Below are 72,089 nucleotides of genomic sequence, written 5' to 3'. Positions count from 1 at the left end.
ATTCCTCACTAAGTAAGCTTACTCCTTCTCCACTGCCTTGATCATGTTAAGGTAGTGTTTGAACTTTCCCAGTGGTACTGGTTTTGTCATCATATCAGTTGGATTATCATGGGTAGAGATCTTTGTCATGGCTATATCTTCTTTAGCTATGATGTCCCTTATAAAATGAAGTTTCACATCAATGTGTTTACATCTCTCATGAAACGTTTGATGCTTTGTGGGGTGAATTGCACTTTGATTGTCACAATGCACCTCCACCTGATTTTGTGAAATGCAAAACTCTTTCATGATTCCTTTGATCCATATAGCCTCTTTAATCCCTTCAGTAAGAGCTATATATTCTGCCTCAGTAGTGGAAAGAGCCACCACCGACTGAAGTGTAGCTTTCCAGCTAACTGCTGTACCAAACACTGTGAAGACCATCCCTGTGATTTACTTTCTGGTGTCTAAATTCCCACCGAAATCAGAGTCTACATATCCTACAATTGGTTGCTTATCTAATTTTTGTCTTTCAAACAATAGTCCAAGGCTTGAACACCCTCTTAAGTATCTCAGAATTCATTTTAAGGCTTCCCAATGAGTTTGTCCTGGATCTGCCATAAACCTTGTAACAACACTCAGGGCATATGCAAGATCAGGTCGAGAGCATACCATGCCATACATTATGCTCCCTACTACACTTGCATACGATGTATTTTCCATTTCTTTTCTTTCTTCTGGAGTGTTTGGAGACTGATTTGCAGATAGTTTAATGTGTTGTCCCAAAGGTGTACCTGTTGCTTTGGACTTTTGCATATTAAACCTCTGTAGAACTTTGCTGATATAAGAACTTTGATTTAGGAATAGAGTCTTAGCCTTCCTGTCCCTGATTATATGCATTCCCAGAATTTTCTTGGCTTTCCCCAATTCTTTCATCTCAAATTCTGATCTCAGCTTCCCTTTTAGGTCATTCAAATCATCTTTGCTTATACTGCCAATGAGCATATCATCCACATATAGTAAAAGAAAGACTTTGACTGATTCACCATCTCTTTTGAAGTACACACAATTGTCATAAGCATTTCTCTCAAAATGTATAGTCATCATGAAGTCATCAAAGCATTTATACCACTGCCTTGGGCTTTGTTTTAGTCCATAAAGTGACTTTCTGAGTAAGCACACTTTGTTGCTGATCTTAGGTTCAACAAAGCCTTCAGGTTGTTCCATGTATATGGTTTCATCTAACTCACCATGAAGAAAGGCAGTGGTGACATCAAGCTGCTCTAGTTCTATATCCAAATGAGCCACCAATGCTAACATCAATATTATTGAAGTGTGTTTGACCACTGGTGAGTATATCTCATGATAGTCGATCCCTTCTACTTGTGTAAAACCCTTAGCCACAAGTCTGGCTTTGTATCTCATTGTTTTATGGTCTTGATTTTCCTCCTTCAACTTGTAGATCCATTTACATTTTATCACCCAATGATCCTTAGGTCTGTTCACCAATTCCCAAGTTTTGTTCTTATCTAAGGCACTGATTTCATCTTTCATGGCCTGTTTCCAGTTGGCACTTTGCTTTGATGACACAACTTCTTGATATGATAGGGGCTCACAGAACTCCACTTGTTCTGCCATATTAAGAGCATAAGACACTATATCAGCTTGGCCAAATTTCTTAGGAGGATGTATTTCTCTTCTTACTCTGTCTCTGGCCAATATATAAGTGTCTTCTCCCCTTTCTTGAAAAAAATTTTCTACACTGTCATGTGAGTCTTCTTCTGAATTTATCACATTATCCTCCTTCTGTAACTTAGCACGAGTGTCATGCTCCACTTGAACTTTAAGATCTGATTCCCCTGGTGTAGGTGTATTAGGTGTTTCTATAGACAACTTGAATCCCATCTTTTCTTCATCAAATACCACATCTCTGCTATTAAAACACCTTGGCCCCTTTGGTATAAATTCCAGAATTTATATCCTTTAACCCCTTCAGGGTAACCAACAAATATACATCTCAAGGCCCTAGGTTCCAGTTTGTCTTGCTTGTGATGAGCATAAGCTAGACATCCAAACACCTTGAGATCTGAGTAATCTGCAGGAGCACCACTCCACATTTCCATTGGAGTTTTAAACTTCAGAGCACTGTTAGGACATCTATTGATCAGATAGCGTGCTGTGTTAACCGCTTCTCCCCAAAACGTCTTTGGCATATTTGCATTTAACAACATGCATCTGACTCTTTCCAATAATGTCCTATTCATACGCTCAGCCACTCCATTTTGTTGTGGAGTTCCTGGACTAGTTCTATGCCTTGTAATGCCTTTGAGCTTGCATAGTTTATTGAACTTATCAGAGAAGTACTCAAGGCCATTATCAGTCCTTAAGTACTTTAATTTTCTGTCCAGTTTATTTTCCATCAGAGTTAACCATTCCTTGAACTTCTCATAAGCTTCATCTTTGCTCTTAAGAACAAAGACCCAAGCCTTCTGGAATAATCATCCAATATGGTCATAAAATATCTGCCACCTCCATGAGTTGTGGTTTTCAAAGGCCCCCACAAATCTGAGTGAACATATTCAAACGGTCTTGAGGTGTTGTGATTTCCACCTTTGAAGTGTACCCTTTTAGATTTCTCCAGTATGCAATACTCACAGGTTTTCAGATTCTGAATGTTATCTCCAAGGAGTAGATTTTGTTTAGATAACTCGATCAAACCCTTTTCACTGACATGTCCAAGCCTTAAGTGCCAAAGCTTGGTAGTTTCTGCTGAGTTTAGTACCACTGAGTTTTCTCCCAAAATGGTATTTCCAAGGAGAATGTATAGAGAGTTTCTCTTTACAACCTTCATCACTACAAGAGACCCTTTAGACACTCTCATGTTTCCATTCTCAGATTTAAAAGTGTATCCATTAGTGTCCAAAGTTCCTAAAGAGATTAAGTTCCTTTTTAGCTCATGAACATATCTCACTTTATGTAGCACTCTGTCTGTGCCATCATACATTCTTAGTCTTATTGAGCCTATCCCTTTTACTTTGCATGACTTTTCATTCCCCAAGATAACCAGTCCTTGATCAGCTTTTTGAAGGTGTTCAAACAAAGATCTGTTTGGAGACATATGGAATGAACACCCTGAGTCAATTATTCATTCATTTATTGAATTTAGATTTGTTATGTACAATGCTTCTGCCGAGTCATATCCATCTGACACTACTGAGGCTTCTGCATTTTCTTTACTCCTCTCTGGTATGTACTTCTTTCTTTCAGGACAATCTCTCTTGAAGTGCCCCTCCTTGTGACAGATGAAACACCTCAGCTTCAAGGGTGGTCTTGACTTGCTTTTAGACTTAGATCTGTTTCTGTTCCCCCTTTGAAATCTGTTTTCTATTCTACCTATTGTCATAAGGCTTTCACCTTGTGGCTGAGAATTAGATTGGATCTTTCTTTGTGGCCTTTATAGCAGACTGGACTTCATCCAAAGTTATTGTTTGATCTCTACCATAAAGTAATGCATCACGAAAGTTTTCAAAGGATGGAGGTAAAGAATTCAACAATATCAAAGCCTTGTCTTCATCTTCCAACTTGATCTCAATGTTCTCAAGATCATCCAGGATCTTGATGAATTCATCAATTTGATCTGAAGTCCCTTTATCATCAGAAATCTTGAATGAGTACAGCCTTTGTTTCATATACAATATATTTGCCAAAGATTTTGTCATGTACAGATTCTCCAACTTGGACTAGATACCAGCAGCTGATGTTTCCTTTGAGATTTCTCTGAGAGGCTTATATCCCAAACAAAGAATGATTGCACTCTGAGCCTTCAACCTGATCTGAACTTTGTCCTTGTCATCCCCTGTAAAAGTTTCTTCACCTTCCAGAGCTTCAAGTCCTTGTTGAATCAAGATGGCATGCATCTTGATTCTCCACAGCCCAAAATCATTGTTGCCAGTAAACTTTTCAATGTCAAATTTCATGGTTCCCATCTGTTTTGTTTACTTCTTTTCGTTTCCCACGGATGGCGCCAGTTGTTAAGAAAAAACGAAAACAAAACAACTTTCTTCGTCTTTTCAATATGAACTCAAAAGCAAATAAATTTCCAGCACTTGATCAAGAAATGATGCAACACAAAGTAACTAAGGAACACAATGCAATTACGTAGTTCGACCTTTGTAACTTGGTCTACATCCACGGAAAACCAGCCACCACTCTTTATTAATAAATACCAATGATCATCCAAATTACAAACTAATCCAGAATAGAAGAATTATAGCTCAAGATTTAATCCTTGAGTTTTACTGAGTAATTCAATAATCAACCTTCTTCCCGTCTTGTTTCTTTGGAGATTCATCCTATTCTTCCTGTCGTGCTACCTTGTATTTTAAGCTCAATGGCTTGTCTTGCTGTGTAAGCCTCAATCTCTTTCTCGGTTGATTTGTCTTGATCACCAACTGATTTCCAAGAGTTTGAGACTTTGGGATTTCCTTCAACTGTCATCCAGCTAATCCATTAGCTTTGACAGAGGCCCAATCAAATACCGAGCCCAAAGTGATTGGCCCAAAAAAAACATGATAGACACTGCTTTACACCTTACATATACACACTCTCTCTAAACTTCCTTTCCACTTATCACGCCTTCCAACAACTTCCATCCTCCGAACTCCACTATATTTTTTTACAATATATTTTTCTGAATATATTTTTACTTCTGTTTTGTGTAGTTATAAGTTTCAACCTCTTACTACATTCATTTTTAAGTAGCGATACATCTCTAATTCACTTAATTATATGTTATCACATACATACATAATTATAAATATAGATACTTTTAAATATCTAATTTTCTTCATTTTCATGGTTTACACACGTATCGCGTGTGCCACGACGTCTAGTCAATATAATCTCATTGATTGAAATAAACGTTAATTAGATGATGTAGAAGTGAAACAAAAATTACAAGCTTATTAATTGCTGAGTAGATCTCTTGTAAGAAGGTTTAATCTTGTCCATATTTACAAAAAAAAATAAATTTTTATATAAAATTAATATTTTTTTCATATATACTTAAATATGAGATACGTCTCTAAGGAATTGTGTTAATTACTCCATATATATAATTTTAATTATCCTATTACTTTTTGTTGACACAATGATCCTATTACTTAGCAAGTTATAGTATGGTAACAAGGATCTTGGCCTTCGTTATGAATTTATAAACAAACATGCACATGCAAAGTTGAATTAATTGATTCTTGGTTTGAATTAATTATTTTATAATTAAGAAGCTTATTTTTTATGTATCCAGCCTTATTTAAAAATAAATGTGCAAAAAAATTAAGTATAACAACAATAATAATATAATATATCGTTGTATATATGTCTAGACATGTAATTTGAAACTTATAATGACATGGATACGGGATTGCATTTAATTTAAAAAAATTGAAATAATTCAAATGCATGTACCGTGTACATAACGTATCTTTTAGTGGCATTGGAATTTACGTTAATACTAAATGTATATGGAGTGTTACACGTTGATAGAGCTGTCAAATGGGCCAACCCATGGCGGGGCGGGTCGGCCCACCAAAAACCCACCTTTTGGCAGGTTGATGGTGGGCCGAAAATCCTCAACCCAACCCAACCCAAGGTGGGTTTCGGGTTAGGCGGGCCGGCCCTCAGATTGGCTCACGACAAATAAAAATAAATAAATAAAATTATAATTAATTATAAATATCATTTCATAAATAAATATTAATAGAAATATATTAATAAAAAATTAAATTATTGATTTCATGTGTGTAAATTTTATATAAAGTAATTAATACAAAAAAAAATTCATAACTTTTATTAAAAAATATATATATATATATATATATATATATCATAATAAAAATAAAAATAAATTATTAATCCTCCAGGCCCGCGGCAGGCCAACCCGCGCGGGTCGCGGGTCTTGGTAGGTTGGCCAATCTAGGCCCACCTTTTGTTAGGTTGAAAAAATGTCAACCCAACCCACTTAAATTGTGTGACGAGCCGTGTGACGACCCCGGGCTCATTTACTTTAATCCAAAGACTCAACACGTTGCATTAGAACTAAGCACAAGCAATACAAAAAAAATTAAAAAAAATTTTTAAACCTTCGCTCGATCGGTTAAACTTAACCGATCGAGCGGCCAAGAAATCTCAAACTCTCGGGTTTGGCATTTCATATGCACTGCTCGATCGGTCAAATTGCACCGATCGAGCGGCCACTTCAGTGCAGAAATCTGCCGATTTTTCTGGTGCTGTTCTTGGCTAATTCCTTGCCATCTATCTAACAACATGTAATTCAATATAACAAGGCTACACATACTAGAACATGTACAAGATACATGACAACTTTATTCAAAAGCCAAGCTTACAAGAGACTACAAGTATTCAAGCTAACTTCAAAGTTACATCCACTAGATTGGTACAAAACACAACCAACACATGCTATAAACATAAACTCAAGTTCTTGACAGCACTTATACACTCTTAGCCCGGAACATCACTTCTCTAAACTTTCAATCACTCAAGACCTTCTACGACTCGGCCCTGCATCATCTGTTGCAATGCACACACAAAACAAAACAACAGCCGGATAACCCGATAAGTATAAAACTTAGTATAAAACCACAGAAACATATATTGGAACACATATAGCAAGTTTCATGCATTTCATTATAGAAGACAACCTAAATACCACAAGGCAGTTAGCTACACAATAAAGATTCAAGACCTAATGAACGACTCGGTTTAGATGCTAAAACGCACCACTCATCATCAGTCTCAAGCTCGTCACTGATGCTATAACCGAAATCGATCTATCAATGATAAATACTTGTCATTGATATTTGATATCGAAGTTTATAACTCATCAACGATATCGACAAGACTTGAATAAATGTTAGGCTCACATATATAACAAGATGACATAACCACAATCATCCTATTTTAGCTCAGAAAGCATAACTAACAATCTAAACATGTATGTCAAGTAATGTGTGATTTAAGGGAATCGAGAAGATAAACTCGTCTCGACGAACATCCCCAACTTGATCATCATTGTGTCATACCTTAGTCTTGATAAAGAACGAGCTAGATCCACAAGCTGCAAAATACATAATTGCAGATCACAATTCTGCTCAAGCTAAACTCAAGTATCAAAGTCTAAAGTTCACCAACTTGATCAATATCTCCTGGTTCAAAACCGAATCTCTCGAAGCTGTTATCCTTTGATTAATCTGAAATGAATGGTATTCAAGGCCATAATATCAGCAAAAACTCAGTTATACCACAGCTCAATCACAAGGATACAAAATCTATCAATTTTGCGAACCGGCGGCGTAACGGTAACAAAACCAATAATTCTAACAACCATATAAGTCTCATATACATATCATACCAACCAAATATCATCAAAACCCAGCCAAATCAGATAGCATAATTTTCGAATAAAATCTGGAAATTCATATCAATTTCAAATGACGTCCGTTCTTCGGTCCGACTTTGATACAATCACGCATACTAGCTCAAGAACGCATAACCATAATCGAATTCCAAGTTCCCCCAACAACATATTTTCGAAATATACAGAATCAAGATAATACTTACATCACCTCTTGTTGCGAGGATTCCAAAACTGTGCTCAGAATTTTATTCGGATAGACGGTTCTTGCAAAATCAAAGTTTGAAGATGAAGATTCAAGGAAGAAAATGGAGTATCGGTTTCTTGGCTGAAGAATTACAATATTCTGATGCACTTGAAATCATATACACGTACAAAGATTAGCACAAGACATGTGTCCTCCACTAATCAAAGAAATTGCATTTTGGCCCCTCAAAACTTCACTATTTGCAATTCAGTCCTTAAGAAATCTTTTAATTCAATTTCAATCCTAAATAATTTAAGAATATTAGAGTTTAACTTCAAACTCCAAAATTCTCAAATTAAATATACTCGAATTAAAATTAAATAATCTCGGGCCTTACAGGCCGGGCCGACCCGACGGGTCTAACCCAAATTGACGGCTCTACACATTGGGTTATACATGATATTTTTGAAAGATTTTTTCCAAATCAATTGGAGAGATAATCATGTAATTTTAAATATCATGTGTAACCAAACCTGTAAAACTCAATGTACATGTAGCATCTCCCTTTATTAATTAGCTTTACGTCACTTTTTGAACACAATATTTTCTTAAAACATTTTAATACATAATTTAAAAAAACAACAAAATTTAGAAATAACAATGTTGCCAGATCTAGTTAGAAATAACATAATTATGGGTTGGATAAGAACTACAAGACTGCGTTTACTTGATATGATAAATATAGGATTATATTAATAATCCTATGCAATCACATTTTTACTTGTTTTTTAGGGCTCGTATTAACTCATAAATCTCATTCATATTTAACTAATTTAAACTTTAAATCTTGATAATTAATCACAAATAAATGATGTGATAAATAATCATTTTTAACTAATTATGTTTCCAATTGAAAAAAATTACACTAATATCCTTAATTTACTTCCCAAAAATAATATATGGAAACACCATTTAAAAAAAATTACATAACATGGATATAAATTTCAAATACTTTAAGATATATTAATACATTTCATTTGATTTTAATATAAGAAAAATTCATTTAAAAATTATAAAACATGAATAAAAATTCTAATAATTTAATATATGTTTAATACATATCTATTGCAACATAAAATTTTGAGCATCCGAAATTTTTTTGCACATCCTTTGTTCATTTATGGATTCGTATGCCATCAGTCAACGTTGTATTCTGCTACTTTGACATAGGTTGAACTTTTAATAAGACTTTATTCCTATCTCATACTTCTTGAAATTTTTCTTCGGTTCTAGAGTCACATGTTGATGTGAGTGAGATTAATTTTGTCCCTATTTTCGGTGATCTACTTATTTTATGGTTGACATTTGAATATGTCTTGAGACCGTTGTTTCCCCTGATGATTGACTTGTGTGGACTTCTCTCGACTGAAGTCACATCGATTGCTCTCAATCATGCTTTGATTGTTTGAGCATGATTTCATTACTCATGGATGAATGATCACGAGATTTGTATCTTGTTGGCTCATATTCATTATTCCTGGAGCCTCCATTATTATTCACTCGTCCCTAGAATTTAATTATGAGTTGGTTGTTTTCACTTATCTAGATTTTCATTTTCAGCTCGTTTTGTTTGTAATGCTTGCATCATTTCATTTCACATTAAGCAGCATTACTTGTATGTATGTTTCCTTTCATGATCCATCATGATGAGGATTTGGGTGGATCATAATTTCAATTATTATTTAAAATTCTTGTGTAGAGAGTTGGCTCGTAGCCTCTTAGTGAGCGTTTAGACTATTAGAATTGAGCATTTATACTAGATAAAATCCTAAGTTATTGTTCTGATCATAGGAGTAGCGACTATCAATTGTATCAAGTTCTAGTGATTAGATTGCTAGGTAGTAAATTATTTGATTGGGTTGTTTCAATTTTAAATAGGATCGTTAAGAGTAAACAGATTATTTTTGGTAAGCTGATTGGGTGAACAATTGCGAGATAGGAAATAGAGTTGTCCCTAGAGACTTTTGGGTACTTTATATTAGCATTCTAAGATTTTGTGAACGTCAACCGATAAGATTAATGCACCAACTATGGGAACAGAATGACGAATAGAATATTTAGGAAGTTTTTTCGGATAAGCTGTAGATTTATTTATCGATGAAATGCTAAGGTACTGGAGGATCAATTAGAAAGCCTTTACGATCAGGTTACAACCTCTTCGAGGTGTCTAATTGTATATTAAGTTCTTGAAACATGAAGTCAAGGATGTACATATAATAATTTGGGAATTTATGGATTTTTCAGACTTGCTGTCAAGAGGAACTAGGGATTTGAGATATGTCTTCATGCGATATGCAAAAATTGTTTGGGTACTTAGAGACCATCTAATCCAATAAGTGGATAATAGCTCGTGGTATATTTTGACTTGAAGTGTAAATATGGATTTCTTAGTCGTTGTATCTGGGATAGAAAAGTGGATAAATCTGTTGGAAAATTTTAATTATCCTTAGAAGCGTTGCGAGTTATAGTAACTAATAAGAGGTTTGAGCATAGTCTAAGAGCATTAAGCATAGCATTGCTAATAAGTGGCGTAGACCTTTAGAATTTCAAATTGGATATTAACTTGTTCTTGAAGATATCATTGTTCCATAATATTAACGATTTGGGAATATAAGGAAATTAACTTGTTTTGTCGGCCCTTATGTGACTGTCGAAGTAGAATTGTATAGTCCCTTAGCTATACTATTTAGGAAAGTTTAGTGTTAGTTTCTAAATAAGTTGTGAACTTGTGAATTTCTTAAGTGCTTAAGTTGTATATTTTATGAGTTAAGTTTAATTGGTAAATAAATATTAAGCATAGTTTCGTTGTTAAGAAGCTTTTAAGTTATGAGTAAGGTCGACATAAATTATTTATTGGTTTTACGGATATTTATTGCTTGGGATTCCGACGTAGGATATAAGGTTAGCAAAATGTAAGTTGTGCAATAACTTAAAGATCTAAGAATTTGTAGGATGGAGAACTTATCAGTGGCAGTAAGATGACGTTTCTGAGTTTGTAAATTTAGATTGAAGTAAATTTGAGGAGTCATAGAATTTTCTTGAGGATAAGACCACTTGGGAAGATGTAAGAATTGTATGTTTTATATTGCAATAAGAGTTAGTCAGATCTTTGATGATATAGATATCAGTAAGCATCAGAGTGCGCAGCGAAAACCGACTTGGACCAACTCAGGTAGGTGCTAAGCTGGAAAACTTAGTGTTGATCTGGTCTAAGGTATTCGAACCTAGTTAGTAAGTCCTGAATTTCGAGAACGAAATTCCATTTAAGGGGGAAGGAATTGTGACGCCTAAAATCCAATCTACTAAATCGCATGCATTAATTTAATAAATATTAGGATTTTTTTAAAAAAATTTAATTGATTTAAATTCTTTATCTAGATTATGTGCTATTAAAATATTTTATTATTTATTCAAATGATTTTATTGTTCAATTTGTTTGTTTTAGTTATTTTTAAGGTTTAAGCTTGCATATTTAAATGATTTTGATTAATTTTTTAGTTTATTTTTTAAAATGATTTTAACTGTGTAGTTTATTTGTTTAAATATTTTCGAGTGTCCAATTTATTTATTTTTAAATAGTCTTAGTTTAGAGGTTAATTATTTTAAATTATTTTAAATGTCTAGCTTATTTATTTAAATCCTTTTTAATTACCCAAATTATTTTAAAGGTTTTTATTTCCGCTTGTGTATTTATTTAAATTGCTTTTAAACGTTAGTTTAGTATGTTTAAATTATTTTAATCGCTCTTCTTATTATTCAAATATTTTACTCGTTGTCTTGACATCAGAATATTTAAAGTGTTGTATTTTAATTTTTGAATTTTTAGCTTGTGTTTTATTTTAGTGCAATTTAATTCATGGCCTTAAGTTTCTATTTTGAGAGTAGCACTTTTAATTAATTTTGAGTGGCACTTTTGCACTTGGAATTAAATCTAACCCTAGCCCCAAATTACACCCTCATCCTCACTCAAAACTCACGCACACTCACACTCACACTCACACTCAAACACACACAAGAGCCGATTGCCCTGCTCTTCAAGAAACCATAGGCAATCTCCATTTCTTCTTCATCAAACTCTTCAACTTTCATTTCTTTTCCATCAAATTGTTCCTAGGCTAGCTGGTCGAGGCTATTGAGCTCATTTCCAGCTCGATTTCAGCCCATTCGAGCATCATTATCCCAGCTTCGATCGGCAGTTTCAAGTGCTTGTTCCCTTCGATTTTGGTAGCTAAGGCAAGGATATGGATTCCTTGCTTCGTTACGTGATTATCATGTGTTGTGTGTTGCTTTTATTTGAGTATTCGAAATTTCCTATGTATGATTGTGCCCTGTTTTTGAAACGTGAATGAGCAGATTTCTCTTTTGACTTCCTTACATCACGATGCTTAATCCTTGTTTGCGAAGTATGAAAAGTTGCTGGGCATTTAAAAAGGGGCGTCAAGAAAGCTACATTACCATCGAAAACTCCATTTCTTTTCCATGCCTGTGATTTTCAAAAATGCAGAAATGTGCTTAGCATCGGCTTAGCATCTCCAGATTTATTTACATGGTGTAGTTCGAAAATTTCCAGGTTATTGCGAGTCATGATGTTCAAATTTTCAGAGGTTACATAGCATATGATTTGAGCATTTTTCCAGCTTTCCTTCATGCCTTGAGTTCGAAAGTTTCATTTGTTGCATAGCATGATGGTCGAACAATTTCCAAAATTTTCCCTTTGCTTGTTGGTTCGATTATTTACGATGTTTTGTGGTGTTGATTCGGATGGTGATTTAGAGCTACCATGGTTGATATGTAGTTCACATGATAGCGTTAGGATGTGTGAAGTTAGAACGTGAGTTGGGTTGGAAAAAATTCGAAGTGTCTAAGGGGTAGGGGCTCGGTTAGGGTAGTGTTTGAGGAGATGCCTTCAAGTTGGATTTAAGGTGATTCAAGGTGAGTGGTAGGGGCTGAAAACGTGGTTGATTGTTGGTCTTGAACCTAGACTAGTGACTTGGAATATGGGAAGATTCATAGCTAAGTTTTGGTTGGGTTTGAAAGTGAAGCGTGCAGAATTTTAAGACTATTGGGGGCTGTCCGGAAATGTATATCTAAGGCGAGGTTAAAATAAGAATTTTGATAAGAGCTAGGGTCTGGAACTTTTCCTAGATGTTGGAAATATGTCGGTTCAAGCGGAAGTCAATTCGGTTAAGTTTGGGTCGAGTTTTAGATTTTTACTTTATAAGGTGAATAATTAATTTTAAGCTAAAAGGCTGCTGCCCGGGATTCGCTTTGTTGTAAAATGATTGCTTAAGAAATAAATTCCGAGGATGATTTTTCTACTTAGTTCTAAGTGTCATGGAGTCGTGGTTTCAAGCGAAATCCCTTTTGGATAAGAATCGAGCAAGTTACAAATTTTACGGGCAAACTGCTCAAAGTTGTCTTAAGTGCAAATTATGGGTTAAATCTCCATCCTTTGGTTTGGCTCCTAAATCACCATCCCGATCATCCATGTGTGAGTCATATGCATGATTATTTATTAACATTTACATGTACGTCATATTTACATATGCATGCTAAGTTAATATATCAAGGCAAGAAAGAAAGTATGAAAGAAAATATTTTTATGAACGAAGTGAGATGATTTGTGACTATAGAAATGACGTGTATGTATGGGGTTGGAAGACGTTCTGACCTACCTTACCAAAGGATGTGTATGTGTGGGGTTGAGAGACATCTTGGCCTACCTTACCAAATATAGACGTGTATGTGTGGGGTTAAGAGAAATCTTGGCCTCCATTACCAATCACATGGCAAGATGAGTTTAGGAGACATCCTGACTTCCTTGCGGCATAGTGCACTGCAGCCATGATCATGATCGAAACCACAGGGTCACAATCAAGGATCTAAGTTCACAGTTACAGATTCAGATTCAGTTTATGCACTTTCATTGATTATACATGACTTAGCCATGCATATGTTTCATTTCATGTTCTCTCTTTAAATTTGAAGTTTATTCACTTGTTTAAAGTAAGGGCACAAAACAAAGGTATTTTTAGTATCTGTTATTTTTAATTTGCGTGTGCTTGTATTTACGTAGTACTCGTTATCCCCCCCATATTCTTGCTGGGTCTTTTAGACTCACCCCACTTCTTCCTACTTTCAGGTGAGGTACTTTTCCTTGAGATCGAGGGGCAAGACTATCTAGTGGACTGCGATATGGACACAACACATCCCTCCGACCTATGCTCGCCTTCTGCATAGTTATTAGAATTTCTATGTTATGGATCATATATTTTGCTCAGTTGTCAAATGTATATGTAATTTTTTGATAGCTTTGTTTATGAGCATGTAAATATTGGATTCCTAATCTTGTGGATATTTGATATGTCGAACTTCTCTCTTGGGCCTCGTTCTTGTCTCGGCCTAGTTTCTGGTGTCGTCAGTATCTATTTCTTTTATTTTTATTTTAGTTGCTGTCTGAGACAAGCTGGTTGTAATATAAACAGAGAGGTCATGCCAAAATTTTAATAAAAATTTTAAAAATTTCAAAAACCCGTATTTTATTTAGTTATTATTTAAAATTTGAGTCAGGGTCGTTTCACTTCGACTCTAGCTCCATGAAAAATGCATCATTTTCTCTAGAAAAGCTCAAAATCTTCAAATCCCACCTAGCATTTTTCGCTCCTGTTCCAGTCCGAGGAGCATTGAAGCGTCGAATCTTCTCGCTCGTCTTTAGCTTGCTGAAATCTGCTTTTGAGTGCTCTGTTAGCTTTTTGAAATTTGAAAAGGGAACTGACGATGGTGGAAACTTGTGTCTGTCAATGAATCAAGTTTTTGCTTATTTTCCTCCGTATCCAGGTTTTGTTCCGAATGAGTCAGATTGCTAGCTAGGAGCTACAGCCTACTAGTAACAAAGCAACTTACAAGTGACAGAACGTGGATAAAGAACAGATTGTGTTTTTAATTTTTGTAATGCATTCGAGTCGTTTCTTGTTCGTTTTCATGTCGGAGTGATCATTGCCTTGGGTCATATGTAACAGTAACATATGTTTAAATTTTGTCTTATCTTATGCATGTAAAAGAACACCATTCATTTACTTGTACATCATTGTTACGCCTTAAACGCATACAAATCTCGTGTTATGAGATTAATGTTTTTAATGCATTAACAAGTCTCATAATATTATGTTTTGATGATTACAAAACTCGGTTAATTGTTACTAACCATTTAAAGTGAGATTTTGCAGATTAGATTTATTGAAAAATAAATTATTGGAAGTTATTTTGAAGCTATACATGTATTTATAAAGTCTTGTATTGCTCATTGAATGGATGGAACATTGTTAAGCGATATGAAGAAAAAGACAAGAAGAAGCCAAAGTATGGAGCAACAATTTCCGAAAATTACTGGAAATTTTTTATGACTCCAAATCGGATCTCCACCAGTCATAATCTAGATAAAGAAGTGTTACAAGTACTGTCCAAATTTGAGAGCAATCCAACGGCTAGAATGAGATATATGAATTTTTTCCATATATGCTGCACAGTACCCACTTCTGCAAGGAACGAAACCATGAAGATTCGAATTCAGAAAATAACTGGGAATGTTTGAGAAATCCAAATCAAATCTCTACCAATCCGATTCAGTATTATGATGTTATAAAGCTTCTGTCCATATTTCAGGTCAATCCAACGGATGGATTAAGAGATATGAATTTTTCAAATTTGTTGCACAGAACAGGTTCAAAAACATGATGAAGCGACTTCCGAAATTTACTGGAAATTTTTTACTCATTCAAATCAAATCTTCACCGTTCAGAAAAAAGATCTAGATGTTTTGAAGCTTCAGTTCAAATTTCAGATCAATCCAACGGTTAGATTGGAAGATATTATTTTTCCACAAAATCTGTTCAGTGCTGGGAAAAAGATGGCAGCGGCGCCGAACACTTTTTGTCTCTCCTTGACTTCTTAACACACGCTCCAAGGACTCAAATCAGATTCAAATCTTTGCCAACTATAAATAGAGGCCATCCAAGTTCATTTGGAGACATCCCAACTCATCTTTTCTCTCCTTTGCAAGCAATTTCTCACTATCAAAGTGTTTGTGTGATATATTTGAGAGTGTTTGTAAAAATAGTTTGTGAGTTGGTTGTGCTATTGTTGTAAACACTTGAGTGTGAAGCCAAGTGTGTTGTGCTATCGTTGTAAGCACTTGAGTGTGAAGCCAAGTGTTGTGTTGAGGCTATCCTTGGAGCCCTTAAGGCCAAGTGTTCGAGTTGTATCGGCGCGGTGATCGTTTTGAGTTGTACGGCTATCCTTGGAGCCATCAAGGCCAAGAGTTGAAGTGCTAGTGGATCCTTGGTTAATCAATCTTAACCAAGAAGGGAAGACGTAGACGATTTATCGTCGAACTTCCATAAACATATCCTATCTCATTTATCGCTTTATTTCTTTTACGCATTTATTTACCGAATTTATTTTTGATTGCTTTAAGTCTTCCGCTTGCATACTTTCATAATCGCTTTAAATTGCTAAAGTTGCCAATAGAACCTAAATCCCCCCTCCCCATTAGGTTCTAACAAGTGGTATCAGAGCCACCTTTTTTCAAAATATTTTCAAAAAGGCTCTATGGCAAATCTAGCGAGCGATTATGCTCAAGGGCAATCAACAAATCGTCCTCCTCTTTTCAATGGCATAAACTACGGGTATTGGAAAAACCGAATGTCCCTATATATCCAATCCGTAGACTATGACCTTTGGAAGGTTACTGTGAAAGGTCCCTACATACCTACTAAAGAGGTTGAGGGTGTCAAAATTCCTAAGGGAATGGACGACTTTTCCAAGGAGGATATGAAACTTATATCTCAAAATGCTAAAGCCATGAATATTCTTCATTGTTCCTTAGATATGAACGAGTACAACCGGATCTCGATGTGCTCATCCGCTAAAGAAATATGGGACAAGTTGGAGATATGCCATGAAGGGACTAATCAAGTCAAAGAGACGAAGATCGATCTACTTTAACTCAAATACGAAACATTTGAGATGGAAACCAATGAGGGCGTCGACACAATGTTCCGAAGGCTTACTCAAATAATCAATGAGTTAGTCCAACTTGGAGAAAAGTATCCATCCAAGCAAGTTTGGAGAAGAGATCTACGCGCCCTACCCAAGGAGTGGGATGCCAAGAGGACGGCCATCATTGAGTCCAACAAAGGCGACAACGCATCCTACGATCTTGATCAACTACATGGGACACTAAAAACCCATGAGTTGGAAGTGGCTACAAGAAAAGAGTCAAAGAAGGAGGATGAGAAAACCAAGGCAAAGGGGATTGCCTTATCCACCCAAGTCGAAGAAGAAGATGATGATATGGCTCTCTTCGCAAGAAAATTCAAAAAATTCATGCGAGGAAACAACTTCAAAAAGAAGACGGATACGGAAGTTACTTGCTACAATTGTCAACAACAAGGGCATTATGCAAATGAGTGTCCTCTCAAGAAGAAATATGACAAAGGCAAGAAGAAAGCACTCATAGCCACTTGGAGCGATAGCGATGACGACGATGAGGAAGCCAACCTTTGTCTCATGGCCAAAGATGATGACATCACCTCCAACGACAATGATGAGGTACCATCTTATGATGAAATACTTCAAGAATATAAACTTATGTTTGATATGGCTAAAACCCTTAGAAAAGAAAATAAACTTCTTAAAAATGAATTAGATTCTAAGAAGCATGAAAACCTAAGATTAAAGGATGACATAGCTCACTTAGAAAAATCATTTGATAAGTTCAATATTAGTAGTAATAAATTGAGTAACTTACTTAGCATGCAAAAATGTAGTTTTGATAAGGATGGAATAGGGTATGGCAAGAAATCAATTGACTTTAATAGCCTAATTGCAAAGGCAAAAATGAGATTACCCCCTACATGCTCTTATTGTTGTAAAATAGAACATGTTAGACATAAATGTAGAACTTTAAGATTTCAATATAATCAAAAGAGCTATATGAAATGGAGGCCTAAGAGTACTTAACAACTCATCAGTTGGCATTATGAGATCATGATCTAAGGGAGTTCATCATAGACCGGTTTAAATTGCCTTGATGCGACTGGTCTTCCTGATGAACGCTGCTCTGTCCAAGAAAATAGGTTTTTAAAGAGGCATAGCCCTACCTACTACTGGGAGAACTCTTAGAAAGTGGCGATGATGTTGCTACGAGAGACTGAACTCTAAGAAGTCTATTTTTGTATCTCTCCTTTCTAACACTGTGGAACCAAAAGAACTAAAGGGTACCAAAATAAATTTTTTGTAGGGAAATAGGAAAAATGTTCTCCCTAGCATATGGTATCTAGACAGTGGATGTTCTAGACATATGACGGGAAACAAGGAGCTTCTACAATCCATCAAACCAAAGGAGAAGGGAACTGTCACCTTTGGAGACAACAACAAAGGAGTTGTCGAAGGAATCGGCTCAATAGGTATATCTGAATCTTGCTTGATTGATGATGTACTCCTAGTGAATGTGCTTAAACATAATCTACTAAGCATAAGTCAATTGTGCGATAGAGGTTATGAAGTCAAATTCACTCCCCAACACTGCACCATATCACTCATGACTGACAAATCCATAAATTTCAAAGGTTATAGAAGTGAAAATGTATACAAGGTTTCTTTAAATAATTTATCTTTATCAAATATTAAAAGCCTTGTATCTTTGAATATTGATGACAACATTCTTTGGCATAGACGACTAGGTCATGTTGGTCCTAGTACCATAGAAAAACTTTTTAAACTTGATTTAGTTGTTGGTATGCCAAAACTCAATTTAAAATTAGATTCTATTTGTGATGCATGTCAACTTGACAAACATACAAGAGAATCTTTTAAAAGCAAAAATTTTATATCAACTTCTATGCCCCTTGAACTTATTCACCTAGATCTATGTGGTCCCTCGAGGAACGCTAGCCTAGGAGGAAAGCTTTATGCATTTGTCATTGTGGATGATTTCTCACGATTCACGTGGACATTGTTTTTAGCCCACAAAAATGATGCCTTTGATTATTTTAAAACTTTTGTGAAATGTGTTGAGAATGAGAAAAATCTTTCAATAAAGCAGATCCGTAGTGACCACGGAACTGAATTTCAAAATGAGAGTTTTTCAAACTTTTGTGAAGAGAAAGGCATCGGTCATAATTTTTCTTGTCCTAGGACTCCTCAACAAAACGGGGTCATTGAGAGGAAAAATAGGACACTTGTGGAGATTGCGAGGACCATGATATGTGAGCATTCTCTACCAAAATATTTTTGGGCTGAAGCAATGAACACTGCCTGTTACATTATCAATCGCGTATCAATAAGGTCAATTCTCAAGAAAACTCCATATGAATTATGGAGAGGGAGAAAGCCTAACATTTCTTACTTTCGAGCTTTCGGTTCCAAATGCTACATACATAACAATGGTAAGGACAACCTTGGCAAATTTGATGCCAAATCCGACAAAGGTATCTTTCTCGGATATTCTACCTCAAGTAAGACCTTTAGAGTTTTTAATAAACGCACTTTACTTGTTGAAGAATCTATGCATGTTATTTTTGATGAATCTATGTCTACTATTGTTCGCACTAACATTGATGATGTAGAATTACTCGAAGAAGAGTTGGCTTCCTAAAGCCTAAATGATATATTGTTTCCGTTGAGGAAACACCACTTCCGAAGGATTGAACGCTTCACAAAGATCACCCAATGGATCTTATCATCGAAAGTCCTTCGAAGGGAGTAGCCACTCGTTCTTCTCTTAATAATATTTGCAATCATCTTGCTTTTGTTTTGCATGTTGAACCTAAGTGTATTGATGATGCTTTATTAGATGATTCTTGGATTATTTCTATGCAAGATGAGTTGAATGAGTTTAAACGCAATAATGTTTGGAATCTTGTTCCTAGGCCGCACGATAGATCTATCATAGGAACTAAATGGGTGTTTAGGAATAAACTTGACGAGCATGGTACTATCACTAGAAATAAAGCTAGGCTTGTAGCGAAAGGATATAGTCAAGAAGAAGGCATAGATTATGATGAAACTTATGCGCCTGTTGCTAGACTAGAATCTATTCGCATGCTACTTGCTTTTGGTTGCTCTAGAAATTTTAAGTTATTTCAAATGGATGTCAAAAGTGCTTTTCTTAATGGTGAATTGAAAGAGGAGGTGTACATTGAACAACCTGATGGCTTTGTTGATGCATTATTACCTGATCATGTGTATAGACTAAACAAAGCTTTGTATGGTTTGAAACAAGCTCCTCGAGCTTGGTATGAAAAACTATCAACTTTTCTTATTTCAAATGATTTTTCAAGAGGAAAGATTGATATTACTTTGTTTACCAAACATGACAAAGATGATTTATTAATTGTGCAAATTTATGTTGACGACATAAGTTTTGGTTCTACTAATGAAACTCTTTGTCAAGAATTCTCTAAGTTGATGCAGGAACACTTCGAGATGATTATGATGGGGGAACTTAACTATTTCCTCGGATTACAAATCAAACAGTGCAAGGATGAGTTCTTTGTGAACCAAAGCAAATACATCAAGGAGATTCTAAAGAAGTTTGGAATGGAGAATACAAAATCATCATCTACACCGATGAGCACAGCAATCAGACTCGACAAGGATGAAAATGGTAAAATTGTAGATCAATCTTCCTTTCGTAGTATGATTGACTCCTTATTATATGCTACTGCTAGTAGACCGGACATTATGTTTAGTGTTTGCCTGTGTGCACGATTTCAATCATGTCCAAAGGAATCACATTTGTTCGCCTTAAAACGCATTTTCAAATATCTTTCAAATACTCCAAATCTCGGCTTGTGGTATTCGAAAAATTCTTTCTTTGATTTAAAAGCATATTGTGATGCCGACTTTGGTGGATATAAGGTGAACCGTAAAAGCACTAGTGGAACTTGTTTCTTTTTAGGAAACTGTTTAGTTTCTTGGTTTTCAAAGAAATAAAATTGTGTTGCGTTGTCAATGACCGAAGCCGAATATATGGCTGCTGGTAGTTGTTGTGCGCAAATTCTTTGGATGATGCATCAATTGCTCAACTATGGCGTCTTTTTTTCAAAAATCCCTATTTTCTGTGACAACACTAGCGCCATATGTCTAACAAAGAATCCGATTCAACATTCGCGCACCAAACATATTGACATTCGTCATCATTTTATTCGTGACCACATCGAACGAAATGAAGTTGAACTTCAATATGTTGACACGACAAATCAAATTGCCGATATTTTTACAAAACCACTAGATGAAATACTTTTATTCGTTTGCGTGGTGAACTTGGCATTATTGAGTTGTAATCACTTGTTGACATATTCTAAAGATAATGACATATTAAGGGGGAGCTTAATATAAAATTCGAGCAACTTAATTTTAGATAATACAAATTAATTATATTTATTCAATATTATACGCTCATATTTTGTTATTTATGTGAAATTTATGTGTTGCATTTTAGAAATCATATTTCAATTCTCATGTTTTTGCATATTTTTCCAGTCTTTTTGATTATCACAAAAAGGGAAAGAATTAGTTTGGTTAAATACTTTAACTAAAGGGGAGAGTTAGTATGGTTAAATGCATGAAGAATAAAATCGGTTATTTGATAAACAAACTCTTCTTCACTAATTGTTTAATTTAGGGGGAGTTTTATTCATGCAATTATATTGTGCAAATTTAAATTATTTATTTAATATTGTACATTTATTTCTCCTATTTAACCAAGTTTTGTGATCATCAAAAAGGGGGAGATTGTTACGCCTTAAACGCATACAAATCTCGTGTTATGAGATTAATGTTTTTAATGCATTAACAAGTCTCATAATATTATGTTTTGATGATTACAAAACTCGGTTAATTGTTACTAACCATTTAAAGTGAAATTTTGCAGATTAGATTTATTGAAAAATAAATTATTGGAAGTTATTTTGAAGCTATACATGTATTTATAAAGTCTTGTATTTCTCATTGAATGGATGGAACATTGTTAAGAGATATGAAGAAAAAGACAAGAAGAAGCCAAAGTATGGAGCAGCAACTTCCGAAAATTACTGGAAATTTTTTATGACTCCAAATCGGATCTCCACCAGTCATAATCTAGATAATAAAGTGTTACAAGTACTGTCCAAATTTGAGAGCAATCCAACGGCTAGAATGAGAGATATGAATTTTTTCCATATATGCTGCACAGTACCCACTTCTGCAAGGAACGAAACCATGAAGATTAGATTTTAGAAAACAACTGGGAATGTTTGAGAAATCCAAATCAAATCTCTACCAATAAGATTCAGTATTATGATGTTATAAAGCTTTTGTCCAAATTTCAGGTCAATCCAACAGATGGATTAAGAGATATGAATTTTTCAAATTTGTTGCACAGAACAGGTTCGAAAACATGATGAAGCGACTTCCGAAAATTACTGGAAATGTGTTACTCAATAAAATCAAATCTTCACCGTTCAGAATGAATATCCGTATGTTTTAAAGCTTCAGTTCAAATTTCAGATCAATCCAACGGTTAGATTAAAAGATATGATTTTTCCACAAAATCCGCTCAGTGATAGGAAAAAGATGGCAGCGGCGCCAAACACTTTTTGTCTCTCCTTGACTTCTTAACACACGCTCCAAACACTCAAATCAGATTCAAATCTTTGCCAACTATAAATGGAGGCCATCCAAGTTCATTTGGAGACATCCCAACTCATCTCTTCTCTCCTTTGCAAGCAATTTCTCAGTATCAAAGTGTTTGTGTGATATATTTGAGAGTGTTTGTAAAAATAGTTTGTGAGTTGGTTGTGCTATTGTTGTAAACACTTGAGTGTGAAGCCAAGTGTGTTGTGCTATCGTTGTAAGCACTTGAGTGTGAAGCCAAGTGTTGTGTTGAGGCTATCCTTGGATCCCTTAAGGCCAAGTGTTTGAGTTGTATCGGCGCGGTGATCGTGTTGAGTTGTACGGCTATCCTTGGAGCCATCAAGGCCAAGAGTTGAAGTGCTAGTGGATCCTTGGTTAATCAATCTTAACCAAGAAGGGAAGACGTAGACGATTTATCGTCGAACTTCCATAAACATATCCTATCTCATTTATCGCTTTATTTCTTTTACGCATTTATTTACCGCATTTATTTTTGATTGCTTTAAGTCTTCCGCTTGCATACTTTCATAATCGCTTTAAATTGCTAAAGTTGCCAATAGAACCTAAATTCCCCCCCCCCCCCCATTAGGTTCTAACAAGTGGTATCAGAGCCACCTTTTTACAAAATATTTTCAAAAAGGCTCTATGGCAAATCTAGCGAGCGATTATGCTCAAGGGCAATCAACAAATCGTCCTCCTCTTTTCAATGGCATAAACTACGGGTATTGGAAAAACCGAATGCCCCTATATATCCAATCCATAGACTATGACCTTTGGAAGGTTACTGTGAAAGGTCCCTACATACCTACTAAAGAGGTTGAGGGTGTCAAAATTCCTAAGGGAATGGACGACTTTTCCAAGGAGGATATGAAACTTATATCTCAAAATGCTAAAGCCATGAATATTCTTCATTGTTCCTTAGATATGAACGAGTACAACCGGATCTCGATGTGCTCATCCGCTAAAGAAATATGGGACAAGTTGGAGATATGCCATGAAGGGACTAATCAAGTCAAGGTGTAGTAGCCCGTACCCTAATTGAGTAATTAAAGGATTAATGCTAATTAATTCAATTAGGCATCGGACGGATCGGAAGCTCCGAAGGGACGATCGGAAGCTCCGATCGGACGATCGGAAGCTCCGATCGGGATCGGAAGCTCCGATGAGGATCGGAGGCACCGATGATATTACATCATCCATGACGTGTGGCTGGATCGGAAGCTCCGATCAGGATCGGACGTTCCGATCACCCCTATCCGGAGTCATCAAGTGATATTTTGACACGTGGCAGATCAGGATCTTCGGAAGCTCCGATGGCAGGATCGGACGTTCCGATCGAGGTTCGGACGTTCCGATCAAGGATCGGAAGCTCCGATCGTTGTCTATAAATAGAAGGCCGAGACTTCATTTCTCCTTGCCAATTCCGGATTTCCTCCCTATTTCTAGTCATATTCGAGCTGTTCTAGTCTTCTTAGGCTTGGTCCGGAGGTCGGAGAGGCGTTCGATAGTCGTAGCGGAGTTGTGCCCAAGTTCTGGAGGCATCGACATCAAAGGGCTAACGACGGACGAAGGTATAGCTTTTGCTCCCTATAAATATTTAGGAGTATGCAATAGCTTAGTTAAGGCTTTTAGAGCACTTTAATGATAGTGGTATCATTTGGCAGTGTAGAGCAGACTATAGGCGTGGACCTAGAGTTGGTAGAGCTTGCACTGTATTGAGGTACGAAAGTACTGTTCGAGATATCCTGACTGAGTATGCATGTATTATGTGACTGCATGATTTATATGCCATGATATTATGCTGCATTCATTTGCATCTTGCTGTATCTCCTTCGAGATGTCTGTTAGTAGGGTTGTACCCTATCCTGTTAGTGGATGGACTTCCATCGATTTGGGTCCGGCGTATCCACAGTTATCTCGGTATGGGAGCCACCTCCTGAAGCGACGGCACAGCGTGCTACATACCAGGGCCCGGTCTGTCTCTGTTATCTGATCCTTGACCTCGAGTCTATAGGGAGTTCACTTTGCATGCATGTATACTCATACTCTCGCACTGAGCGTTTTATGCTCACGTCTCGTACTCTGTATTTTCTGGACACCCTATTCCATGGGGCAGGTTTGCGATTGGACGAGGAGGGTGGATCCAGGAGGGGCTAGTCAGTGGTTGGCCAGCTGGAGCTTCGTCTAGGCTTTATTACTGTTGTTTTGGGTTTATACAGCTATTCGATTTGGTTGTATATTTTGGATAATTACAGATTCCTTTACTTGGAATTGTATAATGTTATTGGTTTCCGCAGTTTTATTCTGATATCTGTTTTATTAAGTTAATTGCATGCCTAAGTTCTGTTTAATAGGTGATCCGGGTAAGGGTCACTACACAAAGAGACGAAGATCGATCTACTTCAACTCAAATACGAAACATTTGAGATGGAAACCAATGAGGACGTCGACACAATGTTCCGAATGCTTACTCAAATCATCAATGAGTTAGCCCAACTTGGAGAAAAGTATCCATCCAAGCAAGTTTGGAGAAGAGCTCTACGCGCCCTACCCAAGGAGTGGGATGCCAAGAGGACGACCATCATTGAGTCCAACAAAGGCGACAACGCATCCTATGATCTTGATCAACTACATGGGACACTAAAAACCCATGAGTTGGAAGTGGCTACAAGAAAAGAGTCAAAGAAGGAGGATGAGAAAACCAAGGCAAAGGGGATTGCCTTATCCACCCAAGTCGAAGAAGATGATGATGATATGGCTCTCTTCGCAAGAAAATTCAAAAAATTCATGCGAGGAAACAACTTCAAAAAGAAGACGGATAAGGAAGTTACTTGCTACAATTGTCAACAACAAGGACATTATGCAAATGAATGCCCTCTCAAAAAGAAATATGACAAAGTCAAGAAGAAAGCACTCATAGCCACTTGGAGCGATAGCGATGACGACGATGATAAAGCCAACCTTTGTCTCATGGCCAAAGATGATGACATCACCTCCGACGACAATAATGAGGTACCATCTTATGATGAAATACTTCAAGAATATAAACTTATGTTTGATATGGCTAAAACCCTTAGAAAAGAAAATAAACTTCTTAAAAATGAATTAGATTCTAAGAAGCATGAAAACCTAGGATTAAAGGATGACATAGCTCACTTAGAAAAATCATTTGATAAGTTCAATATTAGTAGTAATAAATTGAGTAACTTACTTAGCATGCAGAAATGTAGTTTTGATAAGGGTGGAATAGGGTATGGTAAGAAATCAATTGACTTTATTAGCCTAATTGCAAAGGCAAAAATGAGATTACCCCCTACATGCTCTTATTGTTGTAAAATAGGACATGTTAGACATAAATGTAGAACTTTAAGATTTCAATATAATCAAAAGAGCTATATGAAATGGAGGCCTAAGAGTACTTAACAACTCATCAGTTGGCATTATGAGATCATGATCTAAGGGAGTTCATCATAGACCGGTTTAAATTGCCTTGATGCGACTGGTCTTCCTGATGAACGCTGCTCTGTCCAAGAAAATAGGTTTTTAAAGAGGCATAGCCCTACCTACTATTGGGAGCACTCTTAGAAAGTGGCGATGATGTTGCTATGAGAGACTGAACTCTAAGAAGTCTATTTTGTATCTCTCTTTTCTAACACTGTGGACCCAAAAGAACTAAAGGGTACCAAAATAAATTTTTTGTAGGGAAATAGGAAAAATGTTCTCCCTAGCATATGGTATCTAGACAGTGGATGTTTTAGACATATGACGGGAAACAAGGAGCTTCTACAATCCATCAAACCAAAGGAGAAGGGAACTGTCACCTTTGGAGACAACAGCAAAGGAGTTGTCGAAGGAATCGGCTCAATAGGTATATCTGAATCTTGCTTGATTGATGATGTACTCCTAGTGAATGTGCTTAAACATAATCTACTAAGCATAAGTCAATTGTGCGATAGAGGTTATGAAGTCAAATTCACTCCCCAACACTGCACCATATCACTCATGACTGACAAATCCATAAATTTCAAAGGTTATAGAAGTGAAAATGTATACAAGGTTTCTTTAAATAATTTATCTTTATCAAATATTAAAAGCCTTGTATCTTTGAATATTGATGACAACATTCTTTGGCATAGACGACTAGGTCATGTTGGTCCTAGTACCATAGAAAAACTTTTTAAACTTGATTTAGTTGTTGGTATGCCAAAACTCAATTTAAAATTAGATTCTATTTGTGATGCATGTCAACTTGACAAACATACAAGAGAATCTTTTAAAAGCAAAAATTTTATATCAACTTCTATGCCCCTTGAACTTATTCACCTAGATCTATGTGGTCCCTCGAGGAACGCTAGCCTAGGAGGAAAGCTCTATGCATTTGTCATTGTGGATGATTTCTCACGATTCACGTGGACATTGTTTTTAGCCCAAAAAAATGATGCCTTTGATTATTTTAAAACTTTTGTGAAATGTGTTGAGAATGAGAAAAATCTTTCAATAAAGCAGATCCGTAGTGACCACGGAACTGAATTTCAAAATGAGAGTTTTTCAAACTTTTGTGAAGAGAAAGGCATCGGTCATAATTTTTCTTGTCCTAGGACTCCTCAACAAAACGGGGTCATTGAGAGGAAAAATAGGACACTTGTGGAGATTGCGAGGACCATGATATGTGAGCATTCTCTACCAAAATATTTTTGGGCTGAAGCAATGAACACTGCCTGTTACATTATCAATCGCGTATCAATAAGGTCAATTCTCAAGAAAACTCCATATGAATTATGGAGAGGGAGAAAGCCTAACATTTCTTACTTTCGAGCTTTCGGTTCCAAATGCTACATACATAACAATGGTAAGGACAACCTTGGCAAATTTGATGCCAAATCCGACAAAGGTATCTTTCTCGGATATTCTACCTCAAGTAAGACCTTTAGAGTTTTTAATAAACGCACTTTACTTGTTGAAGAATCTATGCATGTTATTTTTGATGAATCTATGTCTACTATTGTTCGCACTAACATTGATGATGTAGAATTACTCGAAGAAGAGTTGGCTTCCTAAAGCCTAAATGATATATATGTTTCCGTTGAGGAAACACCACTTCCGAAGGATTGAACGCTTCACAAAGATCACCCAATGGATCTTATCATCGAAAGTCCTTCGAAGGGAGTAGCCACTCGTTCTTCTCTTAATAATATTTGCAATCATCTTGCTTTTGTTTTGCATGTTGAACCTAAGTGTATTGATGATGCTTTATTAGATGATTCTTGGATTATTTCTATGCAAGATGAGTTGAATGAGTTTAAACGCAATAATGTTTGGAATCTTGTTCCTAGGCCGCACGATAGATCTATCATAGGAACTAAATGGGTGTTTAGGAATAAACTTGACGAGCATGGTACTATCACTAGAAATAAAGCTAGGCTTGTAGCGAAAGGATATAGTCAAGAAGAAGGCATAGATTATGATGAAACTTATGCGCCTGTTGCTAGACTAGAATCTATTCGCATGCTACTTGCTTTTGGTTGCTCTAGAAATTTTAAGTTATTTCAAATGGATGTCAAAAGTGCTTTTCTTAATGGTGAATTGAAAGAGGAGGTGTACATTGAACAACCTGATGGCTTTGTTGATGCATTATTACCTGATCATGTGTATAGACTAAACAAAGCTTTGTATGGTTTGAAACAAGCTCCTCGAGCTTGGTATGAAAAACTATCAACTTTTCTTATTTCAAATGATTTTTCAAGAGGAAAGATTGATATTACTTTGTTTACCAAACATGACAAAGATGATTTATTAATTGTGCAAATTTATGTTGACGACATAAGTTTTGGTTCTACTAATGAAACTCTTTGTCAAGAATTCTCTAAGTTGATGCAGGAACACTTCGAGATGATTATGATGGGGGAACTTAACTATTTCCTCGGATTACAAATCAAACAGTGCAAGGATGAGTTCTTTGTGAACCAAAGCAAATACATCAAGGAGATTCTAAAGAAGTTTGGAATGGAGAATACAAAATCATCATCTACACCGATGAGCACAGCAATCAGACTCGACAAGGATGAAAATGGTAAAATTGTAGATCAATCTTCCTTTCGTAGTATGATTGACTCCTTATTATATGCTACTGCTAGTAGACCGGACATTATGTTTAGTGTTTGCCTGTGTGCACGATTTCAATCATGTCCAAAGGAATCACATTTGTTCGCCTTAAAACGCATTTTCAAATATCTTTCAAATACTCCAAATCTCGGCTTGTGGTATTCGAAAAATTCTTTCTTTGATTTAAAAGCATATTGTGATGCCGACTTTGGTGGATATAAGGTGAACCGTAAAAGCACTAGTGGAACTTGTTTCTTTTTAGGAAACTGTTTAGTTTCTTGGTTTTCAAAGAAATAAAATTGTGTTGCGTTGTCAATGACCGAAGCCGAATATATGGCTGCTGGTAGTTGTTGTGCGCAAATTCTTTGGATGATGCATCAATTGCTCAACTATGGCGTCTTTTTTTCAAAAATCCCTATTTTCTGTGACAACACTAGCGCCATATGTCTAACAAAGAATCCGATTCAACATTCGCGCACCAAACATATTGACATTCGTCATCATTTTATTCGTGACCACATCGAACGAAATGAAGTTGAACTTCAATATGTTGACACGACAAATCAAATTGCCGATATTTTTACAAAACCACTAGATGAAAATACTTTTATTCGTTTGCGTGGTGAACTTGGCATTATTGAGTTGTAATCACTTGTTGACATATTCTAAAGATAATGACATATTAAGGGGGAGCTTAATATAAAATTCGAGCAACTTAATTTTGGATAATACAAATTAATTGTATTTATTCAATATTATACGCTCATATTTTGTTATTTATGTGAAATTTATGTGTTGCATTTTAGAAATCATATTTCAATTCTCATGTTTTTGCATACTTTTCCAGTCTTTTTGATTATCACAAAAAGGGGGAGAATTAGTTTGGTTAAATACTTTAACTAAAGGGGAGAGTTAGTATGGTTAAATGCATGAAGAATAAAATCGGTTATTTGATAAACAAACTCTTCTTCACTAATTGTTTAATTTAGGGGGAGTTTTATTCATGCAATTATATTGTGCAAATTTAAATTATTTATTTAATATTGTACATTTATTTCTCCTATTTAACCAAGTTTTGTGATCATCAAAAAGGGGGAGATTGTTACGCCTTAAACGCATACAAATCTCGTGTTATGAGATTAATGTTTTTAATGCATTAACAAGTCTCATAATATTATGTTTTGATGATTACAAAACTCGGTTAATTGTTACTAACCATTTAAAGTGAGATTTTGCTGATTAGATTTATTGAAAAATAAATTATTGGAAGTTATTTTGAAGCTATACATTATTTATAAAGTCTTGTATTGCTCATTGAATGGATGGAACATTGTTAAGAGATATGAAGAAAAAGACAAGAAGAAGCCAAAGTATGGAGCAACAACTTTCGAAAATTACTGGAAATTTTTATGACTCCAAATCGGATCTCCACCAGTCATAATCTAGATAACGAAGTGTTACAAGTACTGTCCACATTTGAGAGCAATCCAACGGCTAGAATGAGAGATATGAATTTTTTCCATATATGCTGCACAGTACCCACTTCTGCAAGGAATGAAACCATAAAGATTCGATTTCAGAAAATAACTGGGAATGTTTAAGAAATCCAAATCAAATCTCTACCGATCAGATTCAGTATTATGATGTTATAAAGCTTATGTCCAAATTTTAGGTCAATCCAACGGATGGATTAAGAGATATAAATTTTTTCAAATTTGTTGCACAGAACAGGTTTGAAAACATGATGAAGCAAATTCCGAAAATTACTGGAAAGGTTTTACTTGATCAAATCAAATCTCCACCGTTCCGAATGAAGATCTAGATGTTTTAAAGCTTCAGATCAAATTTCAGATCAATCCAACGGGTATATTGAAAGATATGATTTTTCCACAAAATCCGCTCAGTGCTGGGAAAAAGATGGCAGCGGCGCCAAACACTTTTTGTCTCTCCTTGACTTCTTAACACACGCTCCAAGCACTCAAATCAGATTCAAATCTTTGCCAACTATAAATAGAGGCCATCCAAGTTCATTTGGAGACATCCCAACTCATCTCTTCTCTCTTTTGCAAGCAATTTCTCACTATCAAAGTGTTTGTGTGATATATTTAAGAGTGTTTGTAAAAATAATTTGTGAGTTGGTTGTGCTATTGTTGTAAACACTTGAGTGTGAAGCCAAGTTTGTTGTGCTATCGTTGTAAGCACTTGAGTGTGAAGCCAAGTGTTGTGTTGAGGCTATCCTTGGAGCCCTTAAGGCCAAGTGTTAGAGTTGTATCGGCGCGGTGATCGTGTTAAGTTGTACGGCTATCCTTGGAGCCATCAAGGCCAAGAGTTGAAGTGCTAGTGGATCCTTGGTTAATCAATCTTAACCAAGAAGGGAAGACGTAGACGATTTATCGTCGAACTTTCATAAACATATCATATCTCATTTATCGCTTTATTTCTTTTACGCATTTATTTACCGAATTTATTTTTGATTGCTTTAAGTCTTCCGTTTGCATACTTTTATAATCGCTTTAAATTGCTAAAGTTGCCAATAGAACCTAATTCCCCCCCCCCCCCCCCCCCCAATTAGGTTCTAACAATCATTATGTGTATGAGATGAAATCTACGAAGTTAGTGTTTACACAGTAAGTCGCAAATTATTAGAATATCATTAAGTCCTCAAGGTATTCTCATTTTTTTTAAAAAAAATATATACCTTCATTTATTAAAATAGACGTTATCTTCTGTTACAATCTCCCTCCTCAACTAAAAAAACTTATATTAAATCAACGTCGGCAAAAAATTATCAATGTTTGTGTGTGCGTATATATATACATATCATGTTTTGAATATATATGTATACGTATAGATTAATCAAGTCTTATATGATCCATGACGTCCTGTACGTGTAATAATTTAACATAAAAAGTATTACTTTTTTTTAAAAAAAAGTATTATTGTTTTGATCAAAAGTATTAATTTTATATGAAAAGTATTACTTTCTAACGTGCTAATTTGACATATAAAGTATTACTTTTGCTGTAAAAATTATTTGTTTTTATAAGAAAAGTATATTTTTTATGTAAAAAATATTAGTTCGAATGTATGCAAATTTGACAATGTATTAATATTTTTGTTAAACGTAGTATTTCTTTGGTCAAAAGTATTATTTTTATGTTAAAAATATTACTTCTTAATGTGTATAACTTGACAGTATAATTTGATGTCAATTAAACATATGTTAAAATTAATACTTCAGACTGAAAAAATAATACTTTTAATATTAATACTTTTGAGAAAAAAAAATAATATTTTGTCAAATAAAAATACGTTAGAAGTAATAATTTTGACATAAACACTAATACTTTTAGCATAAAAACTAATATTTCTGACCAAAAAATAATATTTTATGTCATTTATCAAAAACGTAAATGTCAAATAAGTATATATTACAAATTAATATTTTTTACATAAAAATTAATACTTTTAGCATAAAACATAATAAGTTTGACATAAAAACTGCTATTTAGTACCGTTTACTAAAAAATAATATTTTTTTATGTCAAATAAGAATATATTACAAGCATGCAGTATCGACCTTCATAATTTCAGGAAATTAACCCTAAATCGAATCGAAATTTAACAAGTATCGGGATGCAAAAACATAAGACCTTGATCTATACAAAATCTATACAAAAAAGAAAAACACAACTAGAATAGTTTGCCAAAAAAATACGTTAGAAGTAATACTTTTGAAAGAAAAACATAATACTTTAAGAATAAAAACTAATACTCTTGACTTAAAAAGTAATACTTAGTATCGTTTGCCAAAAAAATAATATTTTTAATGTCAAATTAACAATCGTTAGAAGTATGAATATTACCAATACATAAGCACAAAAGCTCAACAAAATACAAAAACGCATCGTAAATATTTGCTAGCTATTTATCTGGTTTGATCTAATTACTTCTAACACCTCTACTTGCACCAAAATCTTCACATTCGCTGCCTCTCACAGCTTGCTGGACTCCCTTGCCCTCAGCATCACCCCTCCATTGTTGCCATTGCAACTACTTCCATCCGCAAGCATAAGTTTTCACTTACTATTATTCCTTTCTGCCTCCATGCCCCGTGTATGCATCTCAAGCTCTTGGATTTTCTTGCGCAACTGTTTCACATACTCTATAGTGTCTCCAAGGATCGAAACTTTATCCATTTTCGTGATGAATGGCACGAGGGATCTTAGTATTATGAAGCGCTCATAGAGTTTCTCTTGATGTCGTCGTTCAAACAGAACGTGGTTGGAGCTCTCCCATTGTTTGAGCAGCATTCCTCTTCATCAGGTCCTCCAGCTCCCTGGAATAACAATGGCAAGGATTTGGAAGATGTTAGGTTCGTGTCTTATTATGATGGTTTCTTCAAGCAAGCAATCAAGAAAACTTGAGACCAAAATATTTGTCCATGCAAAGTGCACATATCTTGATATGAATCTTGTTGTGTAAGATTAGTAAACACGATTACAATTTGAATCGCACCCTCTAACCAATAAACAAAAGACTCAAAGTTTTGCCCAATCTTTGAAACAAGTAAAATTGATAGGGTTTTGGATTTCCACCTTTAATCGACGGTACGATTAACAACAGAAACCACAACAATTGAAACCAAAGAAAATCTTCAGATAAACTTGTATCTGACAATCTTCAGTGAGAAACAATCGACAAACGTTTCCAAGTAATTATCTGAGAAAGTTTGATTTGAAGAACAAAGCAAAGCTTTGAATAAAATTATTGAGAGAATTTTCAATAAATTTTGTATAAACTGAATCTGAATTATTATTAATGAAATAAAACAAAAGTATTTATAGTTTACAATCAAAAATAAAAGATAACGCAAAATATAAACCTAAAGATATCAAATATATCATCTAGAAAGTTTCCTAGTATAATTAAAAGACTCAAAATATAGAAAATAATATCATAAATACTCATAAATCCGAAAACACACACTACATGCCGTATTGTGTGTAAGTGAGGTAGCGCTGGAGTGCTAGGACTTCAGCGCTGGAGCGCTCCGTACAGAGCTGGAGCTCCGATGAACTAGCGCTGGGGCGCTTCAAAATACGAAGGTTTGGCGCTGGAGTGCCGGATTTGAAGCGCTGGAGCATTGTCCTGTCATGAAAACCCTCGTTTTCTTGATCTTTTTGGCCTTCAATAGCATTATAACATCCTCCAAATTGATCTTCAAGTACTCCAACTTGATTGCCATGAATTTCAAACCCTTCAACTCTCGAATGTAAATCATGGAGCAAATCTTGGAACAATATGAATCTTTGAGCACCTCCTAAATTCATATCAGACTCCCCTTCTTCAAAAAGATTTGTCCTCAAATCTTGCCCCTTGTCTACAAAAACCAAGCAAAACTTAGAAACTTTAAAAATATTTCTCATAAGCAATAATATACCTTGCACACTCAAAACTATGTCAAGACACAAAAACTTTCTCATACTCAAACTAAACACCTTATAATCACTAGCATGCATAAACATGATCACAATTCTGTTAAGCATTACAAAACTCAAGTTCCTCCCCTTCTTAGACCTAGTTAACCCTAACACAAAATTCATAGTTAAATACAACCATTGTTTTCTAGGAATAAGAAACAACTCACATGCATTATCCCACTTACAACTCCACTCAACATATCTCTTCATGTGTAACCACAACAAATATTCATCCATTATACTCATTCTTTTGGACCTCTCAAAATTACACTTCATTTTGAACACACATGTCCTTTCATCAAATAAATCATGCAATGACGAGCATATAAAGAAAAACTTATTTTCTTTAAACAAATACGTGCTCACATAAAATTTTTCATTAACATTGCACAAGTATTTTTCAAACACATCCTCAAAATTATTAACCCATTCTTGCAATTCATTAACATTTTCAAACCATAAGCACCTTGTAACCAAAAGAAATAAGAACTCATACCTTTGTGATAGTGTAGTAACTAACACATTTTCCTTACCTCGTTGGTACTTAATCAACTCTTCACTAACAACTCTTAATCCTTGAGAACTTACACCAAAATCAATAAGTTCCTTTGCACGAAAGACATTCAACTTTCTAACATGCTCATGACCCAACAACTTCATATCCAACATGATTAACATAACTCTATAATGTTCAACATGCACTTTAAAAATTTTGCTATATACTTAGATATAATGAAAGCACACAACAACAAATATATCCCTAGAGGCATGCAAAACAAAACTCATCAATCCCATGAAAATATTACGCACATTAGCTAGCCCAAAAGTCAACACTAACCAATCAAACAAATAGGACTTCCAACCTATACTATTCATGCACAATTGACTCACATCAAAACAATTCAAATAATTCACAACAACATACATCAACTTGCTTAATCTCATATCACACCAAGATTCCAACACATTAAGATCAACAAATGATTTCAACACTATCATCTGATCCAAATTATTCAAATACCTAGATTCCAATAACTTAAGATTAAGATTTGAATTCAATCCATATTTCATAGATAGAAAATTCATAAATCTCTCAACAAAGTCATTAAATCTCAACAATTGAGAATTGAGATCATACCTTTGAAAGTAGAAATTTGATTGGTATTCAACATTTAATTCATACCTCTCGAATGGAACAACTTTCAAATCTCTAACCTCACTTCGTGTGTGACCTATTTCACATGGATCCAACATGTTGTATCTTCTTTGCTTGCTCATCAATACATCTCCAAAATCCTGCAAAGAAGAACAAACGTTGCTCGGGATTGAACCGGCTATATCATCACAATGAGATAAAACTTCTTTGTACATAAGTACTTTAGGAATTTCATTCAATTGCACAAAAATTTCAACCTCACTATTTTGGACCATAATATTTTCTTTGTTTATTGGTCTTTTTCTTCTCTTTTCTTTCCTCTCTTTTTTTCTCTCAAAGGCCATCTCACTTTTTTGAATACTCATTTTTTCAGCCTCTTTTTTTTCTTTTTCCTTTTCAATGGCTATCTTACTTTTTTCATCACTCATTTTTTTAGCCATATCACTCAAATTTTCGAATTCTAATTGATCCTCAAGAAATTCTTTTGGATTCAATAGAATAGCAAGATTACAAGACTCATCCAACAACAAATTACTAGTCCCACTATGAACATCCATAGGACTCTCATCTACCACAAAAATATTAGATGACTCTTCAACAACTACAAACTCACCTACTACTTCACATTTGCCAACACTATCAACCACACCATGTACAATAGAAGGTTTTTCATCAATCCACTCTCCTTCCACCGCACAAATTTCGACACTCACATCATCAATCAATGAAGTTTCATCCTCAATTATCGACTCAACTTCAACTTTTGATTCAACCTCTACGACACCATTAGATTCAATCTCTACACGAGAATCCTCCAATTTCATTATAGCCTCATTAAAACATTGGCTCATATCATGCTTATCTTTTCTATGACACCATAAGCATGCAATATCAAAGGTACTAGAATTTGTAAGTTTAGATGTACCTTGATGCTCACGTTTGGAAACAACACTTCTCCTCTCATAGTGATTAGGAGCAAAGCGTTTCCTCAACACTCTTTTCAACTCATCCCACGTAGATATAGGACTCATTCCACGCCTCTCCCGATTCTCATCTAACCTATCCCACCAAGTGCAAGCATAGTCGGTAAACACTTTTATGAAAAGTTTTACCTTCCTAGATTCAGAAATATCACGATCATCTAATACACTCTCTACCCTTTTCTCCCACTTCAAATACAATTCCGGATCCTCATCTCCATGGAACGATGGAATTTTACTTTTATTACTTCCATTACTACCACACCCATAAAATCTCCTTTTACTCTCCATGTACTCATCATCTCCTCCAACAAAATAATTTCTATAGGACATCGTACCTGCAATAAGAAGGTTAGTAATTACAATATTCCTCACCCAAAATCTCACAAGTCACTCCAAAAAAATCGCTCAAACACTCTTTTTTTTTCACTCAAATAAAGAATAGCTTATGCTTTGTGATTTTAAATATCAAACTCTAAAGTTCAAGACTTATAAACACTTACCAATCGACTCACGTAGATTGCACAAAAACAAGTCAAGAGACTTATGAAGATTGAAATAATTTTTTTTTTACCCAAATACTCACAAGACAAAAGACTTTGCCACAAGTTATTTTGCTTCTCCCTTTTTTTTAAGATTTTTCGGTCTCTAATTTTTTTTTTTGACCGATTTCAAATCTTTTTTTTTTTTTGAACTTTTTTTTTTTCGATTTTTCACTTTTTTTTTTGAATTTATAACTTGTAGCACAAGACACGAGACTTGGATAACAAGTTTGAAAGAATGACACAGAATTTTGAGATGAGAGACTTAGATGAAGAACGAAGAACACGAAGAACAGAGATAGATGAAGATAGGTACTTACTTGATTCAAAACCTTGGCTTTGATACCAAATGATATGAATCTTGTTGTGTAAGATTAGCAAACATGATTACAATTTGAATCGCACCCTCTAACCAATAAACAAAAGACTCAAAGTTTTGCCCAATCTTTGAAACAAGTAAAATTAATAGGGTTTTGGATTTCCACCTTTAATCGACGGTACGATTAACAACAGAAACCACAACAATTGAAACCAAAAAAAACCTTCAGATAAACTTGTATCTGACAATCTTCAGTGAGAAACAATCGAAAAACGTTTCCAAGTAATTAACTGAGAATGTTTGATTTAAAGAACAAAGCAAAGCTTTGAATAAAATTCTTGAGAGAATTTTCAATAATTTTTGTATAAACTGAATCTGAATTATTATTAATGAAATAAAACAAAAGTATTTATAGTTTACAATCAAAAATAAAAGATAACACAAAATATAGCCTAAAGATATCAAAGATATCATCTAGAAAGTTTCCTAGTATAATTAAAAGACTCAAAATATAGAAAATAATATCATAAATACTCATAAATCCAAAAACACACACTACACGTCGTTCTGTGTGTAAGTGCGGTAGCGCTGAAGCGCTAGGACTTCAGCGCTGGAGTGCTCCGTACAGAGCTGGAGCTCTGATGGACTAGCGCTGGGGCGCTTCAAAATACGAAGGTTTGGCGCTGGAGCGCCGGATTTGAAGCGCTGGAGCGCTGTCCTGTCGTGAAAATCCTCGTTTTCTTGATCTTTTTGGCCTTCAATAGCATTATAACATCCTCCAAATTGATCTTCAAGTACTCCAACTTGATTGCCACGAATTTCAAACCCTTCAACTCTCGAATGTAAATCATGGAGTAAATCTTGGAACAATATGAATCTTTGAGCACCTCCTAAATTCATATCATATCTTCTAATATCATTATCTATTCATAGGCCTGTAACAAATTGGGCAAAGAATTGTGGCGCACTACAATTCTTATTTATCAGCAGTGCTGGGATTTACAAGACAACGGATGAACCTCCTCATGTCAAAGGGGTATAATTTCTTTGTTCTTCAATGTTCAGCCAACCTATCATAATCTATCAAAGTAAAAGAAAAACATAATCGATATTTCGCATAATTCGTATGACTAAATTCATATATAAGACAATGTAATTCGTGGTTATCAGTAAAAATACCTCAAAATGATCAAATACACACTATTGGTGTCATGAGAATGGAAGAAAAATAGTCAAAATTACGCAAATAAATCAAATCCAGAGAGTAGAAGCAGATAAAATCCACTCATTGAAACTACGAGAAGCGAGCGGAAGTTTCCACCGTGGCGAGTCCAGAGAAGAACACGATTGTGTTCTTGACGCATCACGAAGCAGAGGAATATTAACATCTTTGATCCTCTTCAGCAGAGCAAAAGCACATTCTGAATTCGGATCGGGGAAAAAGATCGTTGAGATCAATCGATTAAGAACATCGCAAGGAGTCGATTCGTCAATTGTTTGTTGCTCGGTGTCGCCTTGGATCAAGATTCCATTAGGATCATGATCCTATGCCATTGTTGAATCTCACTTCTTGGACTGAAGCAGGTGAAAGGGATTTGATCGAGTCAGAGGCATGGTTTCCTGTTGATTTCAGAAAACACGATGGATTTAGGGCATGAGTTAGGCGACAAATTGGGTAAGAGAGGGGATTAAAATATGGGCCAAATTTACACTTGGACCGGGTTGAATTTTTGTTTTGGGTTGACCCATCTCACGGATAAAGATCCGTGAGACAGTTTCACAAGAGTGTTACTCTTTTCTGACAGGGGACTAAACATATATATGTGTTCGGGTTTAGGTATTGAATGCGAATTTACCCTTTTTTTCTATCATTTACCTTTCGTACTTGTTGGCGAGTTTATTAGCTTTGGAAATTGTAACTAACAGTTAAATTTTGAATTCCTGTGGTTGAATGGTTAGAAGTCTGTCAATGAGAATATTTGGGTAGTATCCAAATCATTCATTTGAGGGTGTACATCTCAGGGCTATTTTCATTAATCTCTCATGTAAAAAAGTCTAAAAGACATAAAACCTCCTAAGAAATATTAATAGGCTAAAACATCCTTCAGGTTTTTAAAACGTAGCACATTTTACCCCTATGTTATACAAACTCGGATACATTTATACCCTCTGATAGAGGTTTTTATGCTAATTTTTTTTAAAACATAGGGTCTAACATGCTATTAATTTTACATAGGGTGTTTTTTTTTTGCTTTTTTTATTATTCACAGGGAGTGTTGATGCAATTAACCCCGTACATCTCAATATATATGCATAATTAATATCATAATGCTGACATAACAACTCATGGATTGTTAGATCTCCTATCAGGTTAATATCTTTAAGGTAAGTTGAAATAAACGAGAAGTCACATTATTACATTTTTTCAGTCAAGTCGATGTAATTGCACCGGACATGTTTGTATCTACACAAAATCAAAAAGGTGTACTTAATTTATATTTATATTTGGGTTTTGTAAAAGTAATGGTAGTTGAAATAAACATGTGGATATTACTAATAATTTTCATATAAACGTAAAAATTTAATGTGATATACGTAAAAATACATATTCTATTTCCAAGTACTGCATGTGAAAAATGTATTATGCTAAATGATAGAAAAAAAAGGAGCAAATTAACAATAATATAATTATTGTGTTCTCAATAATAAAAATGCAATATGGAAAATATGGCACAGTTTTGTAGTAAATTAATTTGACCAACATATTATAGAAGTAGTAATAATTTTATTTCCTAAAAAATTTTAATCGAAGTTTTTTAATTAAATAATTAAATTAAAACAAAATAGTGAAGTTATAAGGTTGTAAATGGGCCTGACGATTACGAGCCCAAAACCTTCTTCCTGTGGTAAAACCCTGCGTCTTCCAAATCTCCACGATTGCGTCTTCCAAATCTCCACGATTGCTTTCATTTGGGATTGTGGAGCCAAGAGTAACCTAGGAATTGAAGGATCGAGCTTTTTCCGGCTCAATTTAGGCCATTCCCGAGGTATAATCGAGAACCCTAATAATTTTCTACCCTTGTTTTCGGGGTTTTTTTTTAATTGTTTCCTTGGTTTGAATTTATATTGCTTCAACTTTGATACTTTTGAATCTTATATGTTTGTTGCTATATTTTAAATGTTGTAATTTCGTGTCTAAAAACAATTTCAAGTTACGAATAAATCATATTTGAAAGGCTAAATATTTTGTTTTCATAATTCTGATTAGGATATTATTTATTCAGAGTATTGACTTGAACATATTCTTGTTTGGCTTTTGTTCCAAATTTTTGCAGCGATATTGAAATTTGAAAGACTAAAAATGAGGCCCATACTGATGAAAGGACACGAGAGGCCTCTAACATTTCTGAAGTACAACAGGGAGGGGGATTTGCTCTTCTCATGCGCCAAAGACCACAATCCCACTGTGTGGTTTGCCGATAATGGAGAGCGGCTTGGCACTTACCGTGGCCATAATGGGGCTGTTTGGTCCTGTGATGTATCCAGTTAGTTATTCATCTCTCTCTACTTCTATAGCTTTTTAGATTGTGTTGTATCTTGTATGCCTTTTTCGATTTTCTTGTAAACGAGTAAGCAAGGGTGAGAGAGAGGGTAAGAGTGATTAGTTTAAAGTTGACTCTTTTCTAGGATTTTCAAGTTGAACATTCTATGATCTCGATTATGAGCAATTGTATCTTGACTTCTTGTCTGTCCCCACCCCAAATCCACCCCCCTACAACCCCTACCCAAACACATCAAAAGGCATAGATGCACTCAAATGCAGTTTGAAGTTCACGACATTTTCTGCAAAAGTTTAATGTATTGCTATTTATTGAAGTACCATTATGATAACTTTTAAGCTAGTATTTTTTTGGTGTGATGGAGAGTTATGTATTCAACTGGGCTTATTTGCTCTCCAAGTCTTCTCTCTTAGTCACCCCACAAGCACTTGAGTATATGTGCTACATACATCTTGAAATAAGTGGAACATGAGATCGAGGTAGAGAGGTGTGGTATTTCTTCTTCAGCTGGATAGCATACTATATCATTTGTGTGAGACTAGATGAAATATTATTTCTATTGTCTGTAGGGGATTCAACCAGACTTATCACTGGAAGTGCGGATCAGACCGCAAAGCTATGGGATGTCCAGACAGGAACTCCGTTTTTCACATTCAATTTTGATTCACCTGCTAGATCAGTTGATTATGCAGTTGGTGATAAGCTTGCAGTTATAACGACCGATCCTTTCATGGGATTGCCATCTGCTATTCACATCAAACGAATTGCAAGAGACCCCGATGATCGTGAGTTTATCATGCTTGTTCTTTTCTTTTTTTTTTTTATTTTATAAAGGCTCACATCTTTAGTGCTTTCCGATCCAACTTAATTGGAAAACTTATACTTCTGTGGAAATGCAGAAACCGGCGAATCCATTCTCATTCTCAAGGGACCCACAGGAAGAATTAACAGAGCAGTTTGGGGGCCTCTGAACAAGACTGTCGTTAGTGCTGGCGAAGATTCAATAATACGAATTTGGGATTCCGAGGTTGTTTTCTCCTGAAGGTGTTTGATTTATATGAAATCTATGGTTTGTGATGATAAATCAAAATATACTGCAGAAAAGTAATGCCAAGAGATCAATTTCTCTTCAAAGTTTTGTTTGCGTGTTGTTTACTTTCAGAGGTATTTCTTTGAATAATATGCTGCCAATTGCTTTTTTCCCTTTTCAAAATGCAGACGGGGAAATTACTTGAGGAGTCTGACAAGGAGGATGGCCACAAAAGAGCTATTACATCTCTTTCAAAATCAGCTGATAGTTCACATTTCCTGACCGGTTCTCTAGACAAATCAGCAAAGGTATGCTAGTCTTTTTGTCTCCTCCTTCCATCTTTTTATCTAATGCTGCACTCCTTGCATGCACACACACATGTATATTATTTTCAATGTTGATAACTGATTGCTACTCATTTATTAGCTTTGGGATACAAGGACTCTGACGCTCATCAAGACCTATTTGACTGAGCGACCAGTCAACGCAGTTACGATGTCTCCACTTCTGGACCATGTAAGTACCGTAGAATGGACCATCTAGTGCCGTCAATTTTGGCTGTTATTTGACTTAGATTGTACGTGTTCTTAGTTCATTACTCGCAGATGCAGATGAAACTTGCAGCTCTGAGATATGGCTACCAACATGCGTTAACTGGTCATTCACTTTCTTTTGATTTCGTCTGTTTCATGGGTTTCTTAGGTTGTCCTTGGAGGTGGTCAGGATGCATCTGCTGTCACCACCACTGATCATCGTGCTGGAAAATTTGAGGCCAAGTTCTATCACAAGGTAATATCCTTCTTTTGATGTTTGAATCTAAACATGTAATGCAGATGGAGAATGAGGATGTACAGGTCTCTAATAAAATTTTTTGTTCTTCACTTGCATTGTGTCTAGATCCTTCAAGAGGAAATCGGGGGTGTAAAAGGTCATTTTGGACCAATAAATGCATTGGCTTTTAATCCAGATGGGAAAAGGTGAGATTGGAATCTTATTTCCTTGCTAATATTCTTGTTTGAGCTCCCGCTGCATGTTAATATGTTCTACAGGAAACCCGTTTATTCCACTCGAAAAAATCCACAGTTCCCAGTCACATATAAATAGTAAAATAATTACTGTTTTATACTTTTATATATTAAACCTGTGATAATTAAAATAGTTACTGTTGTATGTATGAAACCTGTGATAATTTTGTTTGAAGGATCTTCCACATTATGATCTACGACTTTGCATGCTCTAGATATTTTCATTTTTATGTGCTTTTCCCCATCTTCTTATTCCCTCCTTATCCTTTTTTCCTTTATTGTCATTGGTCGCAACTAACAATGACTTCTGAGTTGTGTCTAGTAACTCCATAAAATTATTAGTTTGTTCAACTGGTAGAACCCCCTATACCAATTGACGAGGCCAACCCAAACTGAACTATTCCTAAAATCAATTAGCGATGGAGAAAAATAAAGAAAAATCTGACCTTGGTAAGAAGTTCAAGGTCTTGGCACATGTTCAGTGCCAAACAAATTTCTAGGTTTGTTATGTTTTTCTGTGTTTCTGCTGAATCTTTGCTTTGGGATCCACTGCTAATTACTGATTTTACATTTGTTTGGCACTCCCAAAATATCTGTGCTACGTTTAACTCAATATTTTTGTGGCTCTTGGTCTGATTCTGTCTATAGTTTCTCAAGTGGAGGTGAAGATGGATACGTGAGATTACACCATTTTGATCCAGATTACTTTAGCATCAAAATTTAGTCAAGCGGCATCAGGAATGGCGTTCTTCTTTGTGTCACTTAAATTTACTTCATATGTTATAACTGCATTTTGTTTTCTTTTTTTTTTTTTTGGGATTTCAAGACTCCAATTCCGTTGATATTAACATCACTATGCAAGATTGCCAGTAATATTTAATATCGAGTCATAGAATTGATAGGGAATCCAATTTTCTCCTTTATTTACTTGTACTGCTTGGTTTTTGTTAGAAAGTGTCCATGTGAAGGGTTCATTTTGTACTCCAAAGAGTGGCAGGTAACATGGAGATAGCTTCTCATGCATGCTGGTATTTCTCGTGGTGTAGATGTGACCAAGAAGTGTGTGGACAGTTCAATTAGTAATTAATATTATACTTGAAATGAGTTCAAATTGCAGGTTGAATTTAATTTACCAAAAATTTAAATATTATTTCAGAACTCATGGGAAGTGATCTAATTTTAAACTAACAAAAATGTCTAACTCGAAATTCAAACCGTGAAGTAGACTCAGGCAAGCATCAATAACGATTCAGCCTCAATAATAAATATATCATAAATATTGAAGTCGCCTTTCACATATTAAACTTCACCAAGCAATAGTTTGAAGCTAGTAATACATAAAGTCATTGAAATTTTATAAAATAGCATAAAACAGAGCGTTGGCCATGATGATACCCTCAGTGGTGTTTGAGATCGCTTTTGAGTTTTTCTTATACAAAATATTGGTCAGTTTTTTTTTTTTTTTTTTTTTTTTTCCAGAAAATTTTGACTTAAGCGCAAAAGTGTTTTAGTTGGCATCTACTACTTTAGTCGGTAACATTAAACAATGGGACCATTGGTATATTTTCTTCCTTCAATTCTCTAGTGAAATCTGCATTGTTGTATCAGGCGAGGAGGTGGTAATTTACTATTTTTGTTTGTTTGCTGTAAAGACTTATCAACGGATAACATCGCCTAAAAATAATGAAAATTTCTTTATTTACTTGTGAAAATGTATATAGTTTGTAGTGTTTTTTGGTTGGTTTGTACAAAAGTAATCAAAATTATATCGTCGGATGGTAGATAGCCTATCCCATTGTTTAGAAATTCAGGTTATGATACAAACAAATGACATACCTGGCTGACTGTATATTTGAAAATATATTATTTTACGAATAGATAAGATGGGCAGACGAGAGAAAAACATTCATCTCATATATTTGTATAATGAATATTTTTACAATTACTAATTGATTTGATAAGAGAACAACTCTTATATATTTATCCTTTAGTACACGTCAACACCTAACACGTAGGAAAGAAATATGTATATATTTTAATACTCCTGAAACGTCCTAAAACTCCTATTGATTTTTTTTTTCAACTATAAAATAATGAATATAAATATATATATATATATATATATATATATATATATATATATATATATGACCATACATATATATATATTATACTTTAAAATAACTTTATTAAATTTAATATACATGCACAATAAATACAATAAGAATATACACATTCAACTAAATACTTAAAATTAATTACTAAATAATCATTTATAATTATTCCATATTAAAATTTCTAAATAATAATTCTTTCACAAAAATCCATGCAACTTTAGAAAATAAATACTTAAATCTAAAATCCATGCATACACAAAAATCTGACATAATAAACATGTGTGGAAACAAATGTTCTAAATCTCAACATAAAAATCATCCTAGAGCAATGGTCACGGGTTCTAGCCGTCTGGATACTCATACGCCCTCGCCGCTAGTCGGGAACACATAATCCCTGCGCCATTTAAATCTAGTGAGCCTAGAGGCTCAACACGTTCTATTCTTACATAACAAAATGAAACCACACACAAGCACACATCATATAAAATACGTGAATAATAATTATACGTGCATGATCTTAAAATTATATGCATATAAACATGAAATAACTAATTATACAGCTTAATCATCATGCAATAACATAAATCATCATACTTCATAATTCTCATAAAAATGACTTATCATGTTTTTTTAGTTCTCAACAGGTCGTTTCCATGCCGCTGACCTCATATTAAGCGATTGATCAATCTAAAAACCAATGTACGCGGCGGTGGGGTTTTCACCTCTATGCTGCCATTTCACCAACCCTCTCAGCTGGATCCATAAGCTCATCATATTTATACATCATTAGGAAGGTCACTGGGCCCAGGTATCCCGGCCTCCAACCACATCACTTTCCACCTTCACTTCAACTTCCATAAAAATATTTTTCATAACATGCTCTTAAACTTATCATGAAAATTCTTAATGATGCATGAACTTAAAATTCTCATTTATTTCTTTATTCCATGAAAATTTGCCCGTAAATATATACATAATTTATTTCTTAAAAATCATACTTATATAACTAATAAAATACATGCATGAATTAAATATATATTTACGGTTCATTTATTTTTCCAAGAACTTGTTCGACCTGCTGACCACTAGACTTTAACTGGCTCAAAAACCCTAAAGCCCAACCTGACCTGGCCCATTAAGCTTCATGGCCCCCAGGCCCATAAGAAACTAATGGGCTCACTTATAAACGTAATTTAAGCCCATTAACTAATTAACTTAAAATTAAATTAATAAAATTCTTAACTAACCATTAACTTATAAATTAGACCGACAAAATTTCTAAACTCGACACAACTTGGCCCAATAATTCTCATTGATCACACGGCCCATGACAAATTAGTGGGCTCACTTCAATAATTTTTTAAGCCCATAAAATTAATTCAATTAATTAATTAGTCAAGCTCAACCCATTAATTAACTACTTAAACTCTTATTTAATTTAAAATAAAAATACCCGAGCCCAACTAATATAACCCAAACCCTGACCAAAATAACTTGACCCATTATATTTTAGACCAGACCCGGACCCAAAAAGTCAAGCCCGACCCGCCAGAACACAAGACACAACCCTAGCTTACCTCTCCCTAAACCCAACTCTAAGCAGCCCTGAGCGGCTTCAGAAAATCTGATCGTGTTGCCTTCTCAGGCCACTTTTGACCATGAAACCACCGCTCATACTTAGCCAACATCCAGGGGGTTCTAACCCAATAAATTTGACCTCAAACGGATCTCTGTAGAAGGAGAACAAACCAAAACAATCACACTCTAGTTTCTGCTCGCGTGCAGAACGCGACCACCGCATTTCGGCCGATCGGCCGCCCAGCTCCGGTCACCACAGGTCGGGGAACTACATGGAAAAGCTTTCTCAAGGTCTTGGGGTTCTAACCCAACTAGAATCACCCTAAAAAATGCCCTGTGGACCGCGAACGATCCAATCTCCCAACCTCGCTCAACCTGCGCAATCTGTTGCGTATCAGGAGATATGCCTCGGTTCCAGCCATTTCCAGCCTGAACCACCCATCCAAAACAGACCCTAAGGACCTTATCTCGACCCTTGAACCATTGGTTAGCCTCTCGAGCAGCCCTTGGATCAGAAACTTGCAAAAACAAGCCATCATGTCATAAAAACGTGAATAACTACTCATTTTCATGAAAATTTTCATTCTGAAATTAAATACACATGCAACATCAAATCTTTTATGCATAAATCAGTGTACTATGATTTAAATGGTGAGCAAAAAGGGATTCGAACGTGCCTTGATAATTATTAGCAAGAAATAATGTTTATGTCACGCGCACGGCCCTTCGAGACGAACAAATCTCCAAACTAAAATAAAAACCTTGAAAGCTCGGCTATGGTGGATAAGTTCTCTGCTAGAGAACGTGAGAGATGGGGAAAAAGGATGAGGGAGGCGGCTAGAAGGTTTTTACGTAGGTTAAGGGGTAGGGTTTAGGTTAATTCTTTAATAAAAACAAGTTTAGGATAATAGCTAATTATTAAACTAATTAAATAGCTTAAAACTCTTAAACACAATCATAAATCTGATATTTAACCTTAAATTCCGAAATATAAAATAAAAAGATTTTTAAAGGTTAATAAAAGTCATTAAAATGACTTATTTTGGGTAAAAACGAACATATAAATATACATACATATAAATACCATAATTTTCTTAAAATCTTACCATAAAATAATATTTTGAGGCTCCTAAAAATCTCATAAAATATTTTGGGTGAAAACTAATATCTCGTTCGTCCACGGTCCCACTTACACGATCATAAAATAACTTTCTCAATTAAACTCATAAATTAAAACCTAGGGGTTTAAATGCCGCAATAATATTTAAAACATGCAACTAAATCACATAATTCACATAATATCCCATAAAAGCAATTTAACACATTTTCACGTTATTTTAAAATTATTAAATCTCCTAGTTATGCATGCGGATTTACGTGGCGAATTTCTGGGCGTTACAACTCTCCCTCAAGATGAGGAGTGAATGTTGTGCACTCCCATCTTGGCTAAGAGAGAACTTAAATGAACAGGCAGCAGTGACTTAGTGAATAAATCTGCAAGCTGAGCATTGGAGGAGACATGCAGAATTTTGATGATACCAGCATGAAGTTTTTCTCTTACAAGATGGCAATCAAGTTCAATATGCTTCGTACGTTCATGATACATAGAGTTAGAGGCAATGTGGATATCAGCTTCACTATCGGAATATAAAACTGGTGGCTTACGAAGATGAACCCCAAGGTCATACAAACGAGGATAAGAGACAGAAACCAAACCACCTCACAAGTGGCATTGGCCATGGATCGATATTCAGCCTCAGCGGAGGAACGAGAGATAGTATGTTGTTTCTTGGAACGCCAGGAAATCATGGATTCCTCGAGAAATACACATAAACCACTTGTTGAGCGTCTTGTATCGACGCAAGCTGACTAATCAGAATCCGAGAAGAAACTCACTGCAAGAGGTTAAACATAACTGCAGAAAAGGTCTTGACCCAATGTCCCTTTAATGTATTGAAGGACAGAGTAAGCAGCCTTTAAATGTGTCGTTCGAGACTCAGATACAAACTGACTAAGCTTATTCACAGAATAACACAAATCGGGGCGAGTAATCGTAAAAGATAACACTTTCCCAATCAAGCGACGATACACCAAGGGGTCTGAAAGAATATCACCATCATCTTGACTTAGTTTCATATTGGCATCCAATGGAGTCGTGCGAGGCTTACAACCAAGAAAACCTACATCCGTCAGTAACTCGAGAGCATAGTGATGCTGACAAATAGAAATGTCTTGAGAAGAATGAGCAACCTCAATTCTCAAAAAATATTTGAGAGCTCCCAAGTCTTTTAAAGCAAAAGAATTGCGGAGAAAAGCTGTTAAATCTGTTGCTGCTTTAGCATCATTTGTTGCCACAATGATGTCGACAACATATACCAAAAGAGCAAGGAACACAGAGCCTTGAGTACGTGTAAACAAAGAATTATTAGCCTCTGATTGAACAAAACCATGACTTATCAAAGTGGAGGAAAACTTGGAGAACCATTGCCTTGAGGCTTGCTTGAGGCCATACAAATATTTATGTAATTTGCAAACATCATTGGGTGGTAAAAAATCTCCCTTTCTGCAATATTCTGGTGGCAATGACTACTTCCTCACAGAAATCACCACACAAAAATGCATTGTTCACATCCAATTGAATCAAAATTCAATTGTGAATCGCACTCAAAGCTAACAAGACTTTAACCGTAACCAACTTTGCAACCAGAGAAAAAATCTCAAGATAATCCACACCCTCTTGTTGAGTATAGCACTTAGCAACCAATCATGCTTTATATCGATGTAAAGTTCCATAGGCTAAACACTTCACCTTATAAGCCCAATGACAACCAATGAGGAACTTACAAGGGGGTAGAGAAACAACTGTCCAAGTCCCATTGTTTTCCAAGGCTTGCAACTCCTCCTCCATGGCCTGCTTCCACTCAGGAATAGCAGCTGTCTGGGATAAGTATGAGGCTCAAAAACAGAGGAAACATTGTGGAAGAAAGCTTTATAAAAATCAGACAATTTATCCGAACTTAAGAACATATCAAGTGGATGGGCAGTGGATGATTTTGAAGAGGAAGAACGCACGGTATAACAATGATAGCCACGCAAATGAACAGGCTTTGTGTGGGTTCGCTGTGATCTGGTTGTGGTGGAACATTCAGCAGAACCACTAATTAAAGAATCAGATTTGGTAGGAGCAAAACTCATCTGAGTTGGTAACTATAGTAACCCGTACCCGAAATTGATGATTAAGTGTTAATCACTCCAATAAATCATTTTAGTTAAGTTAAACATGATTAAGAAGACTTCTAATGGATTAGCAGAGTCCGGAAATAGACCCAGAATGATCAGAAATGGTTCGGAGGGTCAGGAGGAACGGACGCAACGTCCAGGGATCGGACGCAACGTTCGTGCCATCAGAATGTGTCATTGCTTACGCACTTGATGGGACATCTAAAGCAACGAAGGAGAACGAAAGCAACGTTCGTTGGACAAACGGATGCAACGATGAGGAACGGACGTTCCGTTCCGTGTCTATAAATAGAGGTGTCGAGATTCATTTTCAGGCATACCTTTCACCTCTCTTCTCTCGATTTCTTGGTCTTACAGCTTAGATCTATGGCATTCTAGGCGTCCCATTGGGAATCTGGAAATGGCGTAGCGATCTAGTCGTCGTAGCGAAGCTGTGGCCTAGTTTTGAGGCAAGAGACAGCAACGGGCTAACGACGGACGCAGGTATAACATTTGCTTCCTAAATATATTTAGGAGTATGCAATAGCTTAGTTAAGGCTTTTAGAGCACTATAATGATATTAGTATCATTTGACAATGTAGTGCGGATTATAGGCGTGGACCTAGAGCCGGTAGAGCTTGCCTAGTATTTGAGGTACGAAAGTACTTTTCGAGATATCCTAACTGAGTATGCATGTATTATGTAACTGCATGATTTATATGACATGATTTTATGCTGCATACATTTGCATCTTGAGCTATCTCTTTTGAGATGTCTGTTATTATGGTTTTACCCTATCCTGTTAGTGGATGGACATCCATCGATTTGGGTCCGGAGTATCCACTGGTTTTCGGTATATGAGCCACCTCCTGAAGCGATGACACAACGTGCTACATACCAGTTTCTGGTCTGTGTTTGTCATCTGATTCTTGACCTCTAGTCAGTAGACGGCACACTTGCATTCATGTATACTCATACTCTCGTGCTGAGCGTTTTATTCTCACGTCTCATACTTTGTGTTTTTGGACACCCTATTCCATGGGGCAGGTTTGTGGTTGGATGAGGCGGGTGGATCCAAGAGGGGCTAGGCAGTGGTTGGCCAGATGGATCTTCGCCTAGGGTTTATTCTTATTGTATTGGGTTGATACAACTTTCGATTTGATTGTATTACTATTTGAGTATTTACAGATTCTTTTTCTTGGGATTGTATTAATATTTTTTGTTTCCGCAGCTTATTTCTGGTTTACTATTTGATGAAGTTAATTGCATGCCTAAGTTCTGTTTAGTAGGTGATCTCGGTAAGGGTAACTACATTTATGGTATCAGAGCATGCATGGTATTCTTGGGATTTAGATTCTGCATGAGATAACCATGAGGTAATTTTATAGATGGCATATCATGGTGATCAGAGTAGCCATGGCAGTATAGGAGGACGTTGGGGCGATGACAATCGGGAGCATCGTCGAGAAAGCCATCATCGTCGCCATGATGATTAGCGTTTCAGTGTGCGCCGATTCTTACAGATGGGTCCCAAGCCCTTGGTTGGAGGCGAGTCTCCGGAGGATGCGGAGAAATGACTAGATCATATGGAGACGAATTTTCAGACGTTTCACTGTACTGAGAAGCAGAAGATGGAGACACTTGGTTATCTTCTGGATGGGCGAGCCCGGAAGTGGTGGAGATTCACTTCTGCATCCTTTGTTGCGGCGAGAGGAGTTGCCACTTGGGCCGAGTCCCGCACAACTTTTCAGAAGCTGTATTTTACTCATGCACTCCATCAGATGAATGTGGGTGAGTTACTAAGTCTGCGTCAGGGAGCCATGTCTATTGAGGAGTATCAGCAGAAGTTCTTCGATCTGTTATCCTATTGCCCCGAGATTGCTGACAGCTCTGAGATGAAGTACAATCTATTCCTTCAGGGCCTTAACCCGGAGATTCATGATCGTGTGGCGGTCAGTGATGATATGACCTACGAGGGTTTGGTGAGACATTGTCACCAAGCGGAGGATAGCATTCAGCGTAACAAGTCATTCTCTTAGTCTAGGTCTGCGAGTTCTTTGGGTCCCCGTGCTCAGTCTTTCAAGAAGTTTGGATCTACTTTTTCTTCCTCTGGTTCCGCTGGTGTTGTTCGTTTTGGAAAGAAGGAGAAGTGCGACCATTGCGGGAAGAACCATCCGACCGACAAATGCCGTAAAGCTTCTGGAGCTTGTTTTTGTTGTGAAGAGGTGGGTCATCTCCGGAGGGATTGTCCACTATTTGGGGAAGGCGGTTCTGGTTCGAGATCGGGTTCTCAGGCCACCGTTCAGCAGAGGTCGCAGGGACAGCCTGCTGGGAGTTCTCACTTGAAGCCGCGGGCTTCTGGCCAGGTGTTTGCCTTGAGGCACGATCAGGCAGTGGAGGAGAATAAAAAGGTCATCGCAGGTACATTTCTGTTATATGATATATCTGCTCTTGTACTTATTGACACTGGTGCATCTCATTCCTTCATTTCTGCACGTTTTGTTAAGAGACATAAGTTTCCATGCATTGCACTAGACGTAATAGTTTCTGTTTCTACTTCGACGGGCCAATCTACTTTGGCTAAGCGTCTAGTGATGAGTTGTCCTTTAGAGTTCGAAGGGAACATTCTGATAGCGAATCTCATGGTTCTGTAGTATCCCGGTTCCATTTTACAAGATTAAGTGATTTTAAACATGTTAAAAAATGATATATAATTTTAAAAGTGTCAAAACATGTTTAAGGAGTCCTTATTTGGTGAAAATAAGTGGAAAATCAGATCCAGAACGTCCGAAAATGGTAGGGTAGGTCCCGGGGGTCCAAAAATGACTTCGAAAGGACCAAAATATTTCGGAGCACACGGACTAGTTCGGGCCCTCCGAACCACTTCGGGCCGTCCGAACCCAGTTCGGGCCGTCCGAACTCAGCAGGGTCCATGTGTCAAAAGTGGCTCGGACAAGTGGCAGTTCGGAGCCTCCGAACCCAGTTCAGGCCGTCCGAACTTCCGCCAGATTGAGGTGTCAAAAATGCACTCTACACGTGGAAATCATGCCCGATTCGGAGCCTCCGAACCCAGTTCGGACCGTCCGAACCCAGGCCTATAAAAATGGGTCCGAGGCTCTCATTTTGAAATGCATTTTTCCTCTCCTCTCCTCTCCCGATAATCGCTCTATTTAAGGGCTTCAGGACTCTTTATTTAAGAGTTGGAGTAGGAAATAATATATTTTATAGCAGACAGTGTCCGCACTAGCAGCCAGGCGGCAGAGCTCTGGCGAGGCGTCTAGGGGTCGTAGCTAGGCTATGCCCAGCTCTGGGGCATGCGACATCAGCGGGCTGACGACAGATGAAGGTATGGCTTTGTTTCCCTATAGTAAATAGGGAGTAGACTATAGTTTAATTAAGGATTTTAGAGCCTAGTAGATGATGTTTGACATGCTAGGTAATGCATGGGTTATTTATGTTGTAGTGATGCATGATAGGCTTGGACCTAGATGGGAAGCTTTTAGGATCTGCCTTAGTAAGGTACGGAAGTATTATTCAAGATATCCAGATTGAGTATGCATGTATTATGTGTTTGCATGGATTATATGATTGCATATTTTATATGCCTTTATATACAACATGTCATGACTGTATGTTGCATACATGAGCATATTGAGCCTTTACCTTAAAGGTATCCTGTAGTAGGGTGCTCACCCTACGAGTTTGTGGATGGTTGGATACGTAAGTTTTGTGTCAGGTCACCTTTATGGTTGGACACATGTACTAGTATCTGGTCACCATTATCCACTGGGTATATGAGCCACCTCCTGAGGCGACGACGCATCGTGGTATATACCCTGGGCCCGGTCTATGAGCTAGTTTCTTGACCTAAGTGTCTTGGTACCCAATTCATTTGCATTCATGCGCATATAATAGTGTATACTCATACTCTCGTACTGAGCATGTTAGGCTCACGTTCAGTTATTTTTTGTTGGCTGAATGCCCTATTCCATGGGGTAGTTGCAGGTAGTTCTCCCGGGGACAGGGAGGTTAGGTGGTGACCAAGGCTGGATAGCAGGGTTGACCACTAGGTTTTGCCTACCTGGTATTATTTTATTTTAAGATTCCGCAGTTACTCTGATTAAGATTATTTTATTAATTAATTTCATGCTTAAGTTCTGATTAGTAGGTGATCACGATGCGGGTCACTACAGCTCTATCGATGGATGACTTCGATTGTATTCTGGGGATAGACATGCTGACTACCTATCGAGCTTCAGTTGACTGCTATCAGAGATTAGTACGCTTTCATCCGGATGGGAGTAATATCTGGTTTTTCTATGATGAGGGAGCGCGACCCCCGATGCCGTTGATATCAGCTTTGAGAGCCTGTCGAGCTCTAGAGTTTGGCGGGGAAGGTTACCTCATCTATGCAGTTGATCTGTCCGCTGAGAGTGTTGGGATAGAGAGTATTCCGGTTGTAAATGAATTCCCAGATGTATTTCCAGATGACATTCCTGGTTTTCCTCCTGCTAGAGAAGTCGAGTTTGGCATAGAGTTGATGCCGGGTACTTTGCCTATTTCTCGAGCACCGTATCGTCTGGCTCCGTCAGAGATGCGAGAGTTGAAAAATCAATTACAGGATCTTTTGGACAAGGGGTACATTCGTCCTAGTGTATCTCCTTGGGGAGCTCCTGTTCTTTTTGTGAAGAAGAAGAATGAGTCTATGCGGTTGTGCATTGACTATCGATAGCTGAACTGAGTTACTGTAAAGAACAAGTATCATTTGCCTCGTATTGATGACTTGTTTGATCAGTTGCAGGGTACTTTGGTTTACTCCAAGATTGACTTGAGATCTGGGTATCATCAGATGAGAGTCCGAGATCAGGACATAGCCAAGACTGCATTCCGTACTCGCTATGGGCATTACGAGTTTCTAGTGATGCCATTTGGTTTGACAAATGCACCGGCTATATTTATGGATTTGATGAACTAGTATTTGGACAAGTTTGTCGTGGTCTTCATTGACGACATCCTGGTGTATTCGCGTAATGCGTACGAGCATGTTTCTCACTTGCGGTTGGTACTGCAGACTCTTCGAGATGAGCAGTTGTACGCCAAACTGAGCAAGTGTGAGTTCTGGATGGATCGAGTGGTTTTTCTTGGCCATATTATATCCAGGGAGGGAATTTCTGTCGATCCAAGCAAGATTGAAGTTGTGCTTAATTGGTCGCGCCCGACGACAGTTGTTGAGATCCGTAGTTTTTTGGGTCTAGCAGGATATTATCGTCGCTTTATTTTGAACTTCTCTCAGCTAACCCGACCGTTGACACAGCTTACCCGCAAGGGTGTTGATTTTGAGTGGTCCTCAGAGTGTGAGAATTTTTGTGAGCTTCGACGACGATTGACTTCTGCACCGGTGTTAGCATTACCGTCAGGATCTGGAGGGTATGTGGTTTACACATATGCTTCTCTTCAGGGGTTAGGTTGTGTCCTGACTCAGAATGGGCATGTGATCGCATACGCTTCTAGACAGTTGAAGTTGCACGAAGACAATTATCCAGTTCATGATTTGGAGTTGACAGCCATTGTGTTCGCTTTGAAGATCTGGCGTCATTATCTGTATGGCGAGAAATTTGAGATCTTCACCGACCACAAGAGTCTCATGTATTTTTTCAATCAGGCGGAGTTGAACATGAGGCAGAGACGTTGGATGGACTTGCTTAAGTACTATGATTGCGAGATTAAGTACCATCCGGGAGCTGCTAATCTCACTGCTGATGCCTTGAGTCGCAAGGTGCGACTATCCGCACTTCAAACTTGTTCGATGTCTAGTGCGATTGGAGATTGTTGTTCTTCAGGGTATACCTTCAAGCACAAGAAAGGTATGTAGAGTATCCAGATGTTTGCAGTATTATCTGAGCCAACTTTGTATTCGCGGATTCGGGATGCTCAGATGTCTGATCCAAAGACCCAGCATTTGGCTCGTCTAGCCAACGAAGGTAGTACGTCTGGATTTCACTATCAGTCAGATGGTTTTCTGTGTTTGTCTGGTAGGCTTGTGATTCCGGATGATGAAAAGTTGCGAGAGGAGATCTTGTCTCAGGAACATCGCACTAAGTTGAGTATTCATCCAGGGAACAACAAGATGTATAAAGATCTACGTACTCGATTTTGGTGGAAGGGAATGAAACACAGTGTGTATCAGTATGTTTTGAAATGCTTGGTCTGTCAGCAGGTCAAGGCAGAGCACCGACGACCTGGAGGTTTGCTTCACAGTCTGCCTATTCCTGAGTGGAAATGGGAGTTTATCACGATGGATTTTGTGACCCATTTGCCGGTATCCTCGAGGAACTGTGATGCTATCTGGGTTGTGGTGAACCGACTCACCAAGTCAGCTCATTTCATTTCATATAGCCGAGAGTACAATGTGGATCGTATGGCTCGGTTGTACATTTAGGAGATCGTTCGACTTCATGGAGTACCTGTGAGCGTTGTCAGCGATCGAGAACCCAGGTTTACTTCTAGATTCTGGGGGAGTGTTCAGCGTGCGATGGGCACTACTCTCAGTTTGAGTACTGCCTATCATCCGAAGACAGATGGTCAGTCAGAGTGCACTATCTGTACTTTGGAAGATATGCTTCGAGCGTGCGTTATGGATTTTGGTTCGGCCTGGCAAGATCATTTGCCATTGATTGAGTTCACGTACAACAACAGCTATCATCATAGCATTGGGATGGCACCGTTTGAGGCATTGTACGGAAGACGTTGTCGCACTCCACTCTTTTGGGAAGAAGTGGGAGAGAGACAGACTGAGGGACCAGAGTTAATCCAACAGACAACAAATGTTGTTGATCAGATCAAGAAACGGATTAAGACTGCACAGGATCGTCAAGCCAGCTATGCTAATACTAAGCGCAGACCTTTGCAGTTCGATGTTGAGGAGAAAGTGTTTCTGAGAGTTTCACCTTTCCGCAGGATTCTCAGATTTGGCCTCAAGGGCAAGTTTTCTCCTAGATTTATCGGTCTGTTTGAGATCTTGGAGAGCATTGACGGTTTAGCGTATCGGCTAGCTTTGCCACCGTATCTGTCCAGTATTCACGACGTGTTCAACGTATCTCTGTTGCGACGGTATGTAGCGGATCAGTCTCATATTCTGCAGCCATCTGAAGTTCAGGTGGATACATATTTAACTTATGTAGAGAGACCTATTTGTATCCTGGATCGTAAGGATAAGGTCTTGCGGAATAAAGTCATTCATCTAGTTTTAGTTCAGTGGCAGCGTCGAGGCACTGAAGAAGCCACTTGGGAACTCGAGAGCAGGATGCATACAGAACATTCTGAGTTATTTTGATTTCATTTTCGAGTTGTATTCGGTTATAAACTCTGTAAATCTTGCATTTGAAAAAAGATGTTTCTGCATGTAGTTTTACATTCAGTACTTAAGATCTGATTTCGAGGACAAAATGTCTTAAGTGGGGGAGAATGTAGTAACCCGTACCCAAAATTGATGATTATGTGTTAATCACTTCAATAAATCATGTTAGTTAAGTTAAACATGATTAAGGAGACTTTTAATGGATTAGCGGAGTCCGGAAATAGACCCAGAATGATAAAAAATGGTCCGAAGGGTCAGGAGGAACAGACGCAACATCATGGGATCGGACGCAATGTCCGGGGATCGGACGCAACGTTCGTGCCATCAGAATGCGTCATTGCTTACGCACTTGATGGGACATCGGAAGCAACGAAGGAGAACGGAAGCAACGTTCGTCGGATGAATGGACGCAACGATGAGGAACGGACGTTTCGTTACGTGTCTATAAATAGAGGTGTCGAGATTCATTTCCAGGCACACCTTTCACCTCTATTCTCTCGATTCCTTGGTATTCAAGCTTAGATCTAGGGCATTCTAGGCGTCCCATTGGGAATCCGGAAGTGCGTAGCGATCTAGGCGTCGTAGCGAAGCTATGGCCTAGTTTTGAGGCAAGCGACAACAACAGGCTAACGACGGACGCAGGTATAGTATTTGCTTCCTAAAAATATTTAGGAGTATGCAATAACTTAGCTCCATTCTCGCGCGCGCAACACAAATTTTCTGCCGCGAGCGACGATTTTGAAAAATTCATATCTCGAGATCTAACCGTCAGATCGAGCTGAAATTTGGGCAGAAACTTCAAAACATCTTGTAATTCATTCTGAACGGTAAAGATCTGATTTGAATCTCTCGAAAATTAAATTTGAGTTTTTGAACAAAGCTGCTCCGTAATTCACTCTTCAACAATTCATTTTCCTACAAAATTAACCCGATGAGTGAAATATACACACATGCACTAAAACACATAAAAATACATAAAACAATATGAATGCACACAAAATAGATAATAACTTATCACAAAATAATGCACACAAAATGCACTTATCACATACATTTGCATCTTGAGCTATCTCTTTTGAGATGTCTGTTATTAAGGTTTTACCCTATCCTGTTAGTGGATGGAAATCCATCGATTTGGGCCTGGAGTATCCACTGGTTTTCGGTATGTGAGCCACCTCCTGAAGCGACGGCAGAGCGTGCTACATACCAGGGCCCGGTCTGTCTTTGTCATCTGATTCTTGACCTTTATTCAGTAGACGGTACACTTGCATTCATGTATACTCATACTCTCGTGCTGAGCGTTTTATACTCACGTCTCGTACTCTGTGTTTCTGGACACCCTATTCCATGGGGCAGGTTTGCGGTTGGATGAGGCGGGTGGATCCAAGAGGGGTTAGGCAGTGGTTGGCCAGCTGGAGCTTCGCCTAGGGTTTATTCTTATTGTATTGGGTTGATAAAGCTTTCGATTTGGTTGTATTACTATTTGGGTATTTACAGATTCCTTTCCTTGGGATTGTATTAATATTTTTTTGTTTTCGCAGCTTATTTTTGGTTTACTGTTTGATTAAGTTAATTGCATGCCTAAGTTCTGTTTAGTAGGTGATCTCGGTAAGGATCACTACAGTAACACACTATTAGAAAATAGATCACAAGGGTCAGAAGCAGGGGAAGAACCTTTGAATGGAAAAAAACTTTCATGGAAGACAACATTGCGAGAAATGAATATATTGTTAGTGTCAAGATTCAACAATTTGTAACCATTATAATTTGGTGGATAACCCAAGAAAACACATTAATAGCTCGAGGAGAAAACTTTGTGCGATGGGCTAAAAGAGTAGAGTCATAGCACAAACACCCAAATACCTTCAAATGCGCATACGAAGGATGTTTGTGAAACAACAACTCAAAAGGAGTTTTATGAGAAAGCATCGACGAAGGCGTCCGATTGATGAAATAAATGGCTGTAAGAATGCAATCACTCCAGTAGAACAAATGAAGATTAGATCGGAAAACAAGCGCTCTAGCCACATTTAGAATACGCTGGTGCTTGCGTTCAACAACCGAATTTTGTTCGGGTCGTTCAACACAAGAATGGTAGTGTAAAATTCCACAAAATTTGAAAAACGCTATGAAATTGAGTTCGGTTGCATTATCGGACCGTACAGATTTGATTCATTTATCAAATTGTGTTTGAATCATCTCACAAAAACTTGAAAACATAGTAAGAACATCAGATTTGGTTTTGAGTAGATATATCCAAATATAGAGAGAATGTGTTATGATCTTAAGCCCATGGGGTTTAAAGGGTGATTTTGTCATGAGCTGTAATATATTGGGCCAAACCAATTATATCCTTAGGAAGAGAATTCTAGAACGAGTGCCTTGGGAAATGGGCAAGGGTAGTATAATAGGGGTTGGTTGCATAGAGTTAAGGATAATGATTATTTTCCATTGTGAGTTTTACTGGCTGAAGCTAGGGAAGAACGAAAGTTCTTGTACAGGGATTATTCTCTAGGTTTAATTCATCATATTTTTATTCTATTCTTCAATTATCTTTTCATATAAATTGAGTTCACAACACTGGTTCGACCAGCCGGATTCGAGAGACACTGGACAACGATGGCCAACACACGAACAGATGCAAAGTTTGAAGCTATGGAGCGATCGGTGAGGGGGTTGCAGGAGAGTATGTTTCAGGTGCAGGGTAGGCTATATATGATTGATCAAGTTCTCGGAGGCCATAGTGATCTGAAGGTGTTGATGGAACAGTGGATCAAGGGTCAGGGAAAATTCAGGATTGCAGTAGACCAACGAGATAATATCAAGGGTTTGATGGAGAGATTGGTGAATAAAAATTTGGGAGATGAAGCAAACCAACAAGGTGTCATCAATGAACCAGTGGTGAAGATGAATCATGAGTTGCTCTATCAAGAACAAAACACTGAAAGGAAGAGGGTCTTACAAAGAAGTGCAAGGCAGACGACCAAATATTAAAGCAAAGCAAATTTGGTCACGAGAATATATGGCGGTACTTAGATTGAAATCGGAGGAGCAGAGAACCAAACTCCCTCAAATCCCTAATATTTGCAGCGAAAGGCGAACTTTTAATTGGAACTCGTGGGTTGAAAGGAAGACTTCGAGGATGAAATGGGAACGTCGTCAAATTGTATTAATTCTAAGGTACAGTGGCCGCAAAGCAATTAATCCATATGGGTTTGTTTCCATGACGATGAAGGGGAAGTCGTTCAGATGGGAAGCTAAGGCGGTGTTTCTGCAGGCTTTGATTAGATGATAGCAAGGAGCGGTACATGGGTTATGTGATTCTTGGGCCCATAGATGAAATATGGGGAAGGTTAAAAGCCCAAGACCTGGTTATAATTGTAAAGACCAAGGAGTCGAGACTTGGGGCTGAGAAGAAAAGATTTGGTTATTCCGGTCATTTGGTGATCATGTTGGGCTCAAATTGGTCTATCTATAAAAATATTAATTACATGATTTGGCCCAATTAACCAGTGGGCATTCATCTAAAACCCATGCATGTTGGGTCATCGGCATCAGCAAACACATATACCATGCGAAGAAGGGAGTCAATATTGGGTCTTCGCACCTATGCAGGATAGGGGTGCAAACGAATCGAATCGAACCGAATAATGGTAAAATTTTAAGGCTCGAATTCGGCTCGATAAGAGTATATTCGAGTTCGAGCTCGATAATTTTAAATATTTTGCTCGAGCTCGGCTCGAACATATTCGTGAACTATTGCTCGGATATTATGGTTCGAAAAACTCGAAATATTCGAAAAAGTTCGAAATGTATATATATTTATTATATAAATATATTATATTAATTAAATATTAAGGCTCGCGAACTATTCGCGAACTATCGAACATAATAATTTTGGCTCGAGCTCGGCTCAAAAAAAATTTCGAACATGTTCGAATTCGGCTCGAGTTCGATAAGCTCGAATACGAATCAAATATTTATCGAGCGAGCTCGTAAAGCTCACGAACCGGCTCAGTTCGTTTGCACCCCCCTAGTACAGGATACGGGGGCACTAGGAGGAATTGAAGCCTGAGATCGGGAATACTGAAGCTACGGTGTGCTCCTTTTGTCAAGGCAGTGCTGGGAAAATCTCATATCATGTCCACAATCGGTATTGGAGGGGAATTGTAGGTGGCCCAATGGGCTTAAGATCATAACAGAATGATCATCCACAACGGTTAAAAAATATTATAGCCCTCAATACTTATTGTTGAAAATGGTCCCCAAACATCTATATGTACCAAATCGAAACAACATTGGGAAATAGAACCATTGGAAACAAAAGGCAAGCGTTTTTGTTTAGACAAATGACACACCGAACAATGAGATATATCATCAATGATAGGGGTAAAATGAAATTCATTCATTACAACGGAAAACTTAGTAAAAGATGGGTGACCCATTCTAGAATGCCAAAGTTCAGTCTTAGAAGAGAAAACGTTACAAATAGCTGGTGAGATGCATAAATTCTGGAGAAGGTACATGTTTCCAACTCGTTTACCCATCCCAATCGTCCCTCAATTTTGTTTCTTATCATGTTTCTCAATATTTTATTTTAGTTTTTATTTTAAAGTTTATATAAAAAAAAGGGCTAAGATTAGTTTGACGTCCAATCCGCCCCGCCGCTTCAAAACCAAACTAACAAGAAGGTAAAACTTAAATTCATCTGGATTTCATTGGTGAAGCCTAAAAAATGAAGGCGCCAATTTGCTGAAAGAATAGTGTGATGATACATACACGGAAGGTACTCGAAAAATTGAAGACCTAACTCAGGTTAGGTATGACCATGAGAGGCTGTCACTTTCATGATATTGTAAATGAATACACTCAGTGTTACTATGAATTCACATCATCTTTGCCCTTTGATTTTGGCGACCATATACTTCTCTAAATCACTTCCTGGCATATTTACCTGGTACAACAAGAATTCCAAACAATTCTTCTGTGCTCATTCCTTCCATCCATCCTATCTGAGTCTTCAAGCACATGGATCCAGCTCAACGTTGAAATCCTCTCCACAAGAGCACCTAACCTTGTGCGAAATTTCCTAAAATAATGAACATAAAAGATGAGTTAGTAAATATGTTGCGACGACAATAACTCTCACAAATAAATGGATCAAAATAGGTAAATATTAATTAAATACATTATAACGAAATTGTAAGGTAGTTTTCCCAGAGACATTGCTCTGTACAATTGTAAATTCGCTAGTTCAGCTAATAGCTAAACTCTCAAAAAGAAATAACCAAATATTCCTCCCTATTTATCCCCCCACCCAACCTCCCCGCCCCATTTGTGCTATTCTTCTTCTTTCTTCTCGAATATATATTTTGTATACCGAGTCTTTCTCTATTTAATTGCTGGCCCATTTCTTCTAAGCCCGTAAAACAATATCACTAGCTGCTTGATTCGGCAGCTTATCCAAACTTTCTTCTTTATCACAATATTCACAATCATTAAGTCAGTTTTCCAAGGTTGAAGGTCACAGACTCGCAGATTAACATACCATCAGAGATTTAAGATAGAAACTTTAGAGCTCAAGACAGATGTGAATGCTGCCTAGGTTGTAAATTATTTAATCTAAAGGAGGAGTTGGTAAAACTTACTTTCAATTTCCTAATGTGGAACTGCAGAGATTGCACATACTCGTATTCTCCAGCTTTGCCAGATAAGAGTGCTTGAAGCTCCTCTTCCAGGCTTTTCTCATCCATTTTCACAAATTCTTGCTGCAATTGCCCGTCCATCATAATCAACGGTTGGACCATTTCACTAGTTAGAAACGCTTGATGGATTATATCAACATGATTCAGAAAGTGGGAAGCTTAAAAATCTAATCTCCTCTAGGCTTAACAATTTGCTTTTGCTAAATAGCAATTCACTGGCTTGATTTTTCAGTGAATAATTGAGTGACCAGATGATGTTCATACGTGAAATAATTTTTGATTGCAAACTAGCCAATAAATTATGTTAACAAATTCACAACTGCCATGATCCTATCAAAAACAAAGAACAACGGATGACCATTACATTCTTTCCCATGCAAACTGAAACAGAAGAAATAACTTCATGTACTGATTAAAGTTGTGCCAGACCAATTAACCACTATGTCGGGCAGTCGGAATCTAATTATAATGTTTGCTTCTTTTTCTTTGCTTCTTTGCATATTTCTGCAAGGAAAAGATTGGGAAAAGCCAGATTTGCACAAGAACTGACCAGCTGTCAGCTAATTAACAGTTCATCAAAATACATACAAAGCAAATACAAGAGATAAAATTGAAAAAAAATAATAATGAGTACACAAATTACCTTAAAACAATTCATTTTGGACTTCAGTAGATCAACAGACTCCCTCATCTGTAACACCAATATAGTCACAAAATTAAGTTAAATTATGCAGTGAGCTATCACCCAAAATAATCACAAAAATTTCCCCCGCGCAAAGTCAGCAAAGGACAGTCATTTTTCTGAGAACGATCTTTGGGTGACTGACAGAACTGACAAAAAAATCTAGAGCATATGAATATTTCACCGATCCATCTATACCTGGAACTAAATTTTTTTCAAAAGGACCCCAACAAAGCTACCAACCATATGATTAATCGGCATTCTAAAGGTGGTATAATCTCTTATTATCTAAACAAAATATTTTTTCAAGATGATGGAATATAATGACATAAATCAAATAATCTAACATTCATACCTTAGCATTCTCCACAAGAAGATTTGCTTTCAATTGTTCCAGCTTATCCAAGTTGGCTGTAGCAGCATTTAAATCCAAAATTTCTGTTTGACTGACATCTTTCTGAAAGTCTGGTAATTAGCATGGTCTTAGTCATTTTTGTGAATATAATTAACATAAACAAAGTTGTTCTGAGATTTCTTATATGCGATATATGGCATATTTATAAACATCAACGATCAGTAGCAATCAAAACTCCTATTGACTGCACCAAAACTAACATATTCATTCTCGTGAAGTCACGTTATAATGTTATCAGAAAAGACACTTCGCTTTTAAATGCTGATAACTGAGCAAATTCTATAACTGTAATCTATCCCATCAAGTGGGTCATGAATTACAAGACATGAAGTTTCATATGCATTACAGATGATCTATTGAATAGTCGCTTACTCGCTTTAGAGGCAGTAACATATTATTCCCCACAATGCACATCTGGCCGCAGGAAAAAGGCTACAAGGTGGGAATTAAATTACAACGGCATGTTCAAAATAAGCTAAACTCATCATTAGGTTTTTAATGAAGTATGGTCCAGTTCATCTTATCTTATTTGACTAGAACAAAACTGAATGAATCCCAACACTGAGAAATAAAGGTAAACTATTCCACGTCAATCATATACAAGTGAACATTACATCTTCTAATGAAATAGAAACACATTTTTCATTAAAATGCTTTACGTTGGAATCTGACAAAACTTGGAATTGACAAAATTAAAATGGATTCTTACTAACTTTTTTAATTTTTAATTTTTAATTTTTTGTGTTTAACAGCTTAGCCATTTTCATCCTGCAAAAGAAAGAAATTGCCATTGTACATTTCACTTGACAGAACATGTTGAACTGTACCTTCAGTTCTATCTCCATTTGCCTTTTCATTTACCTGCATGAACATCCACCCAAATCAATAATATACCTGCCCTCTGAGAATGCAACAAGCACCTAACAAATCCATGTTCTGTAATTTATATTTTTCCAAGAAATATTCCTCCTTGAAACTGGGAAATTATCAAATGAATTATCAAATCACAATTCATATCAATATCATTTAGCGATGCAATGGTTTTAGGTTGACATAGATTAGATCATCAGAGAGGTGGTAACGTATGTTTACAGTATCAAACAAGAAAATTAAATACATGATTGACCAAAAACTATAAAATAGCATGAGAAAGAAGATAATTGATGCTTTAGCACCATTTGAATATTAACCAACAAGCCTAGAGAATGCTAAGGGAAATTTAATTTTTGGTTGCACCTCAAAATCCATACAACATGTTATCATGTTAAATTTAGAGCTACCATACAGTTTGATTAAGAGAAATCATTTTCTTGCATTTAGATTGCCTCAAAAAAGAAAATTAAATGCAACTGATGATAGCTTCATCTTGCAATTGAGCTCATGCACTCATTCAAAGATTTATGCATTATTGCTTTGAAGTTATATTGCATAAATCTTTAGAGTAACCTGGAGAGTTGAGTTGTTACTATCTGAAGAATTGTGCATTTCATTATTCTTTAATAAATTATAAATGTTTTATGAACAGAAAGGAAATGGTATTTCAAGAAACCACTAAGCCTTCTCTGGTCATTGGGCTGAATTGGTGAGCATCAATCCACTCCTGCATGGTCAAATTCACAGCCTTGTAACACTGACAAATACAGCAAGCATGATCTGGATACTAAACAGTAAGCTGTCAAACCTGCCATTCTTTCAATTCTCGACTAATATCCTCGGAAACCTTTACGTAATGCCCACTGTTAGGAAATCAATGGTGCCGTTATATAGTAATCCATTGTCCCATTTGTGATACATGATCTTCGAATTACCTTCTATCCACAAGTTTCGCTGACAGGCTTAATTTTTGTTGTTGCATAAGCTCTATTGTCTGCATGCCAAGAGGATTCGAGAGGAGTAGGTAAGTAGTTTGATTCATGAATTGAAAAAACAAGACCCAACCTCCATTTTTCCATAGAAAGAAGAAATTTCCCTAATATTCTAGATATGTGAGACTTATAAAATGCATACAGAAAAATTATAACTCTTTCAAATGTGTTCTTGAGGATTTTATGTTTTCAGTACAATTACTTAAAACAGAAAAGAAAAGGATAACAGAAAATAAAGGACTTATATGAACACATATGTAAGTTTCATGTGCTTTTAAAAAAATACCATTAGCCTCCAAATGCATTCAGTGTACTAGCATCCTCATAGAATTGTGCAAGCTGCCTCACGACTACCAAGGGTCAAGATCTAGTTGGAAGTGTTTAGAGAAATGGCTACTTGAAAGTACCTTTTTCTGCAAGCTGTTTAGAGAACATGAGCGTGAACTGAAAGTATTAAGCTTATAATTCTTTCTGGAGATCGAAAGGTGTTCGAATGAATAGTATGCAGTTTTGTATTTCAGTTGAAGATGTCACAAGGCACAAGTTCTTAGAAAAATCAACCTATTAAATTCGCTACTGTTTTTGGTTAAGGTGGATTTGAATGAGGCACCACTGAGGCTGTCGTATGTCTGATGCAAGTCATTGCAGGCTTACATGGGTTTCAAAGAGCGTTAACATCAAAAACTACCTAGATGAGAAAAATTTTAGGACCTATGAGACTCAGACAACAGAGTACTCCAGCGATGAAGAATCTCTATAAGTAAGAAACAACAAGTGTACCTACTCGAGGGATGTCGCCAGATTACTTAAGATAAACCTACTAAGAAAAAGTCTCAGGAGGACATGGAAGATGGCACAACCGCAGAAGCAACGGTATCATGTTTTAATCGGATATGATTATAAACATATCTCCGCCATGCATAGTTTGCGAGACACTATTGTATATAGGCCTTTGTGGCCTAGGCGAAGAAGGACTAGCTGAAAATTAAACAAATGAAAACAGATTGATTCGCATGGTGAACCCACAAAGTTTGGCCTTCATATGCCTGCTGCAGCTTCAGTTCAACCTCACCTTTTAGATTGACAGTTTAGGTCTTGTAATATACAATAAGATATCCCAAAAATATAATGAAATAAAAAACACATATCATTTATAAGTTTATTACCAGTTTCTCGATGGGGGAAAGTGATTGAGTTTGGTAGTTACATAACATGCAAACATCTATCAATATATTGAATTTCAGTTGAACCAAAAGCTTTACCTGATTGAGGGTGGACGAATCAAATTCGAGAGAAGCAACTTTCAGATGATTTTCAGAAATCTGCAAACAGATGAGCTGCTTTGCCTTGGCCATCTGAACAGTTTCTTCTTTGACTTGCCTTGTTTCATTTTTCACTAGATTTCATCAAAAAAAGAAATAAGAAAATAAAGTAACTAGCACATTGTAAAACATCTGGAAACAAGTAGAGGACTACTAGCTAGGGAAAATCTATATCTATGAACCTATAATTACAAGTATTAATCGAGACAAAGAACAACCAAAACAAGAGCTACGAAAAGGAAAAGAATTAAAATAAAAATATATAACAAGTGACGTAGAAAACCTATATCGAGATCATTTTGGAGAGTTTGAATGGTAGTGGCGTGCATATGCTCTTCAACAGAGATCTTTGCTGCTTGATCCGCCACATCTGCAATTATTGGCAGTGTTAATCAAATAAAAAATAAGTTTAAATTCGACAGCAATGAAACGAAAAATTGAATTGAATCAAAGAATACCGTCCATTTGAGAACGGAGAGTCTTCATATAGAGAAATAACTCCTCCATTTTGCTGCCGTAAACATACAAAAAAAAGTAAAATGACAATTGATTCATTCATTCATCTCCAAAGGCAGTGATATATATATATAAAATCAAAATTGATACAATCATACAATAACAATAACCTCCTCGCAAGTTCGAGTTCTGACTTCAGAGAGAGAATTGGAATGAATATCTCGCGACTGTGAATGTGAGTAGCAGCAGCCGGAAATAGAAATAGCGGGTTTATCTATACTAATAGTATTTCCTTTTTTTTAAGGGGCGTTATCTTTTCTTTGTAGTAATTTCCCAATTGATATAGTAATCGAATTTAAGTTTTATAAAAATAAATTATTTTCTCTCCAATCGGCAATCATTCTTATTATTTTAAGAAAGTCCATTTTCAGCGTTTCAAAAAGAATTTTCAAAAAAAAAAAAGAAAAAGAAAAAAGAAAGTCCATTTTCATAAATAATAATAATAATTATTAGAATAGAAGTGAGAGAGAAAGGAGGAGGGAGGAAGCAGAGCATGGGATCGGCGATGGCAAGAGAGTTTAAGAGGCAGAGGGTTGTGAGAAGAAAATTGGTGTGGAGAATTGTAATAATCTGTGTTGCGGTGATAGGCATAGTTCCTCCTCTCTACTTTTATTTGAGGCTCCAACAGATACAATTACAATCAAGCAAATGCAGCTGGATCAATAACCCTCCTTTGGTTTGTGCTCATGGAGGCGACTCAACAAGGGCCTTCCCTAACACGGTAGGTACTTACTGTCCTCTCCTCTCCTCTCCTCTTCTCTCATAAAATCAACCATTCATTCAGCTTTCTTTGCTCCAGATTGACGCATTTCGTATTGCTTTGAGTTCTGGAGTAGATTGTGTCGAGGTGGATGTGTCCCGTTCTTCAGATGGGTTCTTGTTTGCTCTTCACGACAGGTATACCTCTATTTTTCTGTTGCATTACACAAACTATGGCAAATTTCCGTACTTCGTTTCTTGAGATCATTCATTCATTCACTCAATTCAGTTCATAGTTATTTGACATAAAAATGGAATGTCATTTCACATTTTTCTTACTTCTTGTTGTCAAGAAAATTTTGCTTCAACTAGTCTGGAAAGTTGTTTCTCACATGTAGCAGGCAGGGAACTGCAGCTACTATCTGGGAACATTACCTCTAAAGTTGGTTTCTTGAGCATCAAGGAGGTGAGATCAATGGCTTTGGCCGGATTAAATATACATTTAAATGCTAATCTAGTTTTTACTTTATGATTGTAGATCAGAGGGCTTGTTTCTAACAATCAGCATTCATTGAAGTTTCATGATGTAAATATTCCAACTCTTGAAGATGCATTGAAGGTATATAGCTAAATCTGTACTCTAAACAGAGTGGGGGTACAGGTTCCAGAGGAAATATTTTTTTATGAATTGAAGCAGTTTATATACCATCATAGTATTGCAAATAATCTAGGCTACATGTTACGCCGTTTTGGAACCTTTAGAATCAGTTTTCTATTGCTGTCTACGACAAATGATCACTTGAGATTGAATCAAGTGGGAAACATTTCAAAATATTGTTGAGCGACAATATAATCTAATTATCTTTCATTCCTGTTATCGATGCATCAGTTGATATCAGCGTCTGTTCGGCTGGTGATCCTTGATGCTAAAGTGGGGCCTCCACTGCATGAAAAAGAACTTGCAAAAGATATCCTTTCTGTTGTAAGTAAATTGCACTGCTAAACTGGTGATTATTTCGTACTTTTCTGTTTCTCCTTCGTTACCAATGCTAACTGTGGAACGTAAATTTGACCCGACACTTGCAAATTTTTTGTCAATGTGGTAATTTGAACCATGGAATTCACAAGATGGTCTAAAGTTCAATGGCTCAATCTTGGTTGCAGATTAATAGTAATAATTAAATTTGCCAAAAGAAAAATAGAAGTTATTTGAAAATTTTGAGGAACTTGAATTGGTTTCAATTTACAATAGTTTTTCAAATGAAGTAAGTAAAATGGTAGAAATTATTTGGAGAAATGTTTCTATGTGAGATTGAGGAAAACTGCCGTTAAAGTTGGTACATGATCAACTAGCACTTCCAATGAAGAAGCTAGAATATGAATCTTTTTGTAAGTACTGCTGGGTTCCTATATTTTGTTAATGATTTGAATTTTATTACTTTTACTATGTCTATCCAACTATATTGTTTGCATGCTACATTTGAGACCTTTTCATTTACTTTATTGGTGATTTTCAGTTTGGACCCTACTTTTCTTAAAACAAAAGTTCTATCTTTATTTATTCCACAGTTTTTCTTCCCCTTTTTTATCTTATATTGGTGATTATATGGGTGATAGCTGTGAATAAAAATAAGGTTCTCCCTGTACTTCTGCAGGTTGAAAGAACTAAGTGTAAGAATTGCATCGTATGGGCCAAAAGTGACAGCCTAGTGAGGGATATAATTAGATTATCAACGGATATTAAGGTAAAAGTAGGCTAAACTCTCGCGCTTCTCCTATTTTGATTTCATTCCATGTCTAATCTTTTGTAGTTGTATCTTGTGATATTTTGAACTTAAGAAATAAATTTCCAGTATAACTTGTTCCCATTCTTGTGCCTATGAATACATGATAATTGGAGGTTAGCTTGATGATCTGATAGCGGCAAATGAGTTTGCACAATCTCTGCTTGAACCTAGTAATGTACAGACTAGGGAATGCAAGTAGATGAGCTTTTCATTTTACAGTTTTCTTCCATTTCATCCTGTGGCATGTGTTAATTTTGCTGTGACATGTTCTTATTATACCAAGTGAAAAGTGAATAATACTTTACCTAACCTTATTGTTAACGCTTGCTGGTTTTATTCTGTTCAAGATCTACTGATTTGTGATCCTTGTGGAGGATGATTGGAACATCTTGGTTATATGGATTTGATTTGACTACTATATGTGTCTGTAGTCATTGCAGCATGTAAGTGTGATTTTCATTGGTGTTTGTTTCTATCATGGTTGTGTAGGTAGGCTACATTGTGATGATGGATCTATTGACTGGTACCAGAACAAATTTATTGAGGATGAGGAATGCCGAGATTGTTGGTGTTTACCACCCTTTGATTGATGAAAAAGTTGTGAGAATTCTCCATGGGTAAGATCATTAATGCGGAAGAACATAATTTGGTCATAAAAGTGCTGTGTATTATTTCTTGTTGCTATTTAAAACAGGAGAAATAAGAAGGTTTACGGGTGGACCGTGGATGACGAGGAGTCCATGAAGAAGATGTTGCTTGAGCATGTGGATGCTATTGTCACGAGTAATCCTTCCTTGCTACATCGTGTTATGCAAGATACTCGAGCACGATGTTTTGAACAAGGATTCTCGTTATCGTCTTGACTAAATTAAAGGGATCAACAAATGGAATATTCAGAGGGCTGAATGTCATTTCTTCTTCACAGTGTTGACCTTTTGATTTGGTTTATTGTTTGCTGGGAAAGGATTCATTTCTCGGTCTGTCTGTCTTTTGTGTTGTTAAAACCAGGGGAAGGAGAGGAGACAACTTTTGATACTGTCTAGAATCTGATACATATATATATTAAAAATTAATTTGATACATGAACCATTAGTTAAATAGCAAATTGATATACAGATTTTTGTTAATGGTCTAGTTGGTATATTTCCACCGAATTCTAGCTAATTTCCGATAAAATTAAAATAAAGTATTTAATTTTCCCCTTATTAAAAAAAATTACATTTAGTTCTTATTATTAATTAGACATGTCTATGTATTTTATTTTAGATGTAATCTATCGAAAAATATAATCTATTAATATCTAATATAATAAATTTCATGTACAAATTAAATTTCAGCAGAAATTGCATGGAATCGGTGAATATGTATCAATGAGAACATTAACAAAAGTTTTTGTATCAATTTTTTACGTAACCAACCGTTTATATATAAAATTAATTTTTAATATATATGGGGTAATTTGCATTCATCTTATTTGTACTTTTTGTTTTGACATTCAATTTTTCTAAACGTTATAATTTTAGATATGAGAAAGGAGGTGAATGTCAAATACAAATAGAACAAGATAGATGAATGTAAACGGTGTTAATGTAAAATATATATTTGAATCATATCAATTTTTGGAATTATGTTTACCTTATCAATTCAATCAACAGTTTACGGAAGGGATGTGGTGTTGATTAAGACAAGCAACGTGGATGCTCTTCAAAAAATATAAAAAAATTGTAAGATTATTAAAAATTTGTTGAGAATTAAGGTGAATGAATCCATGTGGACACGCTAGTTCTTCATATTTTTTCAAAAAATAAAAATTATTCTTCATACTTCATATGGATATTTCGTTTGTTTAGGATAGGATGACCTATTGTATAGAAATATCTATCTATATCTATATGTATATATATCATTAAAACGTATAGAAGAAAAATTCTTATTTCAATATTGCATTTGATATATTATATTACAATTACAAGTTAAAAAAGTGTTGCATTACGATTAGTTGCTACTATTCAAGATTATGATAAGTTAAATGTTATTAAAAAAAACAAAATAGCAAAATCTTTTTATTGAAAATGAAAATGAAAATGAAAATGAAAATGAATGATGTTCATACCGACCTCTACCGTACGGTACATCTCTCCCCCAAAAATAAATTATAATAGTAATATAATAAAATAATTTATAAAGCTGTGGCTGTGCGAAGCGAGAGAATTGAATTGATCGATTTGAATCGCATAGAATAGAATAGATATGTTGAATCGGGTGGGTTCCTGGTTCCGAAGAAAAGTTGTAGAGC

At 36.3% G+C, this 72,089-nt stretch overlaps 4 protein-coding genes across 5 annotated transcripts in view; 3 read left to right on the top strand and 1 right to left on the bottom strand.

The window, feature by feature from the left end:
• The first annotated feature begins 39,803 nt into the window (after nt 1–39,803).
• On the top strand, nt 39,804–43,411 carry LOC140881700 (eukaryotic translation initiation factor 3 subunit I-like). Its single transcript, XM_073287211.1, has 9 exons — nt 39,804–39,963; nt 40,252–40,461; nt 41,046–41,261; nt 41,376–41,503; nt 41,695–41,814; nt 41,933–42,022; nt 42,209–42,295; nt 42,404–42,483; nt 43,180–43,411. Exons 2-9 carry the CDS (start codon nt 40,278–40,280, stop codon nt 43,253–43,255), a joined length of 981 nt encoding a protein of 326 aa, XP_073143312.1. The 5' UTR covers nt 39,804–39,963; nt 40,252–40,277; the 3' UTR covers nt 43,256–43,411.
• An 18,083-nt stretch (nt 43,412–61,494) lies between these two features.
• Nucleotides 61,495–67,558, bottom strand: LOC140881368 (uncharacterized). Of its 2 annotated transcripts, none has more exons than XM_073286628.1 (12): nt 67,418–67,558; nt 67,250–67,302; nt 67,075–67,161; nt 66,732–66,865; nt 65,413–65,471; nt 65,286–65,340; nt 65,154–65,204; nt 64,432–64,465; nt 63,545–63,654; nt 63,151–63,198; nt 62,451–62,570; nt 61,495–61,891 (listed from the first exon to the last, which is right to left on the bottom strand). In XM_073286628.1, exons 2-12 carry the CDS (start codon nt 67,296–67,298, stop codon nt 61,823–61,825), a joined length of 816 nt encoding a protein of 271 aa, XP_073142729.1. In that variant the 5' UTR covers nt 67,299–67,302; nt 67,418–67,558; the 3' UTR covers nt 61,495–61,822. The 2 variants fall into 2 exon arrangements, with proteins under 2 accessions (XP_073142729.1, XP_073142730.1); XM_073286629.1 differs by having other exon boundaries at nt 67,406–67,524.
• Nucleotides 67,559–67,749: 191 nt separating this feature from the next.
• Nucleotides 67,750–70,875, top strand: LOC140883519 (glycerophosphodiester phosphodiesterase GDPD4). Its single transcript, XM_073290022.1, has 8 exons — nt 67,750–68,028; nt 68,107–68,204; nt 68,412–68,472; nt 68,545–68,625; nt 68,896–68,988; nt 69,662–69,751; nt 70,283–70,410; nt 70,488–70,875. Exons 1-8 carry the CDS (start codon nt 67,801–67,803, stop codon nt 70,654–70,656), a joined length of 948 nt encoding a protein of 315 aa, XP_073146123.1. The 5' UTR covers nt 67,750–67,800; the 3' UTR covers nt 70,657–70,875.
• Nucleotides 70,876–71,943: 1,068 nt separating this feature from the next.
• LOC140884036 (uncharacterized) overlaps nt 71,944–72,089 on the top strand; it is a 2,036-nt gene continuing 1,890 nt past the window's right edge. Inside the window, exon 1 of the mRNA XM_073290703.1 lies at nt 71,944–72,089. This exon is cut by the window's right edge and continues 22 nt beyond it. Within this exon, the coding sequence (XP_073146804.1) occupies nt 72,044–72,089 (46 nt within the window). The 5' untranslated portion in view covers nt 71,944–72,043.

The sequence above is a fragment of the Henckelia pumila genome, chromosome 2 (assembly GCF_033568475.1).
Source record: "Henckelia pumila isolate YLH828 chromosome 2, ASM3356847v2, whole genome shotgun sequence".
NCBI lineage: Eukaryota > Viridiplantae > Streptophyta > Magnoliopsida > Lamiales > Gesneriaceae > Henckelia > Henckelia pumila.
This window is presented reverse-complemented; position numbering and strand designations above follow the sequence as displayed.

Coding starts and splice junctions, on each gene's coding strand:
- LOC140881700 (XM_073287211.1), top strand. CDS start 40,278: ATGAGGCCCATACTGATGAAAGGACACGAGAGGCCTCTAACATTTCTG. Junction 40,462..41,045: donor TTGGTCCTGTGATGTATCCA/GTTAGTTATTCA, acceptor TATTGTCTGTAG/GGGATTCAACCAGACTTATC. Junction 42,023..42,208: donor TGTCTCCACTTCTGGACCAT/GTAAGTACCGTA, acceptor TGGGTTTCTTAG/GTTGTCCTTGGAGGTGGTCA.
- LOC140881368 (XM_073286628.1), bottom strand. CDS start 67,298: ATGGAGGAGTTATTTCTCTATATGAAGACTCTCCGTTCTCAAATGGAC. Junction 67,162..67,249: donor TCTCCGTTCTCAAATGGACG/GTATTCTTTGAT, acceptor CAATAATTGCAG/ATGTGGCGGATCAAGCAGCA. Junction 66,866..67,074: donor CCAAAATGATCTCGATATAG/GTTTTCTACGTC, acceptor GATGAAATCTAG/TGAAAAATGAAACAAGGCAA.
- LOC140883519 (XM_073290022.1), top strand. CDS start 67,801: ATGGGATCGGCGATGGCAAGAGAGTTTAAGAGGCAGAGGGTTGTGAGA. Junction 68,989..69,661: donor CAAAAGATATCCTTTCTGTT/GTAAGTAAATTG, acceptor GTACTTCTGCAG/GTTGAAAGAACTAAGTGTAA. Junction 70,411..70,487: donor GTTGTGAGAATTCTCCATGG/GTAAGATCATTA, acceptor TATTTAAAACAG/GAGAAATAAGAAGGTTTACG.